The sequence below is a fragment of the Corapipo altera genome, unplaced genomic scaffold (assembly GCF_003945725.1).
Source record: "Corapipo altera isolate COAL_440 unplaced genomic scaffold, ASM394572v1 0, whole genome shotgun sequence".
In the NCBI taxonomy this organism is placed as follows: Eukaryota; Metazoa; Chordata; class Aves; order Passeriformes; family Pipridae; genus Corapipo; species Corapipo altera.
This window is the reverse complement of record NW_020884872.1, coordinates 63,339,500-63,411,588: the sequence shown is the minus strand read 5'-3', so window position 1 is coordinate 63,411,588 and position 72,089 is coordinate 63,339,500.

Sequence of the window (72,089 nt, the reverse complement as noted above, 5' to 3'; positions counted from 1 at the left end):
TAAGCCACAAGTTTGTTCCCAAGGAATTTCTTCATTAATTTAGGGGAATAAATAAGGGGACTTGGCCAAATTTCAAAAGGACATCACACAGGCTACACAAAAATGTTCCACCACAATACTGACTCAGCATATACTATTAATCCACAACACTTAAATCAAGGTCCAATAAACAAACAACACTAAAGGCAAAATCAAACCAATTCACAGCACTTAAATCAAGATCCAACCTCTCCAGCTCCAAACCACCCCAAGCATCAAGAAAGGAGCAAAGAAAGAAAAGCAGAGGTAGCAAGAAGAGAAGGAGAAAGAGGGAGAGACAGACTATATAGCTACCATCGCAGCCTTGTAGAAGACCAGCTCTCACAAGTCCAAGTGGCAGGGCCGTGACACAAGGCAAACACATGCCCTTGGTTTTATCTGCTCTGGTCCCTATGGCCAACCCCTCCAGGCAGGGTCTCTGATCCACCAGCCGCTCTGGGGGTTCCAGGACAGAGTGAGGGGCAGTCACTGTCCCTGCCAGTCTGAGCCTGGCTTAGGAGCTGCAGGAGGTGTGATGCGTTATAGTTTTCCCAGGCTGTTTGTGACTGACAGCCACTGCAGGGCTTCCCCATGTGGGCTCCAGGGTCCTGCCATGAGGGATAGGACGCTACCTCCTTGATGTTCAACCCATCCCTTCCTCCTCCACACACACACACACACACACACACACACACACACACACACACACACACACACACACACTCCCTACAAGGTGGTTCTGACCCAATAATAACTGATATGATGTCTAACAAGGACAGACAAAGGAAAACTGCTTTGTATTAGAAAATCACAATTGCAATGAGTTTTGAATAGAGCGTTTCTTAATCCTTTAGTTACTTCTGTCCTCTGCTTTGAGCTCCTAGTAAGCCACCTTTAAGGAAAGAGATTTGAATTTGATGTGTTACTAAACAGACAGAGGGAGAGGATGAGAAGACTTTGATACAATATCCATTGTTGTTAAGGAGGTATACTATAGTGTTTCTGGTGATCTACTAAAATTTAAAGAGGGATATGTAGTGGAATAAACAAACCTATGTGTCACCCATTGCAGCTTATCACCAAAATTCAAAATAAACTCACTTTCTGGCTATGTTTTTCATCTTGGTATCCGCTATCACCCTCTCAATTCTCATCCTTATTTTCCTTGTAAAAAGAAGCAGAAGGCTTTTGCAACAGAGTTTCTTGATATTACCTCCATTTGTACCCAGTAGGCTGGATTTACAGAATACATTTGAACAAAGACTGTATACTTAAGCAGCCTCCAACAAATTTCTAGTTTACATATTGTGATGATAAATTAAGAACTTATCTTTTGTCCTCCAATATCCACCATAAGGTTAGTTAAATGTTTGAATAGTGCTATGATTACCTCAGAAGCATTTTTTATGTTTACATTTCTTTACCTTTGAAGCGTTTATGGAATTAATAGCCTCAATCTTTTTATGGTTTGCTTTAGTTCAGGGTTTTTTCCAGAGAAAAATTTGGGTGGGTTTTTTGTTTGGTTTGGGGGTGGTTTTTTTCCTTTTTTTACTTTCTTTCTTTCTCTTGGTATCTGAACATATCAAACAGTTTATGGGTTCAGGTTACCTCTATACCATGGAGGGAATAGTCTTTTCTGGGTTTTCTTCCCACCCAAACTGCACTACAGAAAAATTCTGCAGCAGCAAATAACCCTTTCTATGGGGGTTGCACTTGCCAAACCAGGCTATCAGGTCTGCACCCTGTTCAGAATTTACCTGCTAATCTCCTCAGCAGAAGAGAAGGACAGCTGTGCCTGCTCCCAGGCTCCATTTCTTATTTGTGAGCACAAATGTGTTGTTTGCTTATTGCACTACCCTCAGCAGACTAAAAAAGGTCCATCAGCAAGGAGTCTGTACTAAGCTAATTTTCTTCCTTTTGCCAGGAGAACAGGCAGTAAGGCAAGAGTTTGTTGTTCAAACTTGCCTTCCACAACACAGGGAATCCAAATTTTCTACAGCGATATGATTTAGAGCAGTGTTCACAATGTACAATATGTAAGGCCCTTGAATATCTTTGTGATTCACTAGTGGATTTTATCCAATTTTTCCACATTCCTCTTCAACTGGAGACTGTGAGATCTAAAACCAGACACAATATTCAAAATGCAGCCTCACTACTGCCAATTATAAAGGGATGATATGTTTGCTAGCTACCTCTCTTGTAATATAGACTAGTAGCACACAGCGTGCTTCCTTTGAAATGTGTTGTGGGCTCACATTTGACCTGGTATCCACCATACCCCACTGTCCTTTTCAGCAGGACTGCTATCTGGCAGTTCCTTCTCAGACTCCAGTTCTTCCACCTAAAAGGCAGATCTCTGCCCTTCAACTCACTGAAATTTGTGAGATCACTGTTGGTTGAATCTTTGAGCTTACCAGTCTCACACTGAACAGAAGCTCTACCAATCCTTGTCTCAGTCACTCTCCCTATCTCTTAATCTGATACACAAATTCACTGAGGATGCACATCATGCCCTCATCCACAGGGATGGATGACAAGGCTAAAAATTACAGTCCTAGTGTTAGTGTCTAAGATACTCTGTTGTTAGCTGACAGATGAATCTTATGTCATTGATAAATAGCCTTTAAGTTCAGTGATCTATCCAAATTCCACTCCATCTAACAGTCCATACTTCCTTAGCTTCCAAATGAGAAAACTGTGTGACATAGTGTTAAAAACCTTACTAATATTTCACAGTATAGTGTGTAACAGCCTCTCCAGCTCCCACCTACTCTAGCCTGCTCTTGGTTCAGCACAAATTCTTGGACTATGGACAGGCCAGTATATACTGTTATGAACCAACAGCTGGACAAAAAAATTAGGCATCACCCAATTCTTCCCAAGAAGCATGGTATCATCCTCTGAAACCAATCACTAATTACTAAAAAGTCCCTGCTGTGGTGGGAGTGTTCATGCAGGCACTGCAGTTTCACAAAACAGAAGAGTAGTTGAACTTGGAGGGCACCTTTGGAGATCATCAAATCCAGCCTCTCTGCTCAAAGAAGAATTATCTAGAGGAAATGAAGATTGTCAAACATTGGAACAGACTGCTCAGAGAAGTGATGGAGTCACTGTCCCTGGAAGTGTTCAAAAAATGACTGGACGTGGTACTTAATTCTGTGGTTTAGTAGGTAAGGTGATGTTCAGTCAAAGGTTGCACTTGATGATCTTGGAGGTGTTTTCCAACTTTAATGATTCTATGATTCTGTGAAATTGCTCACAGCTTTGTCCAGCTGGGTTTTGAGTATCTCAAAGGATGGAGATTGCACATCCTTCAATACTCAATGACCTCCAGAGTTAAAAAAAATTGGTTTTGTTTTTCTTCTACGTTTAAGTGTAATTTTCTCTATTTCAATTTGTTCAAATTACCTGTTGTACTTTCAGTGGGCATTGGTGAGAAGAGCCTGGCTCCATTTCCTTTAGTCCCAGCCTCCCAATAAAGGCAGGTTAATTGGGAAAAGCTAGTGAAAGTGACAAATTGTAAGGAAAGTGAATAAACTGAGAATAATGATAGTCTCCTGTTTATTGGAACAGAGGTTTTTTAAAATATTATCATTGGATATGATAACAAGTAAAAATGTATTGTACAGTAATAACACTGAAATCCCTATCATATTGAACCTTAGTAACCTTTTGTCATGTACTGGGAAAAAGGTTCAGTTTTTTATGTTTTTGTGAATTGTACTGCAAGTGTTGCATTTTTATTGACTGAATGCTTGTATTTGAGGGTTTTATTAGTGTGCTGTCTGGCTTATTACATCAGGACATATTTTTTTTCATAATTTCAGACTTTATGGCTATTTCTTCGATTGTATAGCTGAAAGAAATAAAATCATAAAATTCACTGCTTGACTCATTTCTGTTTATGGAGATTCATGTACTGCAGAAATTAAAGGTGTTTGGGGATTTTTATTCTTGTGTTTATCTTACTGGTCTGTGTGCTTATGGATGACTAATGAAGTAGAAACATACAATGTCCTTCAAAGTACAAACGATATTAAAGCACTTAAAAAGAAACCAAAACACCAAAAAAACCTCACATAGAATCAAGTTGTAATTAAAAATTATAGCAAATAAAAGTGTCAGCTCCTGATAAAAGAATTTTCAGTACATATACTGGAATGTGCAAAATCCTCTTATTAATCGTGGGTGAGCCATTATGGTTCAAATAAAATATACATCAAAAAAAATTATATGGAACCACTCAGAGAAATTCTATGACCTATTTTATATTCAGAAAATTCAAGAAAATTATAATGGTACTTTTTGGACTTAAAGATGAAAGGGAGATGCACAACACATAGTGAACTTGAAATCTCCTAACAGCTGTTCTCCACAGTTTTCATATATTTCCTGATTTATATAATCATATTTCTTGTCAGAAAATTTTACGACTGTGCTCTAAGTCTTCAATCTGCAGCTTAGTTTTACTGTATTTTTACTGCCAGGCAAGAAAAGAGACTTGATACTGGAAGAGAACTTCATGTTAGGTAAAGTGACACATCTCCATTGACTTCATTGAATTTAACACATACAGCTTTGCTATGACTTAAATAAATTTCCACCAGATTTTATTTGGTTTATTTCCAACTCTCTTCTGTTACTTAGTCTGCCTTTCCTTCCCTATTTTTTATTCAGGTCTTTGTTATAGGTACTGATGCCTCAGAATTTTTAGGATTTTTAGCTTTTTGTAGATTTTAAAGTAGCTGTGTATTAAATATAGATTTTTAGTATAATTGTATAGTCTCTCACACTTTAGAATAATAGTTAACATTTACCAAATCCTATTCCCCCATTTCATATCGAATTTTCTAAATTTTTTAGGCTTGTTTAGGCTCATTTCAAGGCAGGACTATAGTAAACACATTCTGTTTAAGAACATATGCAGCCCTGGCCTGAACAGGAAGATACCATCATAGTCAAAACAAACTTCAAGCCTGGAACCTTGGAGAAGGTCTAGAGAGACTACATGCCATGAAGAAGAGGAAGATAAGGAAGGAAGAAAGGGTCTTAGGACCTCTGACTCAATTTAAGGGGAGGTGTGCCAGGGAGCAGATCTAGGAGCAGGTAGTTCTCGAATCGGACCATAAACTGTGGAACCCCTGGACACCTGTGTGCGCCTTTGTACTCCTTACACCAGAAGGCCTTCATTAAAGACCTGCTCTCTATCTTATTTGTACTAAATTTACCTGGAGATTTTTTTGGTCCTGATCTTTAGGCTTGTCCTAGTTAGAACAGCTGGGACCGATTCATCATTGGATGGGTTAGCCCAGGACTGTGTATTCTATAGCCCTCCATGCCATTTCCCAGAAACTGCTGTCAGTAGAGGCCTGCGAGGTGCCCCCCCCCCCCATGCTCCTGTCCTCATGCCCTTTTGTGGAATTCCCTGACTGAGCACCCTCACACCCTTTTATGGAATTCCCCACTCTGAGGGAAGGACTGAACATCCTTTTATGGAATTCCCCGCTCTGGGGGAGGGGCTAAGCATTGCTGCCTGAGCTGGAGAATATATAAACCTGGAGTTTCAGAACCTCTCTCCACTCGTGGGATCCAGAGGAAGACTGCAGCTCACCGCTCTCAACCTGACTACAGCTCACCGCTCTCAACCAGACTGAGACCACCACCCTCAACTGGACTGCAATAGCTCTCCCACCAGCAGGTTTTTTTTTTCCGCTCCCCCCTTTACTTTGGACTCAGGGGGGGCCCGGGAAACCCTGCTTGTTCATATCCCAGGGTGCTGGGTTGTACATTTGGGTTTTTGTGGGTTGAATTCGGTTGTTTGTCTGTATAATCATACTTGTTGTGTTGTTTTAATAAATTGTTATTCTGACTTTTGGTCTCTCTTTTGAGTTCATTTTCCCCTGCTGGTTAACTTTTAAACCAGCACAAGGCTACAGCACAATTGTGTCACAAATGATAATGTGATTAAATTTCTTGGGATGCTATCAGATAGATCCTGTAGCCAGAGTAAATGTAGACTAAAACCAACAAAAATTAGGTTGTCTAAAATGGCGAATTGTGGCCATTAGACATGTAGCTACTCAGTGGGAAACTCCTAAAAGACAAAATTTTGCTCTGTCCTTTCTCTGCTTTAATTTATAGATAATGCATGGATGATGTACAAGTTCAGGTTGTGTGACTGTACAGCTCAGTGTGTTTTGGTGTTTTATGTCACTTGCCTTTCACATTTTTTTGGTCTCTGCTTGAGAAAAGAAAAGTCATCACAAAACTACCACATGACTATCAATAAACAGTAACATTGATTTTACCATGAGCTTTGGTAATTTTGTTTTATAATATTAGCACAAGACTCTATATGGTGCAAATATGCAGAAACCTGGACATGAATGTAGGCTCTTCAATATTACAGCAACAGTTAAAGCAGGAAAACTCATCTTCTCCAATGAATCCGATGAGAAAAATTATGTTTAATGATGTCACAGTCTTGATGTTTTACTGTTGGAAGTATCCACACTGAGGGAGTTTGTTAATGATAAAATCTTTGTGTATTTTGTGTAGTGGACTACCGTAATGCACTAAAATTTAGAAGCCAAATACAGAAAGAGAAAACAAATAAAGGAATACATCCTTTTCTTTATTAATTTTTCTACTTTAATTTTACTTTTATTCTACTAATGAGGCTAACAAAAAAAAATAAACCATATTCTTTAGGATTTTAAATGAAGTATTTAAGATAACTAGCAGCAATCATGAGTGTATTTTAATCTCAAATGTCTTAATGCACAATCAGCTAGATGTATTATAGATTTCATCATGCCTTTCCAAAATATTACATTTTACAGAAGATATTCTCTTCTATCAGAGCTACTCTTTTGATCTGGCGGTCTTGTTATTGCAACCAACAGGCAAAGTTTAGTCCACACTGAAGTGTAAATTATAAAGGGTTCCTTACCTGGCACAGACGGAATCCATTTCTGCTCAAAATCAAGTTGCAGCAATACAGCACAAGAAAATAATTTGGAGATAAAATGAAGACCTGGTTCAGTCACTGACATTTAGAACAAGACTAACAAACTTTGAAAGTGACTGTGTACATTGTTATTAATTCTTGTAAAAAATACTATTTTCATTTGTTTATTAACAAATATATATTTATATATACATATATATACACATATTAAAGTGCACAAAAAGACAAATATGAATGACACAATGTGTAACTATATATGTGGGGTTTTGCATGTGTGTACTTACATTTCTTTGAACTATACATATAGGTATATTATTTGATATATTATCAAAACAGACTTTTAGCCATAGACGGATGGAAAGGTTTTTCAAAGTGTAAATATCAAGATGGAATATTTTGAACCAGGAGTTGTAGTCTTCTAAAATAACAATGAGGGCATCTGCAAATAGTGTCCAGAATTTTGAATTTCTGGCAAAGTGCCAGTTTTTGAAGTTTGAGATCTCTACTGAAAACAGCAGTGAACATCTGGGAATAAGAACTGTTCATGTATGTCCTCTGGCATGCATGGATGCAACTGAGAGTATGTGGGTTGCCAGTCTCATAATATGGCTAAGTTACATCCAAATCAAAGCCAAAATATCAGCCAACCTGCTTTGGAACAATTAGTATTCAGCTAGCCTTCTACCAAGGCCATAAACTTTTCAGACAGCAAAGGTTAAACACAAAGACTTATCTCAGTCTTTCAGGCTCATGTATCCCCAATAACCTTATTTACCTACTGATAGCTGGAATTAAATAACTGAAATTCCCATATCCCAGATGCTCTACATAACATGCTTAAATTATTGTTGAGTCTTTTCATTCTTAACTCCTCAGAACAACTCAATTTCCAGTGTTTGAGTCATCGTATTCTGCCCATTTTAAACACTACAAAATGAGGAATTATCCAGACTGGACATGTGATGGTTTCTGCAGAGGGTTCCCTAAAGTTTAGTGCATCCACAGCTTCTACATTTGCAAAGTCTAATTTAAGATATTGGAAAAGTTATGAACCTAAATCTATAAGTGACCTGAAATTTAAAAAAAAAAAAGGAAAGAAAAAAAAGAAAAGAGACTTCTTCCAAATCATAGCATAACTTAGCAGAAAACACTTCAAAATAACCTGATGTATGTTCCAAAGCTGTATTATTTTTTTATATATATAACTTAAAGTTCAGCTCTAATAGGAATGACTTCTTTCTAGTCCTTGGTCTAGGAATGCTGCTGTATGGTTTTGTTCAATATTCTTATTAAATGAGCAGCTGTCAAGGAAAAAAGCTTCAGCATTATCTTTATTAAGCTTCAGCATACTGGTTTTCTTTCTACTAAATTGCATTAGCGTTGAAGAGAAGTCACATTGTAGAGAATAAAAAAATTGTCCTCATCAATTCATTGAATGTAAGTGATCACAGTCACGAAAAACTTCAGTGAAAACTCTTCTTTAAATTAATTTAAACAAATGGATGTATTTCCATTAATGTGTTTTGGCTTTTATTGGCTTTGTATCTGCCTGTAAACAAGTCAGACCTTTCAACAGCCAAGAGGAGTACAACCATTTCAGAAGACCTTGTCAGTCCTTCCTCACCTTTTCAATAAAAATCTAGTCTTGTTGCCTTTGAAATTAATAAGACATAACAGATAGTTTTCAAACAATGTGATGAATCAAAAAAAACCCCATGACTTTTCATCTTAGTGGGCTAAAAATAAAGATAACTACCGGAGTTTCCAAAAATACTTCTCAAAGCTTTTTACCAGCTGGACAAGAGGCAATACTGGCTTCTTTTAAAAGCTTAGGCTACTTGTCTTTAATTTTGCCTATACAGATTCTTTATATTTAATGGATACATTTAGGGAAAATCAAATGCTATATTTTATGCTTAAAAGCATTGTGCAGTCTCTAAATTGTTATTTAATTTGCCTCTTAAGCACCATTAAAAACAGGCTTCAAAATATCCTTATCTAGTGCTGATAGAGCAAAACCTTCAAATGGCACTGTTTAATTGACATCTGCAGTTGTTATTTTCCTCCATTGTTTATTGATTTAAATGTTCTCCATGGATTTTTGCACATGTAACATCCAAATCTATTTTAGTTAACACTAAATTAAGTTCATTTTCCCTAAATCAAATCTGTTTTGCCCATGAAGGTGGTCAGTGAGTGATGTCCCTGTTAGTTTGATCCATGAGCTTTTCATCTTATTTTCTCTGCCTGCATTGTTGAGGAGGTAGAGGGAGAATGGCTGGGATCTGGCTCCCAACCAAGGTCAATCCACCACAGGACACAAAAGCAGTTAACATTTCAAATTTGAAAACTACAAAGTGTACAAAATTTCATAGAATTCAAGGGGGAAAAAATAAATATCTTTCAAGCTAAACTAAGGAAACTATCAAAGCCTCCATCTTCATGACATTTTATTATTGTTTTGTAGAGTGACAGTAATAGGAATAGTGAGAATTGACAGTCAAATTTATTGGGAAAAAATACTAAAAATCAATTTAGCCAATTAAAAAAAACAAAACAAAAAAAAAAACCAGAAAATCACTGCAAATTGTGTAAAATTATATTTGTTCCATGTTTCAGAAAAGAAAGGTCAAATTGTACAAGTATTAAATAGAGTTTGTTCTAGATGTATATACATAGTTATATGTGGTTTAGAGAGCCATCAAATGCAAACTATCATATTCATCAAGACAATTTCTTACTTTATTCTGTGTTCGTTGGGATCTATCTTTTCTGCAGTAGTTTTTTCTACACATCCATTTTTCTTCAATCCCTTTACTCAGAGCTAACATTTGTAAGAGTCAGAAAACAAAGATGGTGTCTTCAGAAAACAGATTATTCCTTAGGACAAAAGGATATATGACTGCTTATAACAAAGCTAACTGCATACACAAGCAAAAAGGCAGTATTAGGCATGGAGGTGGATCTGAAAGTAGATGAGCTGTTAGATTATTTACTGCTATATAAGCTATGTACATTCAAAACTGGAATTCCCAGTGCATATTTTAGCAAACAATCCCCAACTAAGTGAAAATAAATCCCCTGCTTAAAATTAAGCCATTGTGTGTTAATGAAATCCATCAGGCTAAAAATAAAAGAAAAAAACCTCTACTCTGCACAGTCAGGTGTCTTCTCAGTGGAATATTTCAAGAAAAGTTATTCAGTTTTTTCATGTCACATACTGCTCTATAAATATAAATAGCATTTTAAAAATTGTCTTATTAATTAAATAAAATTTCAGATTTAAAACATACTTATGTGGTGATGGATATATCTTTCATTGTAGTCTTACTTAGTTTTTATCTTGCTGCTCATTGGACAGAAGGCAGTTGACATTGTTTGGGGAAGATTAAAAAAAACCAAAAAAATAAACTCTCAAAAATCTGAAATGTGGCTACATAAATGAATAAAGTAAACAAGATTTTGATCCATATTAGAAAAACTTATATTGATTAATAACATCCCTAGTGTGGCTGGTGTTTGTCTCATCCTAATCAATTCAAAGTATCTAGAATACTTTTTTCAAATCAACCAAGTTCACTTGCAACAGCAATTTGATCCTTATTACATAGATATATATGATACACTATTTTAAGAATATGAGTAATAAGCAGTTTCATAACAGTATCTTAAATGTGATGACTGAAATGGAAAAAAAAGTACTGCATCAAAAGTTTCATGTTTCAACTGTTGTCTATTTTTCTTAAGACAGCCATCAGTGTGACTTCAAGAATATAAGCAAACAGTAGAAATAACATTTCATGGAAGATCTATGTCTAGCTTTACAATTAACTCACTAAAGAAGACAAACCCAACCATCTTTTTACATTCCCAGCAAAGGAGGAAAAAAACCCCACCAAACAACACAGCATCAGTATTTTCTTTTACCAGTCACACTCCAGGGACTACCCAAAGCAAGATTGAAAGCTACCTGCTGGTTTCTTAGACTTTGCAATGTTTGATTGAAGCGTGAAAGCAAGTGAGAATAGAAAAGTCACTCACTCACCTCCTGGTCTACTTCAGCAGACAGTAATATAATAGCACAGAAATAAACCCAACATCCCAGCAGACAATGAGCTTCAAGAATTATTGACATGTGTTAATTCATTCCTGAAAAATACCCTGAGAAAGGACAGTTTGATTGTAGCAGCTTCACATGCATGTTTTCAATCACAAATATTCCTTCCCACCAGCAGAGCTGAGAAAATAGGAACCTGATCTCAGTATCTAGTAAATGTTTAGTTGTTTACCAAAAAGTCTATCTCAAATATATGAATCTTGTTTAATAATTTTCAGCAGTATTAGTCCACAAATAGTGGGAAAACTCCAAGGCAGCAGATTTGGATGCTGACAATTCAACATATCCTATGCATTTAATATTGAACAAAATCATAGTACCTATAGTTCCTCTTCAGTAAAGCCTATGTACAGACTCAGAATCTCCATGAATCCTATCGGAAGCAGTACATCACCTCGGGATGTATCTACACAGTTAACTGGGCTAGTGTCCTAGGTGTCCATTATAACTGCAGTTTAGATAATACCGTCATGACAGGTAGTTATCTAAATTTATCTGTCTAAAATAGTAAACTGAATCCAGCCCTCTACATTCATGTTAGCTGCCTAAACATGGGTTCCCAATGCCATTGGGTCACCTCAGATGCACCAAGCCATCTGAAATATTTTCATTGTTAGGGCACACAAGAAGTACTGGAATGCTCCTCTGGAATGACAGGTGGCAGATGGGTGAGAAGGCCTTTCATTTGAGGGAGCACTGCACACTTATATTTATGGAACTGAATTCTACTGTTTCTCTACATCTGCTGCAGTGTCCTGGCTCACTTGCCTGCCCTCAACCTGAAAACTCTCCAACGCCCCCTGACTCAACCTGCTCAATCATTTTCTAAAGATGGTGTAGCACCTCTCTTTTTGCAAGGCTTTCCACTTCAGTTGTTCTGGTCAGAGCAGAAAAAAACTAATTTTGAGCACACAAGTAAAACACATACATCCCTTCTACAGTCTTGAGCTACTTTTACCCGGATGGAATTGTCCTTTCGCCTTCCTTTCCCAGTGCCAAACCCACTGTTACCAACAGTGCCAGCCTGTGTAATGTCTGGGAAGACCAGTTTGTAGCCTGTGCAACACACACCAATCTAAAATGGTGTTATCAGGCTTACATATTCAGCCTATTAATGTTCTCCAATTTGCATTAAGTTGAAGCACACTGAGATGAAACCTTACTGAGGGCCCAGGTGAAATCTACATGAGGTTAAACTGCAAGTGCATGACTCGCAGTAGTGGTGGTCATGACGAAAACCATAATGCACAGTAGTACCCTGTCTGCTCCAAGTGGTAAGACTTCTCTAGAAACAGAACCTTGCCAAAGGCGAATGACCAAAGGTCATAGTGTTTATGATCCTCCCATAGTGATGTGGGTTCTGAATGTACTAAACAACTACAAAGACACAAAGGATTTTAAATCAATAAATCCCACTTCAGCATACTGAGTATTTTTTGATGAAAACATCATCTTAATGCTTACCATTGGCAAAGAGGCTAATAGAACAGAAAATAGAAAACAAAACAGTATTATGTCTGTGTATTAATCCAGTAAGTTCTTGTTTCATGAATCAGCTGTGCATTCCTGGTGCTGCCCCATCTCAAGCAAGGTAGATTAGCTTAAGAAAAGGTATCATAAAGTGCAATAAGAAAAATCAGAGGAATTAAGCAGCTTCTCTAAAATAAATGTTAGTGAGGTTCTAATACATTGAAGATACACACTTTCATCTATGATACAGCAAAAGTGAAGAAGCTATTATTTACTGATTTTCACAATATGAAGATGGGCATGCTGCTGAAATTTCAGACAGAAGCTTTAAAACCAACAATGTCAAACTTCTTATGTGAATTATGTTTTACCACAAAATCTATGGATACTGAAAGTTTAGGTGAGATTTTAATGTGATTAGAATATTTCTGAATGAAGGAAATAGATATAACCTCTGTCTGAGGAATTCTCTGAACAGCAGACTGCAAGAATCTATAAAATTGCCTTATTTGTGTACTCTTTCCTAAATATCAAGTAGTCATTGTCATTGTCAGATGCAAGTTTTAAGGCTAGATGAACCCAACAGAACCATTGTTATATATTTGCATAAATATAGTAGAAGTTGGTGAAAAGAAAAAGTGGCAATGCACTGAATAACAAAGAAAATAATATTTTTATATATTTTCATCTCTTCATTATTTTTCTCAAAAGAAAGAAAATCAAAAGCTATCTTCAATAAGCACTCAGGTGCAAATGAAATTTATAAGCTTTAGTGAGAAAATAATAGAAATTATTATATCTATATGTGTGTGCACATATCTGTGTGTGCAAAACACTGTAGGTACAAAGAAAAGGTTTTATGCAACTTTTACATGTTTTTTTTTCAGTTTTCAGAAGTGAGTTTTTGAGTAATATACTTCAGATCATTTTAGTACCTTATTTCTGGAAAATCCCATTTGCTGCTCAGTTTTTCCTTCACTGTTTTACCGAGGTATTGATTAAACATGGCAATACTAAATGGGTTTGCTCCTTGATCAAAGGACACATACTTCTTAGTGTTACTCATTTCATATAACCAAATAATAAAGATTTGTGCTATTGAAAGAAGAGGTCCCTTCATAGGAGAGCAAGAAGGTACCTCACTAAAAATTAAATCAAGACCATCAGCTGATACAGTTATCTGCATAGAAGAGAATACTGTTTTATTTTACTCACTATCTGCAGAAGGCTTGGAAGTAGTAATGTGTGTAACTTCTTCCCTTTAGTTTTAGGCCTTGCAGGAACCATATTATTTTGTTTACTTGTTTGGTTGGTTTTTTGTTTGTGCTTCAAATTAATCACCAAGTTCAGGCTATTATTCCATTGTCTGCATTGACTGGATAAACCTCCACCAGGGCAAGTTATATGAGGTAGATTACCTGGTGGATATAGGCAAACCCACTATGCTTTTTGTATACACAAACAAATAAGCTAATGTTCAGCTCCTACTAATCGCACAGGTCCAATCTGTAATGAATTATGTATGTATTGTGATATTTTTCCCTAAACAGTAGCCATCAACATAGCTAATGATTACGAATTCAGTACTTTTAGAGAATGCGAAGCATTCTCTAAAAGCATGTATTTAAAAAAAAATCACAGAAACAAGATTTAAAGTTAATTAATGTGTTTTATTTAAAGATACTTGATTTGCAAGGAACTGCTTTTTGTGTGTCATTAAAAATACTTGAAAACCTTGCTAAATTTTGACACAATTAAAAAAAGCAAGTGCATTTGCCTTTTGCAAAAAAAAAGATTCTGAAATTTTTCCTGAAATATGACACAAATTTATGTTGGTGATTATCAGGATCCAATTATTAGGCGATGCCGCTGCCCAAATTAAGTTGCAAATGAGCATATGCCATACTTTATTTAACTGTAAATATGTGGTAGAGAGAGATAGAAAGAAATAGGAAGACAGAGAGAGAGAGGAAGAGAGTGAGCAAGACAGATTAAGTAAAAGATCACCACAACATGGATTCCAAGGGTGTCCTGTCCCTCTTCTTCCGATCTTCTTGGTGGTGAAGTCCCAAAGTCGTGCTTCTGGGGTACAGCTCTCATACAGTCCAAGTCCTGGGGATTCATGGAGCACTGCAGATGTTCCCACAACTTGGGATGGCATGGGTGGAAGCAGTTGTTTTCTTTCTCACAGCTTGCAAAGTGGCTAATTTCAAACCCTTACCTTTGTTTAGGTCTGAAATTAATTCATTCCTTTCTCATAGTTTTCCACGGTGGGAATCTTTTTCCTGAGAGATTACCCAGATCTGCCTTACCAGGCCTCATTCTTGTTGTTGCTATCTGTTCTTCTCCCAAGTTCCCGTGTAGTGGCTTATCTTATGGGAATTTCCTTCTTTGACATTGTTTTGAGACAATTAAAAGCATTCTTTCTATTTTTTTTCCTCCTGTTTGTCTCTTCATGTCTTATAAAGTCAGACTAAATTCAAAATTTATTTAAGATTTGAAGGAAATATTTCTCTTTTGTTTCCACATGGTATAAGCTCATAAATGAGACTCTGGCAGTTTGGCTCAAATTTTAGGCTTTTCTCCAGTGTATCTGTGAAACTGAAAATTCTTAAGAAAGGGTATTCTGCATACTCTTATGGTAATTATAATAGATATGTCACTGAATACATGCAGATATCACGATTAATTACTAAATAGGTGCTACAGTGTCAATAGGACTCATTCTCTTGGTTTCAAAGTCAATGTACTTCCTATGACTTAGATATATGAAATAGAATAGCTCCATATGGTGGAACATAGGTACAACTGTTTACAAAGAAAAGACACTCTTAATCTGTTTATTTCATAGCATGGACTCCTTCTACCAGAGTGCATACTGACTATCCTGTGAAGTCCTTTGGACTCCTAGCACTGACTTCATCAAGAAGTCTATGAATATAAATATATACTTATACATATCCTGCATATTTACCTATATACACACTGCATATATTTTATGTGGATACACAAAACTAAAATAAAGTAACTGTTGTTCAGCACTGCCTAAAGTTCGGTAACCCTTTCAGCCAAAGAGCACATCTTTATGGGCTGAAACAAAAAAATAATTACTGTAGAATGGAAAGAGGATTTCCAGCAGCCAGCTTGCCAACAGGAATAAAACATGAATCAGCATCCAAGGTCTTCTGAGTGATTTATTTATTTAACTAATTGAAAAGGCATAAGGTGGACAAAGGCAGATATTTGATCCTATAGTTCACAGTTCATAAGTCTTTGCTCTCCCCCTGGTGTCCCTTGCACAATACCTCATGCATAATACCATGGTTCTTCCAGATATTGCTCAGGGCATTACAAAATTTGTATTTCAAGTCTAGGCTTCTGGTATGAGTTAAAATTTGCCTCTGTAGTTGTTGTGAATGAAAGAAAGTTAACTACAATTAAATGCAGGAAATGTACTAAGTAATTTGTTTTGGAAAAATCATTTCTGTCTATTAAGGTGAATGAATCACCCTGTAATTTGGATAAAACAACAACATTGAGAATACCAAAAAGAAGCTTAAGTCCTGTGTATTATTTGTATATGTTGTTTTATGTATGTCTCTATTAAATTGTATCTGGTATTTCCAATTATAAAACAAGAATTATTGAGGAAAAAAAGGCACCAAACAAACAAAAAAACCATAGTTTCATATGAAAATAAAAACATGGAGAAAATAAAAGGCAAAAATGAATAAAGTGTGAAGATCTGAAAAATCACAATATAAATTGTGTTTACCATAGCACTTCATCTGTGACCCATGTAGTCCTACTATCTCTTCAAGGTACAGATTCATGCCTCTGACTGTAATAGCTCAAGTGTTGGATGTGCTTCATGTAAATAATGCAAATGCCATGGTTGTATACAAAGAGCCCTAGGCTCCTCTTGAAATTGTAATGCCCAAAATAAGCTAAATTATTCAAACCAGAAGGAATGTAGGATAAATATCTTGTGTCTTTCAAGATGAAATTCCAGTAGAACTCCAGAATTTGCAGAAATTCCTACTAATTGCTTAAATATCTCTTACTATTAACATGATCAGTCAGTGTATGTCTAATGGAAAGTAATTTGAGAAGGTTGAGACTTTTAAAGAGTTAAGATTGATGACAAAATTTTTAACTGTTTAAAACAAGATGAAGGAAACTTGAAAAAAATTTATTTAAAAATATGACCTACTCCTACTCAAAGCTTCCTGCTTGCTTTCAGATGAGGTTTGGCTTGTTTTGGACATTGTTGCCTCTGAATTATATATCATCATAGAAGTATAGAATGGCTTGTGTTGGAAGGGACCTTAAAGATCATCTAGTTCCACACACCCCTGCCATGGGAGAGAGACCTTCCACTAGACCAGGGTACTCAGAGTCCCATCCAGTCTGGTCTTGAACACTTCCCTGGGCATCCTGTTCCAGAGCCTCATCACCCTCACAGTAAAGAATTTCTTCCATTTTATGGTTTGATTGTTGGGTTTTTATTTAAATCAGATGAAGACAGGCACACTTACCCATCCAAAAAGCAGAAGAAATGTAGCTAATGGAAAATAGAGTTCTGACTCTCTCTTCCCCAAAAAATGATTCTAATGTATTAGCTGGGGGAATCAGTATCAGTATGAAAGAAAAGCAGCTGCTGTTGACTCAGCACTGGTGACTAAGTTATTAATATGACATATTGCTGAGTCATGTTTCAACAACAGGAAATTGGTTTAGATGTGCATAAAAACATTGGGGAAAACAGCAGAAGGAAAGGCAAGGAGTCTGATGTAATCATTCAAGGTTTGGAAACACATGATTCAAATGATACAGGACTTTTGTATTACCATTTAGAGCTTATTAAAAGAAACTGAATGAAAACATGACGTTAGAAAGAGGAAAAAAATTACATTTTTGCTTTTTTAGAGAAAATTAAAATGCCTTCACAGACACAAAAACTGTACTTGGTGCAGTTATTTTTATATTCTGGAGAGAAAAATGCAACCTTAGCACAATACAAGTGGAATCCAAGGTGAAGAAAAGATTTCTTTCTTTGGGACCCTTTTTCCTTGGTTTTTCTTCTCTCGTGTCTGGAATACACTTAAAAACACTGTGTTTTTTTTCATTTTAAAGATTGTTTACAAAGTCCAAATGTACTTTTTTGTTCTGGTTTCCCTCCATACCTTCAAAATCCTTTGTCTAATATTTCCCCCAGAAGTGAATACCTTTAACAGGTTAATTCTTCAGAATGCCTGAGGTGGAAGAAACTTGCTAAATAAGAAAATATGCATTTTATATATATATATATGTATGTATATGTATGTATAGGTATATAATACTATATATATTTTATATATATTATATATAATATAAATATTTATATGTTTTATATATATATAATCCTTGAGGTTCTAAGAATACTGTTGGTTTTACTTAGAGAATAAAGTAAAATAAATTATAAAGGAATTAAAGAAAAATACATAATTTTTGTCATACTTTCAAAACGGTAAGTCTTTTATTCTGGCTCAACACTTCCCTGGAATCCCTTCAGAACCTACTTATAGTCTGGCCTTCCCATCTTTATTATGCCCCTGCCACACAGATCTTTCCTTCATCCTTAGCTGCTGAAGAAGACTAAAGCAGATCAAACAACTTATTTGCTTTCTTTTTTAAAACTTTCTAGCTACTCTGCCTGGTGAATTCCTGATCAACCCTACAAGCTGTTCTCTGATTCTTTCCAAATTACTTTATTGCCAAGGTGACAAAACAATTCTCCTTCATGGGAGTTAAGTTATTGTCAGAGCAATTATATTTAAGTGATACATTTTAAGCCAGTAATACTACTGTTAGCCCTGGATCAGAACCCTCTATGAAGCTCAGGCTAAATTAATGCAGTAAAAATAAAGTTCACAATTTTTTCAGGCACAAACAGAACACTTTGTCTCAAAGATGAAATCCACACACTGTGTGGATAATGTTCTCCACCTGTTACACTAACTGAGGAAAAGCATATTATTAAGGTGAGACATTCCTTTTCAGTCACTGTTTCAGCACAAGGTCTTGGGCAAATACTATGTTGAAGAAAATCAAGGGACAATTATGGGTACCAGCTGAGAAGGGAGCACAAGAAATACAAGATTGATATTTTCTGATGGAAACAATTCCTGTTTCACTAGACACTCTCATTGCTTGTGCTAAGATGAGAATGATTTTACAGCAACTACAGAATGAAGAAACAGGGAAATGCTTATTACATAAAGTGCTGCTAATAAGCTCAGAGACATGATATGAATATAATTATCATTAATGTTCACTGTTCATTTTGGTCTAGTAACAGGGGGTAATGAATGAGACCTCAGGGCTTGGGAAGCCTCTTCCTCTCCCACTAACAGTGTGCACAGAGAGTATTTTGGGAAAGAAGCACAGGGAACTTCATGGGCAGGAAAAGTTTCCATAGTATCTTTTTGTAAAGAAGCATGGGCTACATTCTCAGCCATGTTTCAGTTTTAGCCTAAAATATCCTGAAGGGCATTTCTTGAATCTGGGTCACATTTCTTGTGCAAAAGCTATACTCCCTGTATTTTCCTGTATTTTTTTTGCACTAAACTTTCTGCTTGTCTCCTAGAAAAAAAACATCAGCTCCAGTCTCGCTTATGCAATACAAACGTATTTCAGCTTGAGTTCTACCTTTCTGTTGTGATTTAACCCGAGCTGGCAATTAAGCCACACAGAGTCACTTGCTCACTCACCCGTCTTGGGGATGGGTTAGAGAATCAGAGGGGTAAAAGAAAAAAAAAATGGGGGAAAACTCGTGGGTCGAGATAAAGACTGTTTAAAGCAAATGCAAAGAAAACAAAGAATTCATTCCCCACTTCCCGCTGGTAGGCAGGTGCTCAGCCATCTCCAGGAAAACAGGGCTCAATCATGCAGAATGGTGATTTGGGAAGACAAATACCATCACTTTGAATGTCCCTCATTTCTTCCTTCTTCCCCCAGTTTTATATGCAGAGCACGATGCCAACACTATGGGATATCCTAGTGGTCAGTTGGGGTCAGCTGTCCCAGCTATGTCCCCTCCAGACTCCTTGCAATGGAGTGAGAAGCAGAAAAGGCCTTGACTCTTTGTAAGAACTGCTCAGTAATAAGAAAAATATCTTTGTACTATCAACATTGTTTTCAGCATAAATCCAAACCATAGTCCCATACCAGCCCATTAGGAAGAAAATTAACACTATTCTAGCCAAGACCAGAATACCTTTGAACATTTAATAGTTTTATGTAGTTTTACCTCCCAAAAAATCATTTTTGTCTTTCCCTGTGAGACAGTAATTTCACATTTTAGTGAAAATGTGCCTTCAGTCTCTGATCTGTATTTGTTTATAGACAATACTTTGTTTTCCCCTACCTTTTTTTCCAGTATCTGGATATAGCATCCATCAATCTCTTCTTACTTCCCAATTTTTGGAGGTAAGTCTCTTATGATATCTAAACAAAAAGATCTTATTCACGGCTGAGACTACTGTAATTCAAATAGTCATTGTTCAAATAATTATTATAGTAAATGTAAAGGCTGAATTAAAATTTAGACAATCTTTCTTGAACTCAATAATTTTGAGGCAAGTAAAACCTTATGTGCTGCCGTCCTTCTTCCCCATGTGTGCATGGTGAAGGTTCCTTAGGTCATGTTTTAAAGATATAAATTGGTTTAAAATGGAAATATTACATATATGGAATTATATTAAACTATCTGGCCAAATAAATCTTGTATTATTTCTTAGAGTGCCAAAACAGATGTAAAACTGTGTCAGTTACTGTGCTGTTCATGAAAGCTCTCTTGTGGCTGCTTTTCTATTCTATTTCTGTTCTCTATCTTAACAAAACCTGTTTCTCAAAGAGTGAATGCTAAACACAGTTTTGACATGTGGAAAGCAGGAAGTAAAAAAAACACACGTAAGATTGCTTGCATGAAAGTTGTATCTTTGTGGGAATTAGAAATCAATTGTCCATTTAATTGAGATTTTTCACAGATCATCTAATGAATACAAAGTCAATTCATTTTTCTATGATGAGTGATATGTAGTCACTACTGAAATGCAAACTAGGTCATTTTTCCTTTCTATTTCAAGGACATTTTAGACACCTGTAAGATTCAACCTTTTATCATAATTTCATGCTGCAAAAGTAGAGAGGATTGTCTGAATCAATAAAAGACTATTCAGGAGAATAGACAAAACTTTAATAAGTCAGAGATGATAAATCTTATTTTAAAAGATAGAGATTATTTGACCTGACTGTGCTTTAGCATGATCTGTGTGTGGTTAACTCTCCAGTTAATATACTCCACGGGAGCTAGTGATCTCCCCCCCATGCAACAATCTTCTTTTATAAACCTTCAGAAAGAAATACTTGAGAGGACTGTAAATTTATCAGGACTCCATTAAGACTTCTGGAAAAGAATTGCACTGTCTCACTGCTACTTCCCAAATGGAAAATATCTAAAATGGATGAGCATTACCCTATAAATTAAACATGATATGAGTGTAGTAGTAGCAGAACTCACAAAAGCTTACCAACCTGATTTTCATCTCAGAATTACATAGTGATATATTTAATCCCACAGATTAGATACTAATAGTGCAAAGTACCTTTCATTGCAGAAAAAATATCCCACAGATGTCAGAATGTATGATTTTATATCTTAATCTGAATCAGCTAGGTTGATACTACACTCAGAGCCAGGATAGTTTTATAGAAGAATTGCTGTGCTGGTCTCCTCAGAAGTGCATGTTCCTGTATAAAGATATTAAATAGTCACATGTATTTTTTGAATAGTTAAGAATCTATTAATAATAAGTAAGAATCTATTAATTTAAGAAATAAAGAATAGCTCAGACACATGCAGCAGTACAAGATGAGAGAAGACAATAAATGCATACCATTGTCACGTATGTTCTAACCTAGTGATTTATAGCACTGCAGAAAAGAGAGTAAATCTACTACTATTCTGTATATTGATTCTTTTTGGCACAGAGATGGAATAGGTGGCATCAGTCTGAAAAGAAGTTACAAAGTTAATTCTGTATGTCTCCATACAGCCTGATTGTCTGTGTTGTTTCCAAGAGACTACCAGTAAAATACCTATCTGTTTTGATTGCATAAACTCCTTTGCTCCTAAAAGCCAGACAGTTGAGTTTAGGTTTTCTCAGAGCTTTCAAATGGTGTATTTCATGGAGCTGTGGGGATTTATTTCTTCTGGAAGCAAGGAATAATTTATCTGCAATCATAACAAAATATTGTTTATAAATGAGAGTGATTACAAAAAAACCTCAAAGATTTGTCTGTATTCTATTAGATGATACAGAAAACAATACAAGATTTTAAAAAAATTGCTACTGCAGTATGTTTATGACCTATTATTTTATCTAATGTAATCTAATATTTGCATAGTATTCAGGAAGTAATCAAAAGGGATGAATGGGAATGCAATGGATATGAAAACAAGATGACAAAGCCAACAGAGCTCTACAGAAAAATACAAGACACTAATCAATACCTAGAAAAGCATTAAGCTGCACAAGAAATTTCATTAATGACTAATGAAGGTCAATCACCCAAGTCACCTTGTAATGCTTTCTTTTTTGTGATTTTAAAGTTTAAGCAGCAAATCAAATGCTTTCAAGGGATATTGCTGTCACATTGAGAAAAACTAATGGACTGTAAATACTGACTAAGCATATACCCTACTTTTCCACTTCAAATATAATTACATTTCCTTTACACTTTATGCATTATTGCGATGATTTATTTGTCAAAGCCTTGAGCACATTTAGTGTAGTCAGTTTCTGTAATACCAAAATTCTGCATTAGTTACTTTCTGCCACTCTTTTTGCATTCGCCTTCAATTGAACTGCTTAATGGTCATCTCAGGGACTACCTGGGACTTTCAGCTGGTCTACACATACTTTTAATGTGTGACAGTAACTTCTGAAAAACTTTTAGGGTTGGTAGGAATAATCTCAGTAAAACCAGTACCCAACTCATGTACAAAAGAACTTTGCAGAATTTCCACAGAGTAATGATAACGTTCACATAGGGTCACAGGAAGCCTTTGGTGTTTCTTAAAATGAAGAGTTTTGCAGGGCACCTGAGCTTTTACTACACAGAAGCACCTTCACTTGCCCTTCAAACATCCTACAGAGGAAAATATCAAATAAATTTGAATTGTGAAGCACACTGGGCTGAAGCACATGACTGCAGGAGCAACATGACCTCACAGGGTCATTACACATCAACTTAACAGTACTTCAAATTATATGTTTAGGACAAGTTTTAGTGTCTTTTAGCGTGACTAGGCACTACTCTAACTTAGTCTGCTAAATGGATACATGTATCTGCTCTATTACAGTCTCTGCATTCTGAAAGAGTATTTCAATATCAGCCAATTTTGAGGAATAATATAAAAAACTGGTTTTTTAATTAACTTGCTAAACTATGAGGTTATTCAATGGGGTTTTATTTTAAATAACAAAAGATTTTCATAAGACTTCAATTGTAGGCATAATCAAAAATAATATTTTCTCAAATTTTATCTTCCATTCAGTAGTATATCCTTGACAATAGATTTCAAGGGAAAAGAAATATTATCTGAATGCTGTAGGAAAAATAATTATTAGCTAACTACTAACTTATAAATCATATTCTTTAATATCCCATATTAAATATCTATACTTTTGCCATTTCACCACAGGTTCTACTATACTTAATTATCTCTGCAACAAAGACAGATGGCCTATGTTTTACAAATTCTTAGCTTTCTTCCCCCTTGATTGACCACGCATGTCAATATTCACAAATTACAAAACTTATACTCTCATTTTCCTTAATTAGCCCGAAGCAAAAATAAATCATGGCTTTGGATTCTTTTTTCTTTTTTATTTTTTTTTCTTCATGTAGCATCAAATTGCTTCCAAAAAATTTAAAAAACTCCCTAAGAAGTCCCTGGAAACTCTATCATTCTGCTATGTCTACAGTATAAAGTACTATAAGAGATAATACTTTTGTTGCCAGTGCACCTCATGTACTGCTCTTTCACTGCATTAGCTAGTGATATTTACTGTACTCAGAGAAACAGTCAGTACTCAAGGAACTTCTGCTAGTTTCCTTTAGAAAATACTCTTTTACACATACTATTTTTTCTACTTCCATGACTATCAAAATAGATTTTCCATTGGACATGCTCCATCACACTACATTGAATGCAAGGTCTTGCATCATGCAAACACAGATGAGTGTAAGCATCTCTAATTTCAGTGGCATTTAAATATCTGCTAACAGTAACACACAGACTAAAAGATTTCAGTGTGACAAATTCTAAGATAAACCACTGGTGCCTAAGCTAGTCCTGTGTTCCCTTAAATCTAAAAATCCTGTATCTGAACTTTTAAAACTGTAGGGCCTTTGTTTTCTATTTTTCTATTAAATGTAAAACTGGTATATGGATCCACAGAATGAATGGTACAGACAGCAAAGATCCGAGACATGAAAAATTGGGAGTTTTTTACTATATTATGTATAAAAATAGAATAGCTTTCATGTTCATTCTGTTGATATATTTATTACTAAACAAACAAGCAAAAATGTTCTGAAGATTTAGTTTAGGATATATAATCTGATTGTAAATGAAAGACCTTTAGATCCTTTTGTCACAAAATTTACCAGAAGAAATCCTCTGCATTTTGACATAAATTAAAGCAGCTATTCCATATAACAGTATAACAGTTCATGATTATCGTGTCAATTATTATACATTATTCATTCTTTTAGCATATCTAAATTGCTTTTCCATCTTCACTGAATGAAAATATGGTGTCCCCTCTTGTCTGTTGTCCATTCTTCCTCATGTACTGTGGAGGTTATGTCTACCCATGGCTCTTTTTCAGGCTTCTGCTGCTCCTGGCCTCTGTTTCTGCTCTGTCTTCGAGCTGTGGCATTTCTTGGGAGATTTACATTATAAAAATAAGAACCAAAGCCTTTCATAGGTAGAAAGGACTCTTTCTCCTCATGTTAACTAAATAGCCTCTGAAAGTCATTCTTTTCTCCCTCTGGTCTGAACCATTTACTGTTTGTTAATGCAGACAGAGGAATCCCAACACACCTGATCTGTTTTCTCCATCTCTCCAGTCTTTTTATACATGCAGTAGCTACATTAAATGTGATTTTGACCTAATTCAAATCTTCCATGTTGCCTCAAAACCTTCATCCAAGCTGAGAGAGCCTTTACACTCATCTTCAATTTATTTTGCTATTTTTTGGATAAACAGAAAATAAAAACTGTAATTGAGACTACTTTGGCAATAGCAAAGCCATTATGTTTGCTTCACTGCAATTCTAACTATTCCAAGTGATCTTTAATCTACAGTTCATTGCCATGATAGCCTAGTCTGATTCCATAGGAGTCATTTGCTTTATCTTATGAATATGTACTTGGGGAGTCTTTAATCCACAGATCATTGACACAGTAAACTGTAACTCATTTTGTACTTTGAGCTATTACTAGCCATTTGGTGAATAGTTGCTGTGTTTAAAAAAATTGAACATATAATCCCTTTACTTTATATATCAGCATATGCGCAGCAGGTATGTATATTCAAAATTGCTTTAAAAATAGCCAGCATTTATCTGTTGTTTTTTTTTCTTTAAGCTAAACAGACTATTTGATTTTATTCAAAAAATTCAGTACTAATCCAAATTACAGACTACTATTTCTACCTGCAGACTGCTTTTGAGATTTACTAATCCAAAAAGTGCATAAAACAACCAAAGTAATATTTTAACTGGAGTAATTATAATTAGCACTGATACATACAAATGACTGAAATCATAACGACGTTTTGTGACATCAGGCATGCAAGTGAACATAACCTCTGCCATTCTAACTTGATTGCCTCAAGCAGAGCAAATACCCAGTGACACACACTTTTCTAGCATTAAGAAAAATATAATATTTTACCGTAGCTAACTCTTCGTGGTTTTTCCAACTCTTGGACATAAATATGCGTTCTATGCCCACTTGGCTCTTGTATGCTCCCTTCTAAAAGCACATGATTTTATTACATCCAGAATCAACATAGATAAAAAGTAACAAGAATCACCTTTTTTTTTTCCAAATGTTTTTGTTTCTAACAAATCTATTAATTATATAGCTCTTTAGCTCAACTTTTCCCATCCCTTTCAAGTTTATCCTCCAAAAAGTCCCTAGAACTTGGATGACGCAATTTTCACTAATTAAGACCAGGAGCTTCAGTTACTGCCTTACTGGTTATATCATCTTCTTAATAAAGAGTTACAGTCCCCTTCCATGAGGCAGTGAAGGACATAGACAAGATGGTTATTGCGAAGCATTGTTAGACCTAGTCCTGTAGCTGGGAAGCTACATTTCAATGAATCCATAATCAGCCATGTTACAAGTAACCAACACAGCTTCAGGAGGCCACACTTTGAAGTACATTTCCAAACAAATCATTCCTCTGAGTGGTGCAGGGAGAAAGGAGGATCTTTACACTTTTGAAAGGCAGAAAACACAAAATGCATGTAACACTGGTTTGCATTTTGGGATAAGGGGGAAGCAATTGTACACGTGTCTGTAATGAAAGTCATACTGAATAACACAGAGGAACTGAAAATAGTGGAAAGTCAATGTGTCTGTAAGAGATGAGTATAGATCTTTTGAGCAGAGGTTTAAAAGTCGCCCTCTCTCCTGTCCTGAAGAAAAGACAAACCAATGGCAGCGCTCTTACAGTGGGGCAGACCTAAAGATGAAACTGGGGATAAAGGCTATCACCTTCAAGATGCAATATAGTAATGGTTTAACTACACTGATCAAGAACATCAGAGGTCTTGGGATGGCTTCCTTAGACTGCCAGGAACTAGTCACTGAGGTGGTAGGAACTCCTCGCCCTCTACATGTTCACTTCTCCTATCTGGGTGTAAATAGTCATTGCTTACTTACACATTCCTCCAGCAGGCAGGAACCATCCAGATTAAAAAGCATTGGCAATGGGTATGAACACATGGTGAAGCTATGAGTTCATGTGCTACCTGCCTCACAAGCCAACACTTTATCAGAATAAGGCTAGTTTCCCCCTCATATGCCCACTTTTTCTACAAGCCCTTGTTTCCCCATGCAGAAACCTGGATACATAGGTCAGATGAACGTCAGGTCCATAACTAGAAGAACGAGTCCCTCTAGGGAGACCACAACACACACCAGATGCATTTCCCTGCAGGTCAGCTTAGGCCCAACCTAGAGAACAGTTTGAGGGACAGGAAGGAAAGAACTGGGTTTTTTTTTTCCAACAAAAAAGAAAATTAGAGTATGAAATTCAGAACTACTGTGCTTTCACATTATGGACCAATGTCAGAGACTGGATTTGTATCTCACTGGACTGTTTGATCAATGGTGGAATAGCCCAAGTTGTCTTGGGTGGGCAGAGGAGAAGGGCCAGACCTAGGTCTGCAGCCAACATGGCTGCATCCATGCAGAGCACATGACAGGGAAAGCCATGTGGCTGGGCTGTCAATAAGGTCCACCTGGTGGGCCCTCACCCTCTGGAGCCTCTAATTGGCTGTGGGACCTTTCACTTTGGCAAAGGGGACAGTGAGTGGCAGTGAGCCAAAAGTCCTGCATAGAGGGAGTGGCCACAATGGCCACAGTCTGTAAATGGACTCGCTCAAGGCCTCCCTTTCCCCCTTTGGCCTCTGCCCTCCTGACCTGTCAACATGTGACCTCCAGAGTGGTGAATATGTCTCTCTCCTCTCTTTCTGTCTTTATTCTTTCCTCTCTTAGTCTCTCTTTCCTTCCTCTTGTCTGTATCTCACTTAAGTTGTGGCGTTTCACTTAAGTTTGGGTTGGTGTTTGTTTAGTAATTTGCTATTAAATGTAATGCTTTTGTGATGTTGCATGTTATTTCTGTTAAACCCTTTTGGTCAAAACCCCTATTTTCTCACCAAAGTAAAAGAAATCTCTTAGAGAAAAATGGGTAGTTTTTCTCCAGACATGAACTCAAGGTATCAAAGAACCAAAGGCTTTGCAATAGTTTGCATAGGCAAAATCTCTTGAAGTCTAAAATTAAAGTGTACACCTAGTAAGAGCTTGAAACTTACAGACCAGGGTGTAACAACTCTTCTTTTCCAGACATTTACTATCTATACAATAATCCTGCAGTAATACTGTACATTTTTCCTTCTCAAGTAAGGGCTTTGAAGAAGATGATATCAGGTAGATCGTGTGTGGATTACATTAGAAAGCAGAAGCTGCTTTTCAATGCACCTACTACATCATTAGTTTTATTCTATTCCTGTTGTCTAAGAGCTTCGATTCTTGTGTCAGAGGTCCAGTGTTGCTAGATATTTCACAATTAGTAGTGAATTTCCTTCAGGGGAAAAAAAAAGATATTTCAATGTTTCCCTTGTATTTTAACTTGCATTTAAAGCATTTGTGATGAAACAGATTGGTGTTCTTTTGTGTCTTCTTTCCAAATGAAATCTCTCTAGGTGTTTCCATGTCAAGTGTGATATCTTTTATAATGCATGACCTTTCCCAGCTTAACCTCATATCACTGTCCTTGTAGCTACTAAAAATACAATTTACTTTTTCTTAAGGCAAATTTGAACCTTAATTTTAGCCCTAGAAAACAGGAGTGAAATCTGTTTTCTAAGGACAGTGCTTAATTTCTCATTAGACAAACACTGATTAAGTTCCAGTGTCTGCTGATTTAAAGCTTGAAAATTAAAACCAGGGTGGTTTTTTTTTTTCCTTCAGACTAAATAGAATTATTGTTGACTGGGTAATTAACTACAGCTATTGTATCTGAAACAGAAAAATCTGCCTGCAGCTGCAGCTGAAAACATTTTCTCTAGAATAGATTGATTCCAGAGTTAATTATCTTGGATTCCAAACAAAAATAAATTAAATATGGGCCTGCAGCATTTTTAAACATATAAAACACTATTTTTTTAAAAATTCCCAAAGTAAACAAGCTCTGCATCAAGTAATTCAACAGAGAAAAGTGCAATTCTTCCTCGGTCAAGTTTCAGGGTGGCCATTTCAAGTGACACAATGACACAGAAGTTTATGCTGGCTGTTCAGTGGCTTACACAAAATAATAATTATAGGACCTTCTTTCTCCATCAAAGGCAATTTTCTTACACATACTCTTTTAAGCCACATGGACTTCAGCAGTGAAGATAAATGTAAACTGATTCCATATACCTTACCTCCAAACTCAAGAGAATATATATTTGCTTGGAGGGATTGGGTCTGTGGAGCAAAACTCTGCCATTAATATGACCATGTACTGAAGTTACATAAGAGATTGCAAAATGAGGTTGTGGCCATGTCACTGAAGAGCATACCCAGCACCATTAAGGTAACAGACACACCCCAGCTGAGCCCATGTGAACTGTCTCAGGTCCAATTGCATATGTGTACAGGTAAATTTACACAATACTCAAATCAGAAGACAGTCTTCATATCACTACGCTGTCACTTTCCAGTCCTTGTCAGAGCTGGTATTTGTGAACCATGTTCTGTGTCATGATGGGTAGACTGTAGATTATGTGCCAGTCTCAATCTCATAAAAAACTGTTACTCAGACAGTTCTTACTTTCTTACTGCAAAGAAAGTTCTTATTGTGAATTGTAGCAAAGCTTAGAAAGACTGTCCTGGGGAAAAGGAGAGTATTTAAAAAAAGATTAGAGTCACTGTGGTCATATGCTACACAATTAAATGAAAGAGAGCTGTTAACTCCAACACAAACTGGTGCACACCTACGCTGTTTAGGGCTGGTTTTCTTAAAGGCAAATTTCATTTGGAGATGGCTAGTGGAAACAGACCAAAACTGATCCATGGAGTGGGCTAACACCAAGGCAGGTAACACCAAGGCAGGTAACAGAAAATCAGGGTCCTGTGTCAGAGCCTGCCCTTTGGACATCAGTTTAGCAGTATAGATGTACATCTACAGCTGCCTGTGGACTTAAATATGAAGAGGACAAAACCGTAAAGTCTGACCAAATATAAGCAAGAGATAACTGAGAAAATACAAAAAATATTACATTTGTGGACGTGCAGTAAAAAACTTTGTATATCATTTTATGCTTCCTTCAGCTTTGATCCTTACATAGAGCATCACAAGGAGACCCACAATTTGTCTTTGGCGAGCTAGACTAACTGTACCGGATCTTGGGAAACATAATGACTAGGCTGAAAGGAGCCAGAGAGACTTAACATGTATTAATTTAGAGTTAGCTTTCAGATATAGCCAAACACATTTCAAAGGAAGAGAGATCTTGGCTTTATTTTGCAGACAAATAAATTACAAGTAATACTACAGTAGAATAAACAGACACAAATGTGCAGGAACACTGCAAATTGGGTGGAAATAATTTTAAAAGAGACTAGCATAATAGTTTTTTTGCAAATTTTTAAAATAACTCTAATGCCTACAAATTTCCATTCTAAGCCACAGTGGCAGGGTATAGAGTTACAGAATCACATTCCCAGTGTCAAAATATCAATAATCTTTCAGTCATTTTTATTATAGACATTTTCAGACTTCCTTTTTGACAGAGTTCGTGTCACAAAGGGAAGACACCTGTGTTTAAGCATCTATATATAGGTTTTTACCTGAGAGTTAAGTGTAAAAATATTCATTATAACTAGTGATATCTGGCATTTTCATCAGGGATGTAAAGCAACACTTCCAGCACCAGTGAAAAGCCATCCCAGCTGGCCTCTAGCTGCTATTCTCTAAGGGTGAGAGTCTCTCCTGCTTCTCCTGTCATATTTGTCAGTTTAATGTGAATGCTTAGAATGTCTCAAATGCCATTAAGGTCTCAATTAAATTATCTCAATGTAGCATCCAGCGTCAGTTGACATACCTTTGTGTGCATTGAATATCCTCCTGGGGATGACTCTGAAAGCATACCTCACAGAGAAGTATCCGGAGGTCTGGAGATATACCTTAGGGCATCTTGTAACACAGACAACCTATATTTAGAGAAATAAGTCCCACCTCTAAATCTCCTATGTGTGGGCAACTAAATCAAGCATCTTGTCAATACAGTAGATGGAGCCCACATACTTAATTAAATTGCCCACACATAAGCTTCTAGTGCTGTTTAAAATGTCTTGACATGTCCCTTCTGTCCACAGAGTTTCCTGTATACCCCAAGGTATATCTGCAGCTGTAAGATGATGTCTCATATTCTCTATGACATCCCAGATTACACTAGATATTTGTATTTAGTAACTGAATTGAGAACCATAGAGCTATTAATCTCACCCTAAAACAGATATCTGGTGGCTGGACAGCTAAGCCATTACCTAGGACACATTAATTGAACTGGACATGGCTGAACTTCAATTGCCAAGAAAAAAGCCACCTTGTGCTACTTGCAATACTCAGCAGTGCACATCATATGCATGGGACTGGCCTGTTTGGCCCAGCTAAACATACAGATATTTGCATGCAGACAACTATTTCTAAGTGTCTCAAGTTATAAACTCTACCCTGCTCTGTATAACACCTAATGTAGAATATTTTTGAATATACAAAATATAAAATTGGATACTCTGAATCACAATGTAAATTAATTTGAATTATAAGCAAATTTTTAACTTCTTTTCCATTAGACAAACAGGTGGAGAAATTTTAAAATAATTAGAATTGCTCCAGCTCTCAATTAAATCTTAAATCACTCTTTTTTTGCGAGTGAGTATTTTTTTGTTTGTTACTTTTTTTTCCCCTGTAAACAGCTGTACTTTATGATTGCAATCAATTACAGTCAGTCCAAAGCCAGTCCTAAATCACTATTGGATGAATTTCAAAAATCAGCCTTGCAGTGGTACACACTGTGAATGAGCAGGAATTAAAGTGAAACTGTACTGAAAAGACTAAGACTTTTAAAATATTTGTACAAAATAACAAAGTGACAGTATTACTTCAGCTCTGGATTGTGGTATTGCAGTATGCTGGCACTGTGCTGCATGTGGTATTGTGACAACAAATACACTAGGTAGCAAAATAAATCTTTATTTAAGTTTTTGTCATTTCAAAAATTATTTGTGTGTACAATTACATCATGGTGATCCAAAGTTTTTTTTACCTTTTTATCATTCAGTATGTAAGATCAGTCACATTCTGAAATTGAAATTTGTTGTCTGAGGAAAAAAAAATTAAAAAACCCCTGCGTTTTTCACTTCATTAGTTGCATAATATGTGGGCAATAACTTTAAAAAAAGGAACTTCAGCAAGGAATTTTTTCTTGGTGGCTTGATGGCTTGGTAGATACTAACATAATTAAATGAATTTGCATGAGCTTCTTCTCACATTTAAAAAAAAGCATTAGCAGCGCTGGTATATCTTTACTGCATTAAATCTCCAAAGAAACACCAGTGAGGATGATCATTTAATACAAACTTCTGTGTTTGTGAAATAATACTAGAGATCCTTAATAGGATCTTTAAAATAGATAATTTTACAGAAAGCCAGTGTGGTTTTAGTAATATACTTCATTAGTATGAATGAAGATGAGTACATTTGATTTGCATGAGTAAGTATATTCCTACCCCTCTCTTATCTTTGAAATCTAAGTAAACATAAAACTAAAATTAATTTTTTGTCTGATATTTTGAAAACGGGGACAAAATTTTTTTCACCTGTTCTTGCTATCAAATCTGCTAAAGAAATAGAAAACTTGAATTTTCAGCAACTTATATGCAGTTAAGTATTATGAAAAATATTTTTAATACATATTGAAAGGAAAATTCATAGTGTTTCTTTGCTGTGCATAGCAATCTTCCTTTGGAATGGGAGTTACAGGGTAAATATGCTTCAAGCAGTACTTTCACTGTGTTTTAACATGATTTACTCTTTCTTCAGTGAATAGAACATTTACATAGTTACATGGTTATTAACAGGTTTGTTCCAAACATGCTATAATATGATTCAGGTGATGCATAAGATTCAACACGATTCTTCAGACAAGGTGAATTGACTGAAAAGTCAGATAGAGTTTACAATTTTCTGTGCTGACCCTCATTTTGGTATTTAAGGATTTTTTCCTAGGAACATTTTACCAATCTTTACTTCTTCAAGGAGAATATAAGAGTGTTTCTGTCAAATTTAGGATATTCATTTTTAGAAACCCTCATGTTTCTTAGATTTCCGTCAGACCCAGTAAGGATCTGATTGTCATTTTCCTTAGACTTCCTTCCCTGGCATCATTATAGTGGCAATATTTTCAACAATAGGTTACAGACTACATACCATTTTTTCATTTGTATGAAGACTACTTTATGTCATCACTTTAATGTAAAGCAATTTTAAAGAAGAATGTAAATTCACAGAACACTTATAATGCAAATGAGAAGCCAAAATATTTTGCGTAATATTTTCCAAATTTTGTCTGACCTTTTACCGATCATTCTCTATCATTCACTAGATTTCATTAGATCTTGTGTCAGATGCAAAATATTTTATTAATGACATGTCTAGGTGCTATTCTTGATTTTAGATATTCAATCAATTTTTATAGGTTGTCTGAATATTCAACAAAGTATGGAGTGCATAAGAGCTTTGAATTCACAAGGAAGTTACTGAAATTCATATGCAGAAAATCATGCTATTGTTTCTAAAGCAGCTGGAAAACCATTTCTTTTCCTGCTATAGTTCCAGATAATTCTCAGTATTTGGTACTGTGTTTATCCTTTTATCCAACACTGAATTTCCAAGGAAAGGCTCCCTCACCAATTGGTATTGTCTCCCCAAATCTACAAGCAGAAAGACAATGTTTGCAGTCTCTCATCTTCTGATCTTCCCTCCCTAACCAGTAACCATGTCTTGGTATGAAATAATAGGCTTCTGAGGGAGATGAAATGGAGCAGGAACACCAGATGAGGAATGGCTAATGAATATGGCTCAGAAAGTGTCTTAGAAACAAAATAAATTATCTGTGAGTCAGAAAAATGAGGCTCCTCTTGGCTACCCTTTTTTTGTTTGTTTCTTCAATCTTTTTCTTTTAAATCTTCTTCTAGGAAAGATCATTCTTTGCTTCTGATTTATGACTCCCTGCTTTCATTGGAACGTCTTTGTGGTAGAATTAGAATAGCGTAAAAGATCCTTGTAAATTAAAAACCTTGAGTTCAGCATACCGATAAATACAGTAACAAAGTTAATATTTATTCTACTTCTACTTCTACTGTAGAAAAGTATAATTGTCTCTGTTGGCCTGAACATTTCTGGTTTTCATCATTCAATTTATTTTATTTACATCAAAAACAGAAGTAATATAGTTACCAGAAAAGCAGCTTGAAAGCATTCACATTTGCATAAATAATAGTTCGACCTTTCAGCAGCAAAAATTGATGATTATAAAATAACCTATCATCCAAATGCTTCTGCTAAATTACTCACCCTTACAATCATTAATCACCTTGATACTAAAACAGGAAACTCTCAATAAAGAGACATAATTCACACCTCTCAGGGTAATCGTTTCAAGATTATATTAGTCCAATGCATTTTATATTTGTTATGAACATGAAAAATATGATAAAAAATATGGGCATTTCATTTTCAAATGAGCCTTCCTAACGTACCACAGTCCTCAAAAAGAAGAGAGAATTCAAAATGGTATATGAAAGGCAGGAGAGTGTGACTGGGACAATCACTCAGGTAGCATTTAATTATCTGAGTAGGAAAGCGGAGAATGAAAGGTATAATATGGAGGAAACATCTAGAAGAAACCCTAAGGCCAAGGATGGCCATCTGTGCGAGCTCCAGTTACACTAAGAAATCTTCAGCTTAACATCTAATTAGAGTAAATCTAAACAGCACAATTAATGCTGTACCATGAAGACATACCTGAGCTGATGAATTATCTTGTTTAATGGAAGTAACACAGTTGAATTACCTTCACGCAAGCTAATAAGCCTCATTACTCTGTAGAAATAATTTATCCCAGTAGAAAACTGAAAAAATGCAGTTAGACATAAGACAATGCAAATACTTCTATCAAAACAGGGAGGGCAACAGGAACAAGAGAAAAATCATGAGTGAGACAATCTAGAGGCCAAGGCAGTGTTAAGTGATTTCTTTTGATGAAATTAACAGTTTAAGATGCTTTTGGACAATACAGTCCCAGTACTAACCAGTACAGAGGATGAGAGGTGTTTTAGTATTGCAGGTACACTAGAGAGTGTCCCATTTTATTGGGTGGTAGCAGTCGTGTTCAAAATTTTTTTTCCTTAGCTGTTCTCTCATACTGAATTCACAGTTATGTGGTGTTTTTCACCACTCCTAATTGATCTAACTTTATTTTTCTCATTAAAGGCAGCTTTGGCATGGAATTTCTTTATCTCAACCATTTCAAAGTCATTAGTAATTTAATTCTCCATCTCATTTATTAATGGGCCTACTTTAGAGTGGTACTGATTTTTTCCTGATACATTTATACAAGCATATCTCATTCTTCTGCCACAACCTCATTAAGGGTGAGATAGTGCAGTTTGATTACAGACAGTAATAAGTGGTACTTTTAGGCTTACAGTCATTCTGTAAGTTAAGTTTATACTCTCAGTCAAGCACAGGTCTGTTCAAATTCAGACATGTCATGGTTCATGATTGAGATCTAGCTCAGTCTCACGCTTAGACTGTATTAAATACCTCAAAGGACAACCACCATGCTTTTTTCTTCTTTTTTTTTTTTTTTTTTTTTGTGATGTTATGAGAATGGAGAAGCTCGGTTCAGTATCTGGTATTTCCAAAGAATAGTGTTACATAGTGATTTAATCTAGTTAGCATCTATAATACTCCTGTACAGGTAGTTTGTTTTTCATAGGCCAGTGAGTCTCAGACAGCTGGTATTTGTAAGGAGGCAAGGAGATAATCCTTGTTTCCTTGAGATACAAGGCCTCAATCTTACCAGAGTCTGCAAAAGTCCCCTTCTCTCTGTTGCTGGTCAACCTTAACACCTTTTCCTCTGTGAACATATTTATTATTGCAGGAATGATCTGACCTCTAAAGCCTTTACAACTCTTATACTAGTTGACCTGTACTAGTTCAGGAACTCCTTCAGGACAGAATTCAAACCACTTCCATTCCAATTAGGCCTCTTCAAAGACATGCCTTTCTGCTCTTACTTAATCAAGAGCGTTTTTGAGATTCTCCTTTTTTTTCCTTACGGGCCTGGAATTGTTCTTCCTACAACATAATATTTAGTATAGTTATTAAGTATTTCATACTTACTTTTCTAGAAATGAATGGGTTTTTTTGTAGACTTACTAGTACTTCAGAAAAAAAAATATATCAAAGAGGAGAAATGTTGAGTTGGAATGGACTTCTGGGTGTCTTCTTGCCCAATCTCCAGGGCTATTACCACCACAAGACAAGTCAGTCATGGTTTTGTCTAGTCTTTTGTCATGTTTCAAAGTCTTTTTTCTCTTCTATGGTCACTCTGTTTTTTTTTCCCAGATCAGAAATTCTTTTCTGTCTTACCAGTTGTAGTAGGTTGACTCTGGCTGAACCCCAGGTACCCATCAAACCCATTCTATCACTCCCCTCTGCAACTGGACAGAGAAGAGAAAATATAACAAAGGATTCATAAGTTGAGATAAAGACCAGGAGAGATCACTCACTGATTACCATCATGGGCAAAACAGACTCAGTGTGGGGATATTAATAAAATTTATTACTACCAGAATCAGAGCAGGAGAATGAGAAGTAAAATAAATCTTTAAAACACCTTCTCCCTATCCCTCCCTCCTTCCCAAGTTCTACCAAGTTTCCCCTGCCAGCAGCACAGGGAGACAGGAAATGGGGGTTACAGTCAGTTCGTTAAAGGTTGTTTCTGCCACTGCTCAGGGAGAGGAGTGTGGGGAGAGGCGGCAGGCCCGCTGGGCCCCTAGAAGTTGACAAGCTTAAAATATTGGATGGTATAAGGCCACTCCCATGAGAGCAGCGAAGTTAATTAACCGTTCCCATAAACAGAGCAGCCTTGAGAAGCCGGGAGTTGACTGGGAAGATGATAAGTAGGATGGAATGTGCAAGGACAGAGATGTTGGCTGTGTTCACAACTGCAGGTGTTAGTACTCTGGTGTTTTGTAAAAATTATGTTTACAGAAAGCGTGTGGGAAAATGTGGGTTAGCCGCATCAATAAAGGAGGCTGCTGTGCTTACGCGGCAGACAACTTTTGTCTCAAGTCTGTGTGTGTGTGTGCTTTTTCTACCGACCAAACCTAACAATACGACACATACCCCACGACAGAGGAGTCCTTCCTCTGCTCCCTGTGAGGTCTCTCCCACAGAAGACAGTCCTTCACAAACTTTTTCAGCATGAGACCATCCCACAGGCAACAGTTCTTCACAAACTGCTGCCACATGGGTCTTCTACCCAGAGTCAGTCCTTCAGGCACAGGCTACTCCAGTGTGGGTCCCCCACAGGGCCACAAGTTCTACCAGGAAACCTGCTCCAGCATATGCTCCTCTCCCCACGGGTCAGCAGGTCCCTGTCAAGACCCTGCTTCAGCATGGGCCTCCCATGGGTTCACAGCCTCCTTCAGGCAACCATCTGCTCTGGCTTGGGCTCCTCCACAGGCTGCAGGTGGATCTCTGCTCCCTCATGGACTTCCACAGGCTGCAGGGGAAACTCAGATCTGGCACCTGGAGCACCTCCTCCCGCTCCTTCTCCACTGACCTTGGTTTCTGCATTGTTGTTCTCACTCTGCTTTTCTCTGGCTGCAATTTTTTTATATGTAATAACATTTTTTTCCTTCTTAAATATGCTATCACAGAGGTGTTACCATTATTCCTGATTGGCTTGGCCTTGGCCAGCGGTAGGTCCATCCTGGAGCCAGCTGACATAGGCTCTACCAGACATGGGGGAAGCTTCTGGCAGCTTCTCACAGAAGCCACACCTGTAGCCCCCCTGCTACCAAAACCTGGCCACAGAAATCCGATACACAAGTAGACATCAGATAGGAATAGGAGCCATCAACCATTTAAACCCTGATTTCCTGTTGGCATATAAATTACGATGCACATTTTATCACTGTAATACTTTATATTCTGACAGCACTTCCAGGGTTGCAGTACAAAACTTTCAGGAAAAACTCCTAACAAGGTCAATATGAAAAGTAGGCCAGTTCCCATAAAAGTTTAGTTATCCAAAAGTTATGTATCAAAGTACTATGTTATATATCTGTGACTTATAGGCAATTCACCCTTCCAGTGGAATTTGCTTAGGTTCTCTATACAAAAGAGGTAGACACCACAGAAAAAGATCTAAAGGAGTCAGTACCCTCTGAAGTAAGCTAACGGCAATCAGGATGCTCAGCATGCATTACCCTGAAGTCAGAAATGACTCAAGGCTTAATCAGAGTAGAAAGGTGCCTAAGGCACCTGTCTGCTTGGGTGGCAAGGGAAAAGAATATGCAGGCACAGCCTAGCTGCCCTACATGTTTGGTCCCACTATGTCTACGTGCTTCCTTTACTCCTGTCTTCCACTGGAGAAAGGGGATGGTGACTCCGATCATCTTTTATCACATGACAGTCACCTAAAAACCACAAGCAAGCTCCTGACTTTCAAACATATTGGCTGTTGTTTTGTCTTGTTTGTTAGTGGTTAATCTATATGATTTTTTTGTCTGTCAGTTCTACAGACTTGTGAAATCTTATACCAATCATTTCTTGAAAAATCCCTCTTTATGTTTTAACAAATGTTTTTCCAAAAATCAATATATATAATCTCATTTTAACATTTCTTCTAAGCTTACAGATAAATATGCTTCCTTTATATTATTATTTACTGCTCAGCCAGTGTTTCTTCTAATCATGCCTTTGGCTTGATACAAGTGTATATTATATGTATATTTACATATGAGAAGACATGATTTTTATGACATTTTAGTCTGAAATTAAAAAATCTTCACATTGCTTTTTTTAAAACCAAATGCATTCCATTTGTATGGGGTGCGAAATTTAAATATTATTAAAGAACATTGCAGAAGCAAATGCACTCACTGCTCATCAACAGGGCCATGTACATTCTTAGAGTCAATCAGTATCTATCTTTTTTCACATGGAGGTGATTACAGTAGAATAATATAAGCTTCTTATCCTAATGGACAAAATTATATCACACCACATGAATTCCTGGTAAGTCTCTTTCAATGAATATAAAATCTCCCCTTACCTGCAGATCCTTAATTACACCCAACTATTTCTAGCTCCAAAATAGCAACAACAGCAAAACTCACACCTACAAGCCTCTCATAAAGGTAAGACCTTCATAGATCACACAGCTGACAACAACTAGATCTGATTAAAAACATTGTAAAAAAGCTTCAGGTTCCACTAGGAACCCTGATTTTCAAGTTTCTGTGACTCTTTCAATTTACTTTAATATAAATGTAATTTACATAAGGCCACATCTCAAGTATTGCGTCCAATTCTAGGCCCCTCAGTTTAGGAAGGATGTTGAGCTGCATGTCCAAAGAAGAGCAACAAAGCTGGTGAAGAGCACAAGTCCTATGAGGAGCAGATAAGGGAGCTGGGGCTGTTTAGCCTGGAGAAGAGGAGGCCCAGGGGAGACCTCATCACTCTCTACAACTCCCTGAAAGGAGGTTGTAGCCAGGTGGGGGTTGGTCTCTTCTCCCAGGCAGCCAGAGACAGGACAAGGGGGCACAGTCTTCAGCTGCACCAGGGGAGGTTTAGGTTGGACATCAGAAAGAAGTTCTTTACAAAGAGAGTGATTGGGCATTAAAATGGGTTGCCCAGGGAGGTGGTGGAGTCACCATCTCTGGAGGTGTTTAAGAAAAGACTGGATGTGGCACTTGGTGCCATGGTCTAGTTGATAAGGTGGTGTTGGGTCATAGGTTGGACTCAATCTCAGAGGTCTCTTCCAACCTATTTGATTCTGTGATTCTGTGAAACTGGAGTCAAAGTTGTAAATTTTTGGTGTTAGATGATGTGATGGTTTCACTCTAGGCCTTCCTGGAGACCAACTTGTAACCAGGAAGGAACTAGGAAGGTGATTACGGAAGTATTCCATGCTATTCCTTTACGTAACTTGACGTATAAATAAAGCCAGTGGGAGGGACTTCACTCTCTGCCTTTCCGTCAAGGTTCGAGAATGGTGGGTCCCTGTCTCGGTCTGGCTTATCTGGAGCTGAGGCCTATAGTGACTGCTGTTATCTGCCACGTGTGAGGGGAGAGTGCTGGGCAGTGTCCAGCCATCCTGTTTCTCTCAAGGGAAGTGGTGAGATTTTACTAGTTCTTCAGTTTGCTGGTTACCGAGTTTTTAGATTGTGTAGACTGGTTTTGGTTTTGTCCCTTTTCATCCTATTTTGTCCTTTTCCCTTCTCCCTCCCCCTCTTCCCTTTTAGGAAGCTATTTAGGGTTTCTGGGGTTATAGTGTATAATATTCTCACAATATATATATGTTTTATATGTAAAATATATATATTTTTGCTATAGCTTTGGCTGCTTGGTTCGTTTTTTTTTTCTTCCCTCTCTGGGAAGCAGGCCTTTGTTGTCAAGTTTCAGAGACTCGGCAGGAAGCCAGCCCTAAACTTGCACAGATGAGGTGCAATATTTTTTTAAAAAAAAACTTGGATTTATCTTAATTTCATAGAAATAGTCAAAAATCAGGGAATGAGGATGTGGTTTGTGTCAAGGGAATTCACCAATTTTCCACAAAATTACTTTGATTTTAATGAGTCTGAAAGAAGTCATTATACATTGTAAGTCAAGTGCTAAAGCCTCAAGTGTGCAAAAGGGGTATAGATCCTTTGTGGTTAGTTTTAAAAAGCGACTGTTGTCACAGTTCACATGAAGGAAGGCTGTGATTCAGATTCATTGGGCAAGCCACTTATCCTGTCTTCATGACCAGGGAAAAGATAATCATATTAAAGAGTAATCTACAGAAAAACTACTGAGAGTCAGTAGAAATTTCTGGACAAAGATATGTGTCTTTAGTTACCTCTTGGTCAAAGCTGAGGCGGGGTGCAGGTCATTAGGACCCCAGCAGAAGCCTATGTTAGCCAAGGATTCAAAAGCACAGAGATGGCACCTTCCACAGAGAAGGCCTTAGTGTCTCCATAGAAAACTTAGAAAAACAAACTCTTTTCCTTTAAAATGTGCCCAAAGGAGGTAAGACCACATGCTTTGCCAATGCTCCAGTAGCTAGATCTCTTGCTCAGCGAACAGAAGACCAGGCTTGATTGGATAGGTGTTTTCCTTTCATAGCTGCTGGAGCCAGGCTGAGACAAGACAGTTGGCAAGAACTGATCTCCCCTTTTAATTATTACATGTGCCTTCACACAAGGTTGGCTGGGATAACTGAATGTGAGCCTGTGCAAGTGAGTGGGAAGAAAAGGGCCTCTGGAGAACTGTTCTCCAAAGCCCTCCTAACATAACATGATCAACAGCACTGAGGGGTGTGTAAGAGACAGTTTCATCTCTTACTTTTTTGTTGTTTCCACACTGACCAGTTTGGTGAACAAAATGGTAGACTCTGTCTTTAACTCCTGGCAAAGCTGTCTTCATCGTCCTGAGAGGACATTTTTAGACTACTTGCTAGCTCCCCTGGAGAGTCTACAGCAGAGAAAAGTTACATTTTCCCACATTGGCAGAGCCAGCCTGCCCAGGTACCGACGGTCTAACCAATCAGCAGCTTGGAGGAGTCTGCCCAGAGGTAAGCCGGCCAATGAGCATCAACTGTGGGGTATTTAAGACCGTGCCCAGCATCACCAAGAGAGAGTTTTTTGCTGGTGGTCTTTTGTTTGGCGGGGGCCAAGACAGCTGGAGTTCAGTTTTATTTGGGTCCAGGACATGCGGTGTTCAACATCCAGGTTCTAGTGTTCCAGTCTGCTCCGGTCTTGGCCCCACTCCTCGTTCCATCTCACCTACCTCCATTACACCTCTCCTGCTCTCCTCCAGCTTGGTTGGATTCAACTCAGGGTCCAGTGTTGGCTGCTGAGCCCCGCGCCTGCTTTCGTCCATCTCGCCTGCCTGCTGCCGTCCCGCCTACCCGCTGCCGTCCCGCCTACCCATCCACCCTGCTCACCACCTGCCTCTGTTCAACTGTCCTCCTGCCGACTGCCTGAGGTAGTATGCACCTGGTTTATACCCTCACTGGTTGTGGTAATCCTTTTGTAATTTAATTTTGTAGTTTTTCCCTTTCCTTATTTTTCCTCCTTCTCCTCCCACCTTCCCTTGTTTTTACCATTTACTTATTGATAAAAAGAAAGTTCATTTCCTGTTTGAGACCTTAACATTTGGATTTAATGCCTTAATCTCATCTTTGTAGTATCCATTTAAAGAACCTCCTTGTAGCTGCTAACCAGATTGTAACAGGGTGACCTGGGGATTGAGGTACCAGATTGAGGACCCAGATGTAATGTCATCGCTGAACACAATCAGTCTGAGCCTCTCCCAGTATAGAAATTGTAGATGACTCCTACCCATTGTGAAACCAAGCCACCAAGAAAGAAATTAACACAAAGTGGTTTCAAAGACATTTGATTTCATTTGGTACATGAAGAGATGATTTATAAAATCAAGAGATTATATTTTCCCAAACAAAATTTCACACTGTAACATTGGTGAAAGCAGAGGAGTAAAATGCAGTTCAGGCTGTGGACTTCAGTGCTATTGTGCAGACTACACTACTTTGCATTCAGAGACAGTGTCACACAGTGATCAGTTTGCACTAATTAGTACTTGGAGACAATCCAGGAAACATAAAATAGTGTAAACATGTTTTATAAGCAGGTCTTTCAGTATACAGTCCAAATAGAATCTAACTTTACAAAAGCGGAAATCTTGCAGTTGTTTTAAGGTAAATTATCTTTCTAGATGGGTTATTTTTTCACAGAGGACAGCTAATTCATTGAGATTTGACCTCCTGCCCCTTTACAGGCATGTACTGATTGCAAGTCTAGCCCGAGGGTAACGAATGGTGTTTGAATGAGAGATGTTTTACACCAAATTTTGTCAAGGGTAATAGCCATGTCACTGAAACTACAACTAATGTCAGGAAAAGGCTGAAATCTTAATGACTTTGAAGTAATCATTATTTGCCGGTAGAAAAAATGCAACGATTAATTCAGCACATATCTAGTAGGAATGTGGAACAGCTTGATGTAATGTGAGTACAACTATTGTGTCATTGTTCACTACTCTAACTATATAAAATCCCAATTGATGTAGCAAGTTACTCGTCTGTTAATAGCATATTACTTGCTTTGAAGAACCACATTAAAATTCATTTTGAATCAAGTCTTTCAATCTTGTTATGAACAAAAAGAGCATGATACTCATTATATACAGAATTCTTCACAAGTTCCTGGCATATAAAATGAACACTGAATCAGACCAAGGAATCCAGATGATTTAAGTAGACAGAGAACTTGTTTTACTGGGTTTTTTTAAGGAAGTGATTCAGGAAAGGAAATCATTTCTAATTAAATGTAATTGTTTCTTTAATAAAACCTATTTAAATTAAATTTCTGATGGGCTTGCCTGTTCTTTCCTCAAGTCAGCGTAACTTGATAATGTAAGAGATAGGAATAAATATATTTAATGCCTTTTAAGATTTTTTTCTAATACCTAAATATTGAGCTCAGCAAGAGAGCAAGAAAGAGAATTCAAGAAAGTAAATAAAATAGGCTACTAAGCTGTAGAAAAAACCCTACAGAATGCATCATAAAATGGATACTTCCTAGACCTACAGTCCCAAAATTTTTCTTATGTTGAAATAATCTCCACAGACACTTCATACATATGTTTAAAGCAATTGTATGCATAAATTGTTATAATTTTTGGTTTCTACCAAAAATCTTAAAATAATTAGCATTTTTATAAAGTTTTTAGGATAACCTAGATTCTTCTGACAGACAGTTTCACTAAAGCTGACATGTCTCTGACAGATTGGTATGTCACTATTCTCTGCACCCACATCTTAGTCTTAACTGGATTGAATCTTACCCTGGTATTTTCCCTTGCTGCACAACATGCAGAAGTAAAGATAAGCCTCTGAACACAGAAAATCCGTATCTATATGCTAATCCTGTAACAACCTGCTTACCCTTAAAGGCCTTAAAACCCTGTAGTAGCTCATTTGGGAGTGCTTGTAGGATCAAAGACTAACATAAGCCTGCATTTTTTCCAAAAGACAAAAAATACCTTGTGCTGATCCACAACATCAAACCAGAGATGTTAAGTGCTACACTTTCATTTTGTGCAGCAACTATTCCATAGGCTATTCCATACTAGCATAAGCAGTAGTTACAGAAGAGAAAGGCTAAAACTACATCAAACCCCCACTTCTAGCAGGAGAAAGAAAGATATAATAAGCTATCAAAAAAGGTCCTTTACTGAACAGGAGACAATCTGTAATCAAGGTTTAAAGTGTAATCTTGGTTTAAAGACTTTTATCACCATCAGTCAGTCAACAGGTGAATTAAGAATAGTTGTGGTTTAACATCAGCTGGAGACTCAGCACCATGTAGCCACCCAATAACTCCCACATCAGCAGGATGGGAGAGAGAATTGGAAGAGTAAAACCAGCACAAAAATGTATCAGCAGTGTTGCCATTGGATGGATGGAGACTGCTACACGTAACAACACAAAACAAAAATAAATCATGTCTAGCTGACATTTAAATTTTCAGCCATATCAAACCTCTTGTAAACTCACTTTTGAAAAAAAGGACTCTAAGTCATAATTATCTCCAGGTTTTTCAGTTAGATTGCACAGTTGTTTAAAATAATTGTAATAATTAGATTCAGAGTTAATCCTGAGATAGTAACAATCAGGAAAAAATTCTTATGAAGACTAAAAAAGAAAAATAGTGGGCCAACACAAGCTTTATGTCCATCAGCCAGGTTCAAGATTTAAATTAGCTACGTCATCATGAGATGACCCTGTGTATAGTGATGATAAAGGCAAGAATTACAAGGGTGATGAGGTATCGGGATCAAGATGGCATTAGAATATTGGACAACTCAAAAAATCTTGTATGAGAAGTGACTTCATCTTACCACAATCAATGCTGACCTGGTAATGAGAAAATATCTTATTTTCTGTTCCTTTCTGCACCTTATAACGTCTGTACAAAATAGCTTTTAAAGCCACCATTTTGATTTACTGCTGTTTTTATGAGAACTTTCTGGGCTCAATAGTGGTGATGGTTCTTGCAAGCATCTAAAGTAATACAGAAACTTGTAAGTGGGAAATGAATATTGAAACAAGAAAAAGAGGATCTAGAATAACAGTGTGAAAAGAACAAGTAAGCTACTTTTTTTTTGCTTGTTGTAGATTCCTCACCCAAAATCACAGCTTAATATATTTTCTAGCTAGACATTAGTATCCCATTTCTTACGAATCCAAGCTTTCATCATCTAACTGAAAATTTCAGCCAATGAGTCTAGAAGTGAATAAATAAGCTGACAATGAATCTTGAATACTCAAGATAAGAAAGAGGACCTCTTCTCTTAATCACGAGTCTGAGTAGTTTCTGTATGACATGGATCTAAGCACCTTTGATACTGTTAAGCAACTTGTTTAGACTGCTTATGACACAAAACTAGAAAAGCTTGACTTGTGATGAATAGGATCACTTAATCGGTTTATAGTCACTGTACCTGGAACAAAATATGAAGAGATCAAACTCAAGTATCTGTGTTAAGATAATAATGCAATCATAAAATAAAATATAGACAACAGCTTTTGCTGTTTTTAAAATCACATACACACCCCCCCAAACCTGAAAGACAAAGAAAACAAACAGTTGAAACTGGTAATATTGACAGCTCTCAGTTAAGAGCCAGAGCTCCACAGACCTGTCTTGTTATTCATGAGTCTGTGCTGACTGACACAAAGTCAACATTCGTCTTTTATCAGAACATAATATGTGGCATGGAAGTTCTTTAATGTTTTTTCAAATAGACATCTTCAGCTCCGTTAACTCTGTTGAATTCTACTCTGTATCATCCAGGTCATATCTCATTTCCCAGTTCCAAACATCCATCAAAGACTAAAAGGTTCTGGCCTACTTTACATATTTTTAATATTATTACAGAGACTGAGAAGACACGAAATTCAGTTTGTGAAAATCTAAACAGAAAAGATTTTAACATCAGTGTCAGGCAAGGTAACATAAATGTGCTCATCACAAAACCATTAAATCAGATTAGTAACGATTTTTAAAGAAATGAATGGCATTATCTCCCAGCCACAAAGAAAACCTGGGAAAAAAAAATAAAAGAGACAGAAAGAATAAGCTGTACTCCAGTTTAGTAAGAGGTTTTTTGGAGCATCTGTGCAAGTTCCCAGTTTTCTGTGCCTTTTCCTTATTATTTTAGCTTTTACTTTTGCATTTTTACAGTTTTGTTATGTCAGTGGATAATGCAATGTGGGTGAGAGAATTTGCTCACTCTCAAAAATAGATTAATATGATTTTGCAGTGCACTGAAGTAATTTACAAATGTTATAAGATTAAAGAAAACTTTAAAATTGAAAAGAAAATGGCAAAGGACAACCAAGCGTATTGCCTAGGAACAAAACTTACAGCAAGATCTGGAGTATATTAATCAAATAAATAGCTTCAATGCAACAAACATCTTTATTAAAAGATTGGCGACAATAAACAAGCAATGTATTCTGAATTTATCATCTTTCTCTGATATTGAGTGGTTCTTAATAAGACTCAGCAAGAACTTAACAAAAAAAATTTTAGGGCTAATATTATAAATTTATGCCATGGTATAATTATAAAATGATCTATCAGAACATGCAACAGGTTTGGAAAGTACTGAATTCAAGCCTAAGTTTTAGAGTTTGTTTAGGATTGCCTTGCTTATATTGCGTAGGGATATCACTCTCTTCAGCTGCATCTCTCCACTGATGAGGCATAAGTCAATACGTTTTTAAATTTGAGGCCTAAAATAAAGTGGGATGATTTGGAGCCTAAGAACCTGTGCTAAATAGGCTCATCCAAGATAGAGGAACTCCTCTGCTTAGTGACAAATCTCCAGGAGGAGGTGAGTAGGTTGAGGATTATCAGGGAGAGTGAGAGACTACTATAATTGTACCCCGGCTTCCCTGAGACAGGTCCAACAGGCAGACAGGACACAATATGGAGGATTCCTTATCCTCTCTTTGCCAGGCTGAACACAGTTACTTAAACGGAAGAGGACAGTGGTGACAAGTTCCTGCCCAATGCAGCAGGCTAGTCTCCACAGTGACTATCTCGCCTTTCCAGGTGCCCTGGCACAGTAGGTACGAGGCTCTGCAAGTGGAGCCAAACAATGACAAGGGCAATAATTGATCCAAGTAGAAGGTGACATTGAGGTTTAGTCAGCCTATGCCCTATGTCAAAACTGCTTCCAAAAAGGAAAAAAGGAGACTCTCTTCTGAAGGTCCAATATGCAGATGGATATTGAGATATACAGATACATATTGGATATACAGATATATATTGGATATATTGGATATACAGAGCCCAGCTTAAAGATGTAAAGAGAAAATTTCCTACCCAGGTATGGTCCTTGGATTATTTTCTGTTATTGATTTTTCAGGTAGACAACAATGAGGTTGTAGCAAGAATTCCAAGGGCAATCAAGAGACATGTCAAAGCTTTGCAGTAACTGGTTAAGGGATCAGGAGCATAAGCAGTGCTCTCCTCTGTCCTTCCAGGTGCCAAGAATGATGAGGGAGGAAACAAAAATAGCCAGTAGATCAACACACAGCTCCAACACTGGCGTCATCAGCAGAATTTCAAGTTTTTTGACCATAGGGTTTTTTACATAACACCAGGTGTGCTGGCAACAGCTGGGGTACGCTTGCCTGAAAGGGGAAAAATGTCCTTGCACAGAATTTAGCAGGGCTTATTGAGAGAGCTTGAAACTAGATTTCAAGGGGCAAAGGGATAAAACCAGGCTCCCTAGAGATAAGCCTGGGGTCAGCACACCAATGTTTGAGGGACAGTGTGCTAACAAGTCCTTTAGTCTGCCATTTCAGTGGAGTCAAGGAATGAAGAGCCATGCAGCAACCAAGATGCAAGGGCTATTGATTTGTTAGCGACCATGGAAGTGCCTGAGGATGGTTACATAGAAAATAGGGCTTCTCCCCCCAAAAGATGGTGGCATCAATAGTCCAACTGAGGTGCATCCACGCCAATGCACATAGTGTCGGTAAAAAGTAAGAGGAGCTGGCAGCTGTTGTGCGGCAGGAAAACTGTGACACTGTTGTCATCACAGAAACATGGTTGTTGACTCACACAATTGGAGTGCTGCAATGGCTATAAGGTATTCAGAAGGGATAGACAATGACAAAGAGGTGGTGGGGTAGCCTGTACTTTTGGAAGTATTTTGATTGTCTAGAATTTAAAGATGATGATTATAGTCTTAAGTGTTTATGTGCAAGAATTAGAAATGCCAACAAGACAGATATCATGGTACAAGTCTGTTATAGACCACCTATCCAGGGTGAAGATGCAGATGAAATATTCAATAAGCAGCTGGGAGAAGTGTCATGATTGCGAGCCCAAAGAGTGGTGGTGAATGGAGTTAAACCTAGTTGGCAGCTGGACATTCAATTACACTTAATCTCCAATATTTCTACTCCTTATAACTCCTTTATTTTCTTTGGGTCAGCAGCCTGTTTACAAGAAAAGAATAAGGATACCTTTGGGAAAGGGCTGTTATTAGTTCAGTCTTTTTCCCCTTCTCACAGAAAATAATAACTATTTATTTCTACAGTATACAACAAAGGGTAGGGGTAAAGGAATATTTAAAATGTCTGTTAGTGGGGTTTGCTTTAAAACAACTGTGTTTGTATTTTCTGCATTATTAAGTATTATCATAATACATAAATAAATTACACAGACCCGGCCAACTCCTTGTATCTGTCTATAAAAGTGAGGAGTTTTAGAAAGCGGGAAAAAAGTATATGATTTCTTCACTGTTCTATATGCGGTATTCTGAACACATATGAATGTATTCACATATTCTGAACACATATTCTGCTTGTCCTACAAACCCGAGTTGCTCAGAGACAGAAGGTTCTATATTTAAAAAAGAAAAAAAGAGAGAGGATGGAAAGGAATAAAGGTCTTAAACAATATAAAAATTAAGTTGGATGCATGAAAATTGTGGCGTATATAGAGAATATTGAAGATGCATGGCAAATCAATCCACCCACAAACTATGTCCATACGCTTAGTCCAAGAAGCTGCACTGAGTAGCCTCTCAAAACAAGTCTTCATGTTGTAAGAAAACATCTCGTGTTAAAGGACACTCTCAGTTTTTGTATTTTAAAGCTGATTGTCTTAGAGCTTTCACAAATACAATTAAAATAAAAGCAAGCAACAGTCTTGAAATTAAAAATGCAGTTAACACAGTGGGGATGAAAACATCTTGCAGAGTGATGTAGAATTTGACTGGGTTTTATTCAGATTAATTTTATTGAAACTAAAATTTTAATTTCTCACAAATTTTGGCTTAAGTTTCAAACCTGAGCATCTCAGAAGACAGTGGCATTGGAAAATACTGAAAATGGATTAATTTTGAACTGTACCTAATTTCAGTTAAAATATTTACTTGATTTTTTAAGGAATTAATGTTTATTATTATATGTTCCCCTTCATTGAATGTTTTACATCACTACTGGGAAAAAAAATGTGGGATAAATCACTACAGACTAATAAATCAAGGGCAATTTATACTATCTAAGATTCTAAGACAATTTTCCATATAGACAGAGAAAAATTTCTCACAACGAGAGAAAATTCAATGAAGGAAAAGGAAAAACATACTCTGGCCAAATATTTAAAAGCTAATAAAAATCGACCTTCAGAATTACTGCTTTTAGCTTTCTGTACTTGTATCTATTAGTGGTAGGTCTTTACCTGTTGCAGTTTGTGTAAAGAAACTAAAAAATTTGATTCAGAATCAAAAACCATTTTTTTATGATATCAGCAACAAATGTACTAATGGAATTTCACTGCTCTGAGATGAAAAATTACAAACTATAGTACAACACTCATTTTGTAAACACACCCTTTTGTTCAGTCTCCAGTGTATAAGTGATCCATGGTAACTGCAAATGTAACATCAGATATCACTGAAACACTGTTTAGCAGTGTGGTGGGTTCACCTTGGCTGAATGCCAGGTGCCCACCCAGCCACTCTATCCCTCCCCTTCCCAGCCAGACAGGGGAGAGAGTAAGGTGGGAAAAGAAAACAACACAAATCGTGGGTTGTGATAAGACAGTTTATATTGATGTGAAAAAGTAAGCAAAAGCAGTGTGCACGCACACAAAGCAGAAGCCAGCAGTTAATCTCTCTTCCCATCAGCAGCGATGGTTGACCACTTCTCTGAGAAGCAGGGCTCCAGTGTGACGGTTGTCAGCAGGCAGCCTCTGGTCCTGCTCCTTGCCTCAGCTTTTTTATCTGGGTTGATGTCATATGGTGTGGAACATCCCCTTGGTCAGGGTGGGTCAGCTGGCCTACTTGTGTCCTCTCCCAGGATCTCACCCTCAATTGAAGAAGGAATGTTACAGTGCTGTGCTCAGCAGCAGCCAAAACATGGGTGTGTTATCAACACTCTAGCTACCAATGCAGAGCACAGCCAGACCCACCATAAGCAGGAAGACTTCAACCACACACATTTCTGCATGAGAATTACTTTAGGAAATTCATAATCCTGTTGTATTGTTGTCCTGATGCGCCACAGGATTCTGGCTTTCAAGTTAGAGTTAATACATTTTCTGTACAATTATTTAGGTAGTACCTGCATACTTCAAAGCACATATATGTATTATATCTCTACTAACAGTTTTTCTGAACTGTTATCAAAGTTGATTTCATACAATGATTTTAATGTAATTTTGTATCTACTCAAAAATGTCAAAGCACCATGAAATTCTCGTTAGTCCCTCAGCCTTTCAAGTGCTCCATTCCCCTTAGTGGCCAGCCATTGAACTCTCTCCTGTTTGTTGCTATCTCCCTTGTACTGTGAGCTCTAATCTGGACACTGTGCTTCAACACGTCTCCTCCTATGTGCTGAGAAGAGATGAATAATCACATTCCTGGAGTTTTTGCCCAGTATGCAGCTGAAATTCCTCTCCCCAAGGACTGAATATATTTGATTTCACTGGTCATCACAGCTTCTGAAAGATGATATTGGCCTCACAACGGTAGCAACCATCTCCCTCAACACCTTTGAATGCATCTTCTGAATATGTCTAGTTCAATGAATTAATCTCCAACTCAACCCTCCTTGATGAAAAATTTTATATAATGAATTAATTATATCAGTAGGATTTTGTGAGTTTACAGAACCTCCTTGTTGACTGGAGTGGTACACATGCTGCATTAGTAGAGTTTGTCAGCTTTTCAAGAAGAGATTCTTAGATGGCCACAGAAAATTGCTGGGCAGGGCTTTTACTAAGGAATTTCTTTGACAATCGTCACAGAAAGTAATGAAGTTTTATTCTATAGGAAAACTGTAAAATCTTCTTTTTTATCTTGTTTAGGCCAGCAAGAAACAAATTTAACATCCCTTCTAACTGTTCTGTTTCAAAACAGGAAATAATTGTTTTGTTTACATGAGTTGGTAGTGCTTTTGCCCTTTTACTTGACAGCCCTGCCTGTAGTGTGCTCCTGCAGATTCCAAAGTATCAGAGGTTTTTTCTTCTCCTATTTGAGAGAGTTGAAAATCCTTTGTCTTACCTATAAAGATAATCTCTCACAACATGCTATAAAGAAAAAAGAGCAACTTTTAAAACACAAAAATAGGCATTCCAGAAGTTCCCAGGTAATTTCAAGCTTGGGTTTGAAAATGAAAGTCTCAAACACCGAACTAAATGAGACATACCAAGGGAGGATTTTTTTCAGTCCTTCCTGTTTATGTTGCTCTTTCTGAATTAGCTAAATATTTATTGACAAATGTAGAACTTAACCTCTAGCCTTCTGGCTAGACCTTCACATATTTTGTGGCAGATGGGATTTGGGGGGTCTTGGTCCCAGTGAACATATCGTATTTACTGCAAAGATAATTAAAGGAGCAGGAAAGAAGGAATGTATCACTACTGTATTTTGTTTGAGCCTGTTCCCTGCAAAGCTGGAAACCAAATTTAATCCTGAGCTAGGACAGGTAAATAAAGACAGTTCAGGTCTTGGTGTAAAGTCATTAATGCAACATTAGAGCCTCATTTTCTTAAGATTCTAAATTCTCCTTCCTCCAGTCTTTCTTCCCCCAAAATGTAGGGGTCATCATCATGGCTAGGCTTCACAAACGGATATCTGGAAAGGGCTCTATCCACATTTGCTACAAGTGTGTTGGTGGCTAAAAAGGCCAATACGAGATAGCCACATCCGGTTGCAAAAAAATATTTCATCAATTATCTTTGAAGATTTTAGAACTGGAGGGAAAAAATTATTTAACCTCTCCAGCTGTAGTTCCCTATTTTAACTACCTACAGATTTTTGAAGTTGCAGCCAAGGAAGCATTTGCTTTGTTCACAGAGAACAAGTAAAAAGACTGATTACTAAGCAGGGAAGTGTCATCTTTTTCTGCATAGCTCCCTTTTCATGCTCTTGAAAATGTAGAAGCAAGTGTTGAAAAGGTCAATCTTGTTCGTGTTTCTTAATCTCTATATAAGAAAGAGCACTGCAACCTCAGGCTGACCTCAGTATTTTCTGCTTAAGCTGCTGGACTAAGTGAAAATATTAAAACTCTAGCAGTTTTAGAAAGAAACTCACAAGGCGGAGACAGTAAAGAAAAGAGAGTAAGAAGAAGAGGAAAGCACCTCATGGAAAGAAAAGAAAAAGATGGAGGAAAATGCCTCCAAAGTGAAAATTATAGGCGAGGCACATTGTGGATTTGACCTTCTCTGCTGTAAAAGGGTCTATTGAGATAATAAAGATAACCATTGCTAGGGATTTTAGACAACTGTCCCTAACTATTTTACTTGGACTCTCTAGTTCTGTTACAGTTGCTGACCACTTTATTGTTAAGTCTAATTAGTATTAAAATAGTGGCATAAAATTCAAGGGGTCTGACAGGTGAAAGGAGAGGAAAAGAGTAGAGACAGCTCTGCCAGTAACATATTAGATATTTTATTGAAGTGTTTGGAACTAATGGAATGCAGAGAATCTGTAAAGATTTCATAATAAATGTTTTAGGGTATAGGATCACATTACAGCAAGCATTTTACCAGAGTAACCACTAATTTACCTCATTGTTATAACGCATTCTATCTTAAAGCATTTTTAGATGTTAAGACTGTCCTTGCCTAAAAATATTGCATTACAGTGCTACTACCACCTCAAACTCTCAAGTATAGTCAGTTTTAGACAGTTATAGAGCTTCATAGCCTTTCTATCCTATGACTTCGGAAAGATAAGTGAATAAGCAAGATAATCCAGAAAATATACACCACTTTTTGGCATGTTTGTAAAGCACTTACACAAATCTTTAATAATTAATATTTCCAAGATACATTTAAGCTGTGATTACCATTTTTCTTATGGCAAATATAATGCAAATTAGACAAAAGAAACAGTAAGACAACATCATAGATGTTGACAACAGTAAGACAACATCATAGATTAAGATACTGATGTTCCTTCTAATTCATTGCACGATATTGCCAATTCTTTACCTTGACTAGCAAAGGTTGCAGTGTCTCAGAATGTCTTTGAAAGTAAAGAGGATGTCCTGATAAATGCCATTTCACATGCACTACAAGGAAGCTTTGGATCTTTTCACATGAACATGGATCAAATATGCACAGTATGACAATACCATGACAGGACGCACAATTTATCATCTGCACAAGCATTTCTCATGCAGTGCACAACTCAATTTTTTTTTTTTTTTCCAGAAAATCCTTGATAGAAATAAGAGACACCTATGAAAATGAAAATCCCAGCAAGCTGGGTATATCCACCGAGAAACAAGGAATTCTCCATCAGTTTTTTAAAGCTGCCTTTGTTAAAGTATGAGCTCAGTGAGAGCACCTCTCCTAGCAACAAAATCTAGGGTAAAGAATGGAGCTAAGTCTGATAATAGTGCAATTTAAAAGTGTATCATTTGTTTAAAAAAAAAAAAAATTAAATCAGATTAGCTTTTGTTATGCACGTATCACATCAGCCACATGTCCATTTTTCCCTTCTGTTCCACAGTTTGAAAAATAAATGGCAAATTCATTAATAATGAAGAAAGCCCAGAATATTTGTACTGTACTACTCATTTGCTTTGTGGGAAGCTCTGTGTTCTGTTTTCTGCTAAGCCTGAATATGAGAGTAAGCCTTTAAATCTCAGAAAGATCAAGATCAATAATCAAATTTGTCAACTCCCTTTACTACTGTGTACTACTCTGATAAGGCAAGGACCTAGTAGCCTGCACAGTTCAATAAGATTTAAAGTAGATTTTTATTTCAAGGCTAGTATAAAGAAGCTGATAAATATACTATTGAATTTGATTCACAATGTCACAAATCTATGACTATGTATGTGCATACACTATAGATTTTATTTATATAAAACCTGTTTCTTTCTAGTTTCCTAGGATGCCACTCAGAAGAGGTCCTGATAAAACAAAGTTCCTGTCTATTTAGGGTAGATACTTATGATAATCTTAGTTGCCTAGTAGAAAGCACATTAATGAAAAAATAATGGCTATTTGAGATTAAACAACTGGCTATTAAAAAGACAGATAGAATACAGTATTAAATAGTGTCATAAATCCTTTGCACAGCCTTGAAGTTATGCTCAGTTCTAGTTACATTTGCTTATAGCAGTGGACAGTAAGATGCAGTTATCTCTTAACAATTGGCCCCCAACAGTATCTCAACTGTCACATATGTTTAGATCTCTTACCCATAAATCCTTCTTTCATATATTTGGAAAATTACTAACATAAACTATCAACTATCCAATAGTCTCATGCTGGGCCAACAGCTTTTCTAAACAATTTCTACTTTTTAGTTTCAAGGGTTTCTGCCCAATGATGTTTCTAATGACATATTAGCCTTTGTTACTGAACCCTTTATAATAAAGACTATCTTCATAGCTCTAAGCAATCCATTAGAAGAAAGAAATTATCCAACTGTAGAAGCATTCATCTCGTTCTACGAAGACAGGCTGAAAGAGCTGGAATTGTTCAGCTTAGAGAAGAGAAGGCTCTAGAGAGACCTTAGAGCCGCTTCCAGTACTTAAAGAGGGCCAACAAGAGAGCTGGAGAGGGAATTTTACAAGGGTAAATAGTGATAGGACAAGTGGTAATGGCTATAAACTGAAGGAGGGCAGATTTATACTAGATATTAGGAATAATTTTTTTAGTGTAAGGATGGAGAGACATTGGAACAGATTATCCAAAGAAGTGGATGCTCCATCCCTGGAAGTGTTCAAGGTAAGGTTGCATAGGTTTTTGAAAAACCTGGTCTAGTGGAAGGTGTCCCTGCCCATGGTAGGGTGGTTGGAACTAGGTGATCTTTAAGATCTCCTCCAAACCAAACCATTCTATGAGTCCATGATTCTATGATTCATCTGCTAAAAATAGCCCAAGAATGGACTAAATACATATAATAGTATCAGTAGCCAATGCTGAGATTGTAAGTCAGTTTGAGATTTAAATATTTCTGCCTACGTGCTAGTGAGATAATAGGTGAAATGCCTATCATTTTGTTGTTAGCTCCCATGTGAAGTTAATTCAGAAAAGTTTGGTACACACTCCCTTACCTAACTGGATATCAGGCCATTCTCTGTCTCTTGTTTCTAATTTCACGTAGGTGTAGAGGAACTCATCTAAATGCTTCATTTTCAGTGCACAGCAAGCTCTGTAAAAGGTAAAAATTGATGTTGTCATTCCAATCAAAGCTAAAAGCTTTCATGAATGAGTACTCAAATCAAATTGATACTAAATGTCACTTCTTTCCTACTTCATGGTTGAAAGTGCCATGAATTTTAAGTACAGTTAACAGGAAGCAAGACTGTGTGCAGTTTGGAGAAACTATCTAAGCTTAAGTACTGCAAATTGAAAAAAATGGAAAGCAAAAGCAGAAGTATTCAATAATTTTAATTTTACTATAAAAAATACAATTATTAGAGTCCAAAATGCAAGAGTTACAATACATAGATATAAGGAATTACCTAAGCACAGAAAATAGAATTTGCATTAACTTGTTCTGGAGAATAACAATGTTCTGCAACAAAATTCTGATTTCATCTAAGAGTGTCTCAAAAAAATAAAATAAAAAAAAAAGTTAAAGAAATAGATCACTATCTAACAGGTATATCAAGTATTTCTTTAATAGAAAGTGTAGAAAATTATTTTAAACTTAACTAGATAAAGTGTATGGCATTCACCAAGCTAGGACTCAACTGGATTTGATTTAAGGAGCAACTAACTGTAACACATATTTATTTATATCATAAATAGTTTATGTTACAAAAAGAGTATGTGTAGCATATAATAGATATATAAACAATAGATATGCACATATATGCACTATGTGGAAGTGTATACAAAAATTAAGCAACTTTCTGGGAAGGGCAAGCAAAAGGAAAATATTTTCTACTTGTTAAATATTTTCCATCTAAATATTCTGTGAACATTTACAGCTGTTAGGCAGGCAAGAAACAACAGAGATACAAAATACAGAAATCCAAAAGCTCCTCTGATTTATGTCATGCTAGTAAAATATTCATCCAGTACATTATTATACATACATTTAAAAATAAAGCACTTATGCCAAATAGAAACATGTTGAAACCCCAGAACGTAAATCTAAATTTTACATTGACAGTCAAGTTAAAGCTATTAAGTCAACATTGGACAAAGAAGGAGATTAATTTATTTTCCTAAAAAGCCAGGAAAACAAATTTAAATTAGCATAGAAAATTTCTTTGTTTCATGCCTAACTTCTCTTTACTATTACTTAATCTAAATTTTGTGCAATGCATGGCACTTACATAATAGCTCAAGGGATTTGTATTTAAAGTTTCATTGCTTTGAACTCCTTTTAGTAATAAAGGATTTTAGCATGCTTTTTAAAGCACATAGATAATGAAATTCTAAATACCTCTACTAAATTAGCGATGCAAATTCAAGCAATGAACACAGAGCTGCAAATAAACCACACTGAGAGGTGTAAGGGACTCTGACATGCAAATGAGCTCGATCACCGCTCTAACTCCAAGTAGAAACTTGGAATAAATCTGTATGCCTTATTTTTAATGTTAATGTTTTCAAATAAACCAGGGCTACCTGAGTCATTAAAGTAAAATAAGTATGAGCCAGAAGGCAGTTTCTGTCATGGATATTCCCCAAAATAGTTTTTCAGCTTTATTTCGCATGTGACATTGTAGCCAAGCATATTGTATGAAACTACTTTAGGAAAGGTGAACACAAAAGAAGTAAGAAAAACAAAAATTGGATGTGAAAAGTAAGACTATACAATTCAAATTTTGACTGTAATAATAATTCAAAGGTAAGTCATTCTTTCTAATTCAACTGTTTATAGCTATCATATGAGATTTCCAAGAATCTCTGTCAGAAGATTGGGAATAAAAGCGGATTTATGTGTTCTCATATGGGCTTCTCAAGGGCTTCTGAGAAGTGTTGAAAATATCCCCTCGGTTTCGGTTCTCTGGTAGTTTGTTGTAACTGCTTTTTATTTGGCCAGGCAGAACAACTGGCAAAGTGACTGTACTCAATGTGCAGCACCCTGTAATATCTGATGATGAACTTCATATTATCTAACTGCAACTGCTTAAAAAATCACTGTCTAGAGTAAACCAGATATTGGGGCCTCTTTGGAGAAAATGCAGAGCAACAAGCATTTCTGGAAAAAGTTTGCAGACCAAAGCAAGATAAGCATAAGAGATTTTTATCTCTCCTCCTCCTCGTTGTTTACAAGTAGAACATAAACAACTGGCTAAGACACCTACCTCGTACATGACAAAGGTTGGATAAGATTAATCACCGTCTTAAGAAGTACCTTTCAGACAACATGTGGCAGTACAGCTTCCTTCTCATTTTCAATTATGTGGATGATTTCTGCCACGAACAGTGAGATAGCCTGCCTGTGGCCATGTGAGTAAGCTGATATTATGAAAATGCTGAATATATTTAGCCATCTTTGAAGGAAGTTCAGTAGTATTTAGAAATAATGAGAGACAGCACAAAATGAGAATGGATGGGTATGAAAAGTGAGTGTCTTTAAGATCAATAGTCATTCAAGGATAACAGCATGAGAACCTCTGTTCTAGGTAGTTTCAGAGAAACACTCGGTTTTCCCAAATCTAAAAGCAACTCTTCCCTTTGCCAGTTACATCAGTTTATTTCATCATTTCAGCTCTTAAACTCTGCTGCAAAGTTCTCCATTTTGTCTGTTTACATTTATACAACGCAAACTTAACAAAACTTATATTGTAAAACCTATAGGGTACACTAACACTAGTCCTCAAAATAATCAGAACACTGATGCAGAAGAAAAGCATGCTGCATTGGCAATGATTCATGCCCATGTAATGTATATAAAACGCTACATTGGAGATGATTGCACTTTGCTGGACTGTATAATAGTTATGCAACATCCAAGCCAAAAGGGAGTATAAGGACTTCTGATGCAGTGACTGTCACATAAGACTCGTCTTACTGGAGTTGTCATTTAGAACATTATATTCATGTTTTGATTATGGGTAAATATTTATTATGGAGATACAAATGCTCTTTCACAGTAGTATCAATTTTTGTCCCTTTACTGTAAGTCTGATGACTCCAAAGCTGAAAAGTCCAATAAAATATTGATAAAATGTATTTTGAAAGAAGAAAAATGGAAAAAATTGTGTTTTCAGTTGGCTGCATTTGCAGTCTCTTTACATTTCAGCCATCTTCATGACTTTGAAAGACCTTAATATTTTTTTCTGAATATTTCAAATTTATAGTTTTGATGTCAGTACATGTTTCAGTTTTGTTTGTTTGTTTTTACAGGACCCTGACCTATACTGGACTGGGAAATCCTAGACTTCCCACTACAGGACCATACAGTAAATATTAAAGTAAGACATTTTTGCCAACTCAAATAAATAAACTGGCCACCAAAGGGCAACTTTCTTTGTTTATTTAAAAGAAAACCAAACTAATAGGCAAAAAAATGATACTAAGGTAAGACAACATTTGTTCACACTGGTTAGGGTCTGTTTGAGTCCAATAGCACGCTGTGGGTAGTCCAAAATAAAAGACAGGGTCGTTTTTAGCTTAGCTCAAAGTGTTTCTTGAAGGGAAACTGCAGCTTCTTTGCACAGTGGGAAATGTCATCTGAGGTGAGCACCCTGTTCAAATGGTTAAGAATGGTACTGGATTAATGTATCCATATCCCTACATGTCCAAACAGAAACATCAGTGTTGTAAGCCCTACGTGTGCAACTGCAGAACTACTCCCTCTCCTTAAACTATAATGAGTTAATCTTCAGGTAACCAGAAAAGACGAAGTGAGTATCTCATGTCTCTAAATCATTGCATGACTAAACTGAACAGTCCGATGTAAACTAGGCATGTACTATTTTTTCCTGCTGTTTCAAGTTCAAACTAATTATCTGGGCAAAGAGAGAATTTTTTTGAAAGGATGTCTGCTCTACAAGGATACAGTTCACATAAATATCATACTGTCCTCTGTGCTTCTCTGCCTTCTCTCTCCCCAGACCCCATTTCAGGCATCAGAGAGTGCTTCAGGGAGTTCTACTGACAACTTGGAGACACACAAACAAGGAGCTAGTGTAGTTCAGATATTTTTTAGCTCATGACCTGCAAGAGGCACAAAAAACTAAAACCTCAGCTTCTTAAGATGAATGGAAGAGGAAAAGTCACTTATAAACATATTTTTCCCTATTAGAAATGAGGGTAAATAAGAAAAAATAACCTTTATTCTTTAAAGTTCTACTTTTTTCAAAATATATGATAGTAAATATGTAAAAAATTTTCAGCTCTTAATGAAACATGTAAACATAATAATTCCCATGTCCCAGTTAAAATCATTATGCTATCTTTTTTTTCCCCTTTAATCTGCATTCACATCTTCTAAACTACATTGATCAATTAGGCATTGCAGTATATTTTTAGGATTGCAGTGGGTCTTTACAGATAAGCATTACTCTAAAGTAGATAAAAATTGCAGATGAAATCTGCAAACATGTTTTCTGGCTTGAAATGACAGAGCTCCCTCCCTTTTAATTTCAAGAAGTAAGCATGAAGCCAGGGGGCAGAGATCTGAATTCTCATTTTGCCACTTACCTCTCCGCAAATGAATTTGTTAAGTGGAAAGGATATCTTCTTACTTTGGAGATATTAGCTGAGCATATTTCTATTAAAAATACTGTAATCAGGGTAGTTATTATTAGAACAGGCACTAGAGTAGAGCCAGCTGAATACTGAATAGTACTTAGGATAGGTTGGTGCTAAGAAAGTTCCCTTCATCCACATTTTTACAACATTTGCTTTCCATTACTACTTCTAAAAGCTGTTATGCAAATATCATGTCTCTGATGCCTGTCCTCAGTGATCATTGCATTAGTCCAAAAAAACCTTTAAAATTCAACAGTACTTCTTCCAAGCTACAGCAGCAGGGTGTCTTTCAAATGAATGCAGCATGTAGCAAAGTTGCAGTGCTTATGTTCAAGGCAGGTACCAACTCTAAAAGCAATTTCACAGATGAAAGACAAGTTATCAGCAGCATTACAGGTGTACTGGCATATTTTTTTTGGAAATTATCTACCATATTCCATAGAATAATGATAAAATGAAAATCTGCGACGCCCTTTACCTCTGCAACTAACTTCATATTTAGCTACCACAAACCATTAAATTATACCTCTGCCAAGAAACTGAATTACAATGACCCTTCACATTGCTTTGTAATGCTGAGCTGATTGACAAAGTGACTAACTCATGCTTCAAATGACAGGGGAGATAAGCATTACTCTCCAGAGTGGCTGTAAGACTGTTACTGTTGTTAAGTATATCTTCAAAATACATGACCTACTGAGTTTGCATGCATCTCAAGCAAATATTTTCATTATCTTTTCAGTTCTTCTTCCAAGCCCTAGAGGAAACGTGTGCCTCAGCTTTCATGGTTCAAGATGTAAATTTCTAGTAGCAAACGGAGACAAGCAATACAATGTCTGACTCCAGCAGCCAGTGTCATAAGCCAGATCTCATTTGATCGGATTTCTCTTCCTAGTTTCCACTCAAGCTAAAATGCAGATAAACAGTGACGAGAACTGGCATTAGTTTCTGTGTTGACTTCATTTTATCTAAGTCAGAGATGCATGCAATATCTGTGGAAAATACTAGTCTTTGTACAAAGCAGCAGTTATTACACTTAATGCATGCTTAGACCAGTACTACACACAGAGTAGTACAGTACCTTGTACAAAATTGAGTTTTAGATAAAAGAAATAGTTTCAAACTGAAAAATTACTCCTTAATGTCTATTCATCAATGCTACTTTTGCCACGGTAGGAAAAAAAAAATATTATGCCATTATACACAAAAGACTAAATTCTTCTTTGGTTTTCAAACACAGTAGGAGGTTTTTGAGGGAATAGTATTGCTATCTATTATTCTTGTTTGTAAGAATATGTTTGTAAGGTAGAAAAAACTGAACAAATGAGATAAAACCTTAAGCAAATGATCGATTTAGAAACCTTCATTAAATTCGGAAAAACAAATGATGGTTCCTGAAGAGTACAGTCTTGTTTATACTTGTGACTGAGGACCTCTGAATGAATGCTGAGGAACTCATTTAAAATATCTGCTTTGAATTTCTCCTCCCCACAATGAATGGGTTCCAAAATGCATTACTGGACTTACAAAAATGGACTTCTGCTAGAAACTCAATGGAAAAGGTACAAATTAAAGGAATGATTTTGGGAACCAGAATTTACATAGGCAATGGGTACCTCAGAAGAGAGCTAGGTTTATGGGTGATAGTCCTGCCATAACAGACAAATGGAAATGTTGCATATCATAGGTGATTTGAAATTTCCCTACTTAATGGGTAAAATTCTTTGGCCTTTGCTTTCTTTATGACACCTACATTAAACGTATCTCTGATTTCTTCTACCGCCTCTTTTCCTCTTTTCCTCTTTCTCATTTAGTTTTTCACTGACCTCCATTTCTTTGTCCTCCTTGTGTTCTCTTTATACTTTTTATGAAGAGATTCCATCAAACTGGTTCAGTCATTTCCCTTCTAAGGCGTTTTCTGCACTTGAACATATCATTGACTTGATATTAACTCATGCCACACAACAACAACATCATCTATTAATAAAAAAACACCATGCAGAGATTGCTAATTTTTGTCTTGAGAACTAGTAAACTTTGTAATGGGAAAGAAGGGGGAAAAAAAATGAACAGGCACATGTAATCAAGTAGGGAACAAAACGGAGCTAAAAGGCCCTGAAAGCCCAGAGCTTCATGAATAAGTAAGCATTTAGTCTCTAACCTTGGATTGTTTGCATTAAGTCTAATCACTGGTTTTAAACTTTTTATGAAATTCACAAACTTCACAAAGTAAAGCTGTTTAATTAGTAAAAGCTTCACACAGTGAAGTGCCAAAGAATGTACCTAAGAACCAGCATTTTCAGCTTACACAGCAACATAAACCGCTCTGCTTTGTCTTTGAAAGGCAGAGCTCTAGTAGGGATTCAGGGGCACTCTGCCCAGGAGAAACTTTTACAGTCTGACAGCCATTTAACAGGAATGTGTAACACTAATTTGAAAGGGTAAACTTGTTTTCCAAACACTGGACTAAATTTTTCTAGTTGCTATGAGAAAGCCATGGTCTGTAACATGTCTGGTGTTGGTTTTTTTTGATATTCTGAGAATTCTCGAATTAGAAAGATTTTGTTCATTAACATTGGAATAAAAGAGTTTTTCTCACAGTCTTTCTTTTGTCCAGCAATAAACACAATTCAGATTATTCTGTTCAAGGTTTGAAATAAATTGTTTAAATTGCACCCATTAAGTGTGCTTGAAACCCAACTGACTCATTGATAGGATAGAATGAAAAAAAATAATTATTCCTTGTCCTTTTTAATGTTCAGGAATTCAGATATGGGGGATTTGGATTAAAATCCTGTGTCATTTTTGCTTTAGCCTTGCTTTGCAAATCAAAATACTTCAAACATCTATTCAATACTTTCTTCTTTATACATAAAGTATTTTAAAATTCATTTTTAGGGTTGTTTTGTTCTTGTAATTTTTTCCTAAAGGGGAAACATTTCTGATCAGTATCCAAACAGGTCTGTAATAAACACCAGAACAAAAAAATTGAACTCTATTTTTTCAAAAAAACTCATAATGCTACCTGAAAGAGATACATCAGTCTCACTCTTCAGATGATGAAATGGGTCTATGAAAACACAAGGCATCAATGCATATAACTGGAAACCTGTATGTGATCTGCAGTAGCTCTGCTCATGTCAATAATTAAATCAAAATGTGATTTCATATCAAGGAAAAGCTTAATACACAGTCTCCTGGCTATCTGCTCCTAACTGTGGTAATTTTCTGCTTGTGGAACTGCTGTTTCTGATGTAATTTTACAGCACAGCTTGTAGAATTTAAGCTTCCAAAATCAAATTGGGAGCATCTATTTCACAATGAGCCATTTTTTATTCACAATTCAAGGATTATTTTTCTGTTATTTAGTCTCCTAAAATGATCTCCTTTATTATTTTTTCTTTCTTCTCTGTTCCCTGTTAATTCTGTTCTTATCATTTTAATATGATTTTGTTCTCTATCAAAGAATTGCCAATGCAGTTTACTTGATGATCAAATGGACTGGATTATCTAATTCATCTTTATCATCTTTCCTTATTTGAAGCATAAATCACATCTTCACTCATAAATATATTCAGATCTACAGCTAAAAAGTTATAGAATTAGCCAAGGAGATACAAACTTCCTTCACGTGTTTCCCAGCAAAATTCTCTTTTTTCCTCTAAAAGTTTTCTGACTGCTGCCAGCAATTTAGTCAGAAACCAAGACATGAAAATAACCTCATATCTTATTTATTCAGGAAGAACACTGAGCTAAAACTCTCTAAGCAGACTGTATATGGCAATAAGAATTTTTCAATGGGCTATTTCTGCAAAGAAGAAAATCTTAATGAGACACATCACTACATGCAGCTTCTCACATTGCGTGCTGGAGCCTCAAATATAAGGGTTTTTTTCCCCATCAAACCAAAACTAGACAATATAATTGGTCTAAAATGACAAGCTGTCTCCTGTCTAGAGATAAGAAGGATTCATTCTCTTTTCAGCTTTGCCTCTGACTGTATCTTGCTTTCTCCCTATGTGAAGTGATGAAAATGTTTAAAATTTTATAGTTCAGTTTGAGATCTAAGAAAGAAAAGAGGCATGTAAATGTCAAGTATTATATTTAACTACCTATATATCTTCTTGGTAACATAGCTGTGTTGTCAAAATAGTATTCTGGAGGGAGCCACAGACAAAGGAAAAGAGTACAAGTGAGCAAGGAGATTCACTTTATTCCATAAGTCTTTGTGATACAGTTAGAGCAGAGAGGGAGACAGAGAATTAAATAGGGACTACTGTTTCTGTGAAGGACAAAAACATAAATATTTTCCCAACATATACTATATTTTCAAAAGGGAATTCATGTGGAACAAATCTATGTAAATTTTATTGATAGCTAAAACATCAGGAGGTGTCTCCTAAGATACAACTTAAAACACAGTTCTGATACCAACAGTTCTCACTGACCTGAAAAATTTCATTTTTTTGTAAACAGAAATGCCTTGAAACAGCAAGGTGGAGTTTTTCTTTCAAATGTAACTCCCCAGTGCATATACTTACTTTAGAAGATCTTGTATGCCTGAGAGTTTGATTTTTCTTTTTTGGTTTGTTGTTTTTTTTTTTTACCTGGATGAATAAAACCACTTCCATTCACCTGCAAACTTTTTCTTGCCTCTGTTATCAGGCTATCACAGCTGTAACAGCCACAACTGTTTCATTCTGTGTTATTAACAGAGTGCAAGAAGGCCCTTAAAATCACTGAACTTTTCCTTACCTTCATGGCTATTCATTTGCCATCCAGCCTGTGAGTCAATACAAAGGTAGGATTTTATTCAGCTTGCAAGATTAGGGCAACCCTATTTAAACAATAGATCATAAGACATTATGCAGCAAGGCTAAAATCACCTTGCTGCCTTCTCCTCAGAGCTCACCTCAGAGAAGCAAAATAAATAGTGGCATAACTAAAGAGTTCTACAGATGGTCAGGCAGTAGGCCGAGCAACTAACAGGAGAGAAGAAACAGAGTCAGGGCTTCATCTTAGCCCTGAGGAGTCCTTATAGACCACAGAATCATACTGTCCACCTCTTACTGTAGAAAATGCTGCAGTATGTGAGGCTTTATAGACACAGTATCAGTTCCAGTATGTCAATATTAATGACATTTTGAATCAAGACTGGAACCCAACCGACACAGACCAATCCTCCTTGTTGATTAGGGAATATTTTATATAACTAACTTTCATTTAGAATTCTTCAGTGCTGGCTTTCCTACCTTGTAGCTGTGAGCTGACAAAGCTACAAATGAGCCCTCTGGTAACAAAACAAAACAAATCAAAACAAACCAAAACAACTTAAAAATCATAAACTGGAATTCCTCATATTTTTTAAAAAACAAACACAAGAAGGTGAAAATGGAAAGCATCAGTAAAGAACATCACTTCTACTGCACTCCAGCTGAAATTTAACTTTTCTTTGTTATCTTTTATATTTGTTTACTACCTTTGCTGGGGGCTGAGAATTTTTTAGCCACGAAATTAAACAATTCTTGCAGTTTCTTTTGCAGAACAGTAATAATATAGATTCCATGGTTTAGTTATGCACAGAGCTTAAGCAATTTCTTCAAGTAGCTAAACACCATTATGTATAATTTGTTATATACTCAGCTTTTTTCTTCCTGGAGTTCCACAGTTCTGTGTTCCCTTTAGCATTCTGGTTATCTTGTGTTGAATCTATCCATTTCCATATGGAAAGAGGTCTGAATGACTTGGCAAGACCATTTGTATGTCAGGACAAGAAATGCAGATCACCTGTGAAAAGCTAGAAATGGTTACATGAAAAGCAGTAAAATAAAAATGCGATTACGAAAAAATACAGTAGAAAGTATCTGCCCTAATCCAAATTAGATGTCTCATTATGGATAAGGTAAAATCCTGTCTCCTCTAACAGAAAATAATAGACAGGCACTAGTAGAAGGAAATTTTCTCCCCCACAGATAGCTAACTAAAGTACTGAGCTTAGAGTGACTCACCTTTTGAAGATGTTTATTGTTTGACTGTAACTACCTCAGGCACAGATGAGGTAGTTCTCAATATCTAAAAATAGGTCAAACCCTTCCTACACCCATGTCACTGTTACAGAATTGTCAGGTATGCAACCCTGCAAAAATCAAACAAGTATTAAGGTGATACTAAATTTATTTAGCTTTAATGATGTTATTTCTCATCTAGTGTTCCCAGTTAAAGAGTTTCACAGAGAATGTTGAAAAAATAGAAAGATTTGAAACAGTGACCTGAGGGCTGGACTGCCTGACATACAGTGACAGGTCTGTATGAATTTGCAGCTCATCAACCACATTTATTATTGGCTTTTTGCATGTTATGAATTCATGGAATCCACAAAATTACTCTAGCTCCACTGACATGGCTGGAATTCTTCTTAAGAGCAAGAATTTACTGCAATGTGATCAGAGCCCCACAAATGCCCTAGAAAACAGTCATTTGCATCACTCATACAAATCTCTCTGCTGTTTAATATGATCATCTGTTTCTGAATCAGGCCATATGTCTTCTAATTAGGAAAATCTGAAACTTGCTCCCACAAAACTCAGTGCGCAATATCTGCTTACTTTGTTTAGTAATAACCTTTTCACCACAAAGACAGATAAGCCTTGAAAGATTTTGCCCAATGAGGCAGTGTGATCTCCGTCCATGGATACTTTCAAGTCCACATCAGATAAAGCCCTGAGCAATCTACTCTAACCTTATAACTCATCATGCTTTCAGCAAGAGGGTGGATATTACCCTGAGGTCCCTCACAGCCTGAAATACCTTATGATCCCACAAGCAGCAAGTCACAGCAAAAAAACAAAAAGTGCCTAACACTTGCTTTTCTGATATGGTGGAACATCATTCTGGCTGGCTCTGGGCTCTGAAAGAAAGATATCCACTGTTGTGCATAGTTCTTTGAAGACTTTTGCCACCATGAAAGGATTTTCTTGAACCAAGAGTATCCATCTATTCCATTTTGTGCTATGACGTCATACCAACAACAAGTCAACAATGTAGAGAACTGTAATAGAAATAACAAAATCATCATGTTTGAAGGATGGAATTTAGCATCTGGTGCAAGAAAAATGGAAGGAACAAACATCAAGAGAGGGCATATCAGAGTGCAATGCACTAATGTTTACTAGATTTACAAGTCACCAAGACCCCAGACATAAAGTACATTGAATAAATCCTGACAACTCACACAGCTGATACAGAATAGAGAACTAGAAGGAACGTAAAAGCATGGCCAAAAACAATATTGCTGCCAAACTGAGAGCCATGAGATGTGAGGAAGACTTGATAGTTGGCATCCAGGCCTCTGAGAGGTATCCTGGGTAGACAGCCTGAATACAAGGTTCCTGGTATATAGAGTATATGGGTAGGAGAGTGTGAGTGTGAATTAATGAAATAAATTTTGCTTAAAAATAAACCCAACTTCTCCTGTAAATCTGGCATTGGTATTTGCTATATTGCTGTTATTCCTATAAGAAGACAGACTGAGACTCCCCAGGGACACAGCAACGACAATGTGCACACAGGAAGTGGGAGTGTAGAGAATTTTAGACCGCCACCTCCCTTGTGTTACAACCTGCCCCTGAAGGGAAGGGTAATCCAGGTTCTTGTCAATAGATCCCTTGGGGCAGTTTAGAGTGAAATGACATTGAATGATCAGTGTTTGTAAATGTATATACGTAGGGTTTATTTTAGAACAATTTTGGTTGCAATAGAAAGCACGTATGTAGTTCTTTCGGTTATTGTTATCTATAGTAATATAGCGATATAAAAGCATAAAAATACTAATTAAGAAAATGTATAAAGGAAAAAGAAAGAGAGAGAAGAAAGGGAGAAAGGAAGGAAGAAAGGAAGGAAGGAAGAAAGAATGGAAGAAAGAGAGAAAGGGAGAAAGGAAGAAAGGAAGAAAGAAAGGATCACAATAAAAACATCACTATGCATGGATCTTGTGACAAGACTTGAATGTTACAATTTACTTGTCTTTTGGTCAAGGTGATTGTCTTGATCTGTCGAGGGTGGGGAGGAAAGAAGCCCCTGAAACACAAAGTCCAGTAGGTTAATATACACTTAGGTTTAGGTGGGAAAACCCTAGTACCTCCCCTGTATGTGGGGGGAGGTGTCAGTCCTCTGGTGGAAGGCCTCAGAAATTAGTCTGGGAGAACTTGAAGGGTCTTTGATGGTTTATGACACCTTCTAAGGCATGACAGCTGCCTCTCATGTCAGCACAGTTGAGCCAGTAATGCCCCATCAGACCTTCTCTGCGTGTAGGGGTGGAGTTTTACTACTCAGTGGAGGACAATTACCCTGATAAAGACCACCATCCAGTCTTGCAGGATCTGCTTCTTACTGACCTCAAAGCTCAGCTTCAGCAAAGCACTTTCATACCTCCGCAAATAGGCAAATCTTTTCAGTCATTAACCATTAATAGTCCAGTTTCTAACACCTTGGATTTGCCAGGTGAAGTCAAAACAGCCAGTAAGACTCCCAAGGCACCAAACCAGCTGTGTTCGGGGAGTTTTATACTCAGTGCATGGAGGGTGGGCCACACCATACTTTGAACACTGTGATTCTGTATAGGAAAAAAATATTTAAAATGCTTTTTTATTTGTTCAAGTCTCAGAATTCTCTTTCAGTTAGTCATTTAAATTATGTTTTCTTTTCTTGTTTTTTTTAGTATGAAAAAGGAGCTCTAGCTACAGGAGTTTAAATTTTTCAATAATGAACTGTATTTTTCAGTTCAGGCAATTAGTCTATCCAAGCAATTTTGTACTATACTTTTTCTGCCAATGGCTACTATGCTGCTCTGGATTTTAGTATCAGGAAATTTTATCTCTCTATTGCACATCTCTTCCTCTGGGTCATTGCTTTACAAAGTGAACAGAATTGCTTTAGCAGTCATTCCCTCCTCTGCTCATTTATTTAAAACATTTTCTCTCTTGGAGTTCCAAACCAGTAGGTCAGCACTGTAATGTATTCACCTACTTTGAAGGTATTTCAAAAAGCATTCTTGCACCCGCAATTTGAAAGCAGGAAATAAGGTTTCATTTGCCTTCTCTAATGGGAATTGCTTTGCTAATAGCCTGTGTAGTACTTTGAAAATGCAGTTGTAAATTAATGCATGGACATATTATGTCTATGATTTTCTCTCATCAGTTTTTTTGTTAGCTCTTTTCACAAAAAATGTCAAATATTGACTATAAACTCTTTTTTTACATAAACATACCGATATACCTAATTAAATTCCTGTTAACTAGATAGTAGTCTAGGGACTGTAACAGATTAGTGTTTCTGATGTATTCACAGTGTAGAATTCTAACTTAAATATCCTTTTCCTGAAATTTCCTTAATTCACGTCAAAATATAGATTATATGTAAGACTCTTTTTTCCACCAATTCCACCATCTGCTTCCAAATGTACATGTACAAAAATGTACCTTTCCTAAACCAATGCCAACTCATACCCTTGAAGCACCCTCTTTCGCTGATAAAGGAAAAATAAATCTAAAGCAAAGGACAATTTAGATAAAACTTCCCATTCTTCAGTGCCCTGTGAAGTCAACCCGAGTTTGTGATGTCAAAGATCCATTTAAGTGCAGATATCCTCGGGGCAGACCTGCATGTCTGTAAAGAGGTTCTCTACTTACATAAATATGTACAAACCAAATGGCAGAAGTTTCTTTTAGCCCCTTATTAACTGAGGTTCTTCACAATTTATTCTTTTGCATTTTTCATCATGTTGATTTTAATTGCATAGGTTGTGGAATAGATTTGGCAGGAGACTGCATGACAAGTATCACCCATAGGCTTTCTTAAGGAGTTATCATCTCTACAAGGGTAGCAAACAGTACAAAGTAGTCTCTAGACATTAAATTTCCTTTCCAGTTTACTCACTGAGGCATTGAATCTATCAATAAAGCAAGAGGCTCAGAGGGAATAAATGCCACTTGTATCCTCACATGCAGGGGGTGTTAATTGACTGTAAATGCACCTATTGCTTCTATTTTATGTGAGACATAATAAAAATCTATTAACTTTAATAAATTTATGTTTTGTTCATTTTTTAAAGAAAACTGTGCTGCAGTACAAGTAAAGTGCTATAATTTTTATGATGTGTCATACAGGTTTCTACTTCACTTGACAGCTTGTGGTGGACATGAACTTTCCTGTATATATTTTATCAAAACAGGTGAAAAAATTTACTTGAGAGCTCTGACTTCAGCTGACCATGACACCTGATTTTGCAAACTAGTTTGTATCCTTTGACGGCTAAAAAACTCTCACGCTTCTGGCATGAATGTTACTTTTTGTTATGATTGAGCCTTTGGTATGCAATATCACATGTAAAACCAACAGTTTGTTAAACTAGCAGACACATTGAGGGGAAAACAAGAAGTATGTTTTTACTTGCCTGAAAACTGATAAATAGTGTTTCTCTAAATTGCAAGACAAACTGTAAGACAAGTTGCCAGGAAAGTAGTACATAAAACAAAGCACAACCAAAAAAACGAAACCCAAAAGTAGTCTGCATGATAATTATACATTTTGTATATTACTGCATATTATAGTACTGTTGCAGTCAGTATTTTTTTCTTTTTTTTTCCTCATTCTAAATACATTATGTTTGGGTTTAAGCTGAAAAAGGATAGATTTAAGTTGTATATTAGAAAGAAATTCTTCACTGTGAGGGTGGTGAGGCCCTGGCATAGGTTGCCCAGAGAAGTTGTTGACGTCTCATACCTGGAAATGTTCAAGGCCAGGTTAGATGGAGTTCTGAGAAAGGGATTTGGAACTAAATGATCTTTAAGGTCCCTTCTAACTCAAATCATTTTATGATTCTATGATTCTATATTTTCTGTAGGGCTGAGTATAACGCATGAGTACTCCCTTTTTCTCCATCTTGAGCTCCAAGTGATAAGTTACTGATAAGCCCCAAACAATTCTGGTTTCTGAACAGAATTTTTCAATATTTGTGCATAAAGATCAACTATCCTTTTAGTAAAAGAAAAGAAGTTACATGATCTAATTACTTTGTAAATGTTTTGCAGATTGTGGAAAGAAAGAGACAAGAAAATACACAAAGCACTTGGTACCCTTTTGAGTCCAATTCTCCAGTTTTCCAGAGCGCTAATCTAATTAGGCATAGACTTATTCAAAAACAAATAAAGGATACATCAACACTGTCAAATAATTTTGCAATCAAATTTATCCTGGAACCTTGGTCTCTTTTTTTGTGTTAATCAGTATGGATAGAATACTGCAGCAGGCAAGTTTTATTCCCTTTCTATACAGTCTTGCAACAATATACCAGCAAACTTTATCTCCTTGACTACCATCACACACCTTCATTTTCATGTTAAAAAATGCACCACTCTGGTCAGCTGTGTTCACTTTGAATTAAAAAAAACCCCAAACCAATGACACACACATAAAAAGTGCTTTTTTTAGTCTTAAAATCTATACTTGGGGTTTAGAGGAGATGCAAAAGCAAATCTTATACAGTATGGTTATGTCCAGCCTGTCTGTGAGAGAATTTGCTTGGGCATGCAGACACGAGAATTCATCTCCATCACCTTCTGTTGCAGTCCGAAAGGGGGACAGGACACGAGGAAGGGTGCAAGCAGACTTCTTTATTCAGGCGTGCGCCCGATTCTTAAGCGTCCCGCCAGGGAAAAAGGGGCAGAACAGAGGGTGGGCTATCAGACAGACAAACGGGGGAGTAAATCAGAACAGGGTACAGGCAAAAGGGGGAGGAGGAAGCCTGGGCATGTGCAGTTGTGCACTGTGTAGCATGGATACAGTGAAACCACATAATAACAGTAAAGTCCATATGAAAGTCCTGCCAATTGCTGTATGCTTTTCTCCATGCCTGGAACTGTTCCCATCCTGAATCTTGCTTCTCTACAACCTTCAGTTTCAGAGCTCACTGTCCAAGGCAGAGATACTTCATAGTGTAGGCCTTCCCAAAATAGGGCAGGAGCCCACTGATCAATCTTCCCAACAGGGAAGGACTCACCCAGCAGCTAACAGGAAGGGTACGGGTGTCATGTATA